The sequence below is a fragment of the Lichenostomus cassidix genome, chromosome 8, assembly GCF_008360975.1.
Source record: "Lichenostomus cassidix isolate B80296 chromosome 8, HeHo_3.0, whole genome shotgun sequence".
NCBI classification, from domain to species: Eukaryota; Metazoa; Chordata; class Aves; order Passeriformes; family Meliphagidae; genus Lichenostomus; species Lichenostomus cassidix.
The window spans coordinates 8,162,864-8,234,532 of NC_139489.1; the positions used below are offsets into that span (position 1 = coordinate 8,162,864).

The 71,669-nt window shown below is 45.5% G+C and overlaps 1 protein-coding gene and 1 long non-coding RNA gene across 3 annotated transcripts; both read left to right on the plus strand.

Moving 5' to 3' along the window:
- Window positions 1-8,676: 8,676 nt before the first annotated feature.
- On the plus strand, window positions 8,677-17,426 carry TMEM275 (transmembrane protein 275). The gene is made up of 2 exons (XM_085067680.1): window positions 8,677-9,129; window positions 13,382-17,426. Exon 2 carries the CDS (start codon window positions 13,472-13,474, stop codon window positions 14,018-14,020), a length of 549 nt encoding a protein of 182 aa, XP_084923806.1. The 5' UTR covers window positions 8,677-9,129; window positions 13,382-13,471; the 3' UTR covers window positions 14,021-17,426.
- A 10,299-nt stretch (window positions 17,427-27,725) lies between these two features.
- On the plus strand, window positions 27,726-36,613 carry LOC146433755 (uncharacterized). Of its 2 annotated transcripts, XR_014853708.1 has the most exons (4): window positions 27,726-31,955; window positions 32,930-33,050; window positions 33,267-33,370; window positions 33,589-36,613. It is a non-coding gene; the product is annotated as an uncharacterized LOC146433755 (long non-coding RNA). The 2 variants fall into 2 exon arrangements; XR_014853707.1 differs by having other exon boundaries at window positions 32,930-33,370.
- The last annotated feature ends 35,056 nt before the right edge of the window (window positions 36,614-71,669 follow it).

A 71,669-nucleotide genomic window follows, 5' to 3' on the forward strand; every position in this document is an offset into this window, starting at 1 on the left:
ACTGCAGATTTTATTAGTGCTTTCTAACAAACTTACCACTTGTGACAGAACAAGCCAGTCAAGCGCTAGCCAGGGAATGTGTGTTGCATTAATTGTTTTAAAATTTTTATTTCCCCTGCAGTCAATTCTTCTGCTCCTCCCTCCCCACACAGACAATAAAGGGTATCAGAGTGGACTTTATGTTGTCTATAAAACCAGGTCATTGTCCACTCAGTCTCTCTGCAGCTGTTTCTATTCCTCTGGTCATTCAGATGGCTGCAGACGTGGAGCAAGATGCAGAGCAGGAGAGTTCATGGCTGGACAGATGAGCCAGGGAGATTGAGAGGCTCACAATGTACTTGGCCATGTGTTGCAGAAGGGGTGAGCAAGGTGCAGAGAGATCATGTCATTCCAAAGGTGCTGTGTGGGATTTGGGGCAGAGGTAGGAAGAAAAGGGCACATCCCCTCATTCCCTAAGTCACAACAATATTTTCTCAATTCCTGTCTGGTGCAGGAATCCCTGTTCTGTGCTGTGGGTGGTGTGGTAATAAACAGGAGCTGAGTAAAATCTCCTGGTTAGGAAAATCAACCAAAACTCTGTTGCATAACTAGCACAGGGAGGATTCGAGCCTGTGAGTGCCTGTTGATCCCTGAGCTGCTCCAGAGCCTCTTGAGAGTTTGCCTGCAGGGAGCTTTGAACCTCAGGGGCCCTGGTCCTTGGCTTCCAGTCAGAAATGAGTTGAGGCTGTACAGGAGCAGCTCTGGAAGAACCACAGGGGTGAGTTAGATGAGAAAAGCATCTCTGTCTGTAGTGCATGTACTGCACTTGTACCAGACCTGCTGGATGATCCCTGGAAGGAGCAAAGAAGTAAACAGGACCCAAAATGCCAGAAAACAGCACTCTGTCTGAGGCAAGGGCTGAACTGTTCCCTTAGCAGCAAGGATGTTGCTATGTTATGGGGGACAAATAGTTACACCTGGAATAATGCTCATAGATTTCCAGGCATTGATTCACCAGGGCTTGCAGGTCTCAGGTCTGGGAAATAGTCTTGAATGGTTATAAAAGGTATAAATTACTTTAAATTAATCATTGATTTAATCCTTCACTCCAGAAGCTGGGATCACCATGTTATTGAATCAGGAATAAGCTGCAGTTGCATAAGGAACTATTTGAAAAATGCACATACTCAGTACTCTGGCTTTCTCCTCTTTCTATGAAGCATATAGCATTTCCCACTGAGATGAGTAGGTGTTGTACAAGCCCCAGCAGCGAGCAGAAAATCTTACAGGGAAGTGCCAGGGCACTTTCAATCCACCCAGCAGCAAATTGCACCCATTTGAACACACAGAGGAGCCAGCAGAAGATTCCTCCTGGGTGAGTAAGGGATTGGGTGAGCATTTGCTTCCAATTTTATAAAATAGCGTTAAAAGTGACAAACAACCAGGTGAGACTGTGATCCTTCTGTGCCTGGAGATGTCCTGGGCAGTTCCTGGCACAGATGAAGGATTAGCTTCCATGTAGGTGAGCTGGTGGTAAAAGCCTGGAGACCGAGATGTGAGGCCCTTGGTAGGGTGGAGGTTGTCAGGAGGATGGAGGCCTGGGAGAAGATGCTGGAGAACATCTGATGAGCTTCCTCCCTGCCAAGGCAGTGCCAGTTTCTCTCAGAGGCAGCCTGGGAGCTGGGGGAGCAGAGGGGAAAGGCTGGGTGTCAAGACACTGGGGCACACATAATTCCACCCCCCAGTAATTTCATTAGAGGGAAGATGACAACAAGGTGATGGCTAGGCTAGAAAACTTGCTAAGGGAGCAGCAAGTAGCAATAAAGGAAATGCTTCATTATTTACAGACATATATAAAGATCTGGCAAGTCACTGAGCTGCTGCACTTAATGAGATAGCAGTCGTGAGCAGCTCCTTTCAGCCCTCCAGGAGAATGCTTCAGGCATTTGTCTTGGGTGCAAAGGAAAACACATCAGCTGAAAGCTCTCCCCATGGTACCTAATGAGGTGCCCCTTGTTAGCTGAATCTCCAGAGCTGCCTCTGTGTGCTCCCAGCCTGTGCCAGGCACAGTAAAACTGATGCATGATGCTGCTGACACAGTTCAGCCCCTAATTGGGAAGGGATGGGAGTGGGCAGAGTCAGATCCTGAGAAGGGATGAGAGAAGCAAGTCTGCATGGAAACCAACAGCAGTCGTTAAGAAGGGAGTTTCTTCGGTGGAGAAAAACTCTGTGCTGGCTGGGCAGGGGCTGCAGGTCAGAACTGCAAATACACACTAGGCAGAAGCTCAGATCCCCATCCCTGTCTCTGAGGAGGCAGGGAACATTCAGTCCTCATCTTACCAGAAAGCCAGGGGAATTCTTCCATACCCCCTGTCCTCTTTTAGAGCAAATAATGATCAATTAAAGATCACATGAGAAAGATGAAGGGGAACCTTGTGTTCAGAGGAGACTATTTTGCTCCTTCTGTATGATCACAGGAACAGTCTTCCAATGTCTTTCCATCAGCTGGGTTTATTCATTTTTCTTTCTCTTCCTTAATCATGTTTGCAGCATCTCAGGCTTTTCAGAAAACGGCTGGTGAGTTCATCCTGTGTCCAAACACGTTGCAGTATTTTTAGGGCAATCTCTCACTTGCTGGGCATGAGAAATGGTTGCAATTCCAGCCTGCCTTCATTAGGTCCTGCAGATCTTTCCCCAGCAGTTTGCTTTAGCACTAACCACCTCCCTCAAACAGTGCCAGACAGGCTTTCTCTCCCAGTCTCAGTTTCTTACTCTCAGCCTGAGCTGCTGCTTTGTTTATTGCACAGTTCGATCTTCAAGATGTTGCATACATGGACTATTTTTTTCCCAATTTGCTTAAAATAGTGGTGAATATTTCTAGGCACCACTTCTGCTGCCAAAGGAATGGATAAACAGTGACTCCTCACACAGACAGGTTAAGTGTCCTTACTCTCTTTTTACAAATAATTTAGTGGGGAAAAGTGTGAAACCCTTTATCTTCTGCAGACCTTAGAGGGTCTGAGTCCTCAGCTGGTGGTTGCCAGTCCCCTGGGCAGTGGGGTGGGCTGGGATATTCACAGTACCTTTGCAGCTGTGCTGTGTCTCTGGATGATGCACAAACTCTGGGAAGCCTCTGCACCTCAGTTTTCTCCTCTGCCAAATGAGTGTCTCACCATTCCCCTGTGCTCTTTGAGACAGAAATCCCTTACATCCCTGTGTTTATGTAGCACCTGGCACATAAATACACATATGGTCCCTGAGCTGTGTGGAAGGGATGAAATGTTAGTCTTACAAAAAGCAGACTGAAAGGTGATGAGAGAAGAGTTGTGTGGCTCTGACCACATCTGTGGTGCTGGAAAAGTGCTCCTGCTAAACCAACATCTGCTTTCAGTAGCACGCTATGGTTTCTCAGCTCTACACATTCTACACATCTTGCTAAAGAGCATGTCAGATTTAATCAGAATTTCACATATCCTGGTAGTGATGATAGCTGAGGGTGAGGAGTTAGCAGGGTCTCACTGATGCCCAAGGCAGCTTTTCCCTGCCTGCACTGTCTGTACATGGGGAGGGAAAGCAAAATGTGCCATTTCAGCAACTTACAAAATTAAACAGCACTAAACAGTGTCTCCAGAAAGGTGTCCCTGTCTGGCTCCTGTCCTGTCCCATCAGTTACTCACTCAGCAGCACTTCCTCACATCTGCTGGCAGAGTTACAGGCTGGTGGTGCTCATCCAGATCCCTCTGCTCTGAACCCCTCGACACAGCACCTCCTGACACATCTCTGAAGTGGTGTCACAGGAGAGAGGTACATTTCCTAATTCACTGCTTTATGGATCCCATCACTTTGTAAGTGGTGTGGTGAAATAACCTCTGCTCTGTGCCTGTTGCTTAAAAGAAGAGGTGACTGCTCTCTGCAGGAGCTGGAACTTGTTTGACTTCAGGTACTTCACCTCTCTCTTCAGCTACCGTAGATAAAACTCTGCAAGGGTTATAGATGATACTGCTGGTCTCTACTGAGGATCTGATTCCAAAGCCTGCTGAGTTAATCATGTATGAGCTGCCATCGTTTTCATGGCACACAATTATTAAGGGATTTCTTTTCCTTCTCTGGATCCTGCTCTTGAAGGCATTAGTTGCACATCTACCACATGCAGCGAATCCCAAACATGTGGGAAGCAGTTGCTCCCTACAGACCAGAGGGTGGATATGGGGACTTGAGGGGGTTGTGCTTCTCTGTGTGTGCTACAGGTAAACACAGGACTTCTGGTCTGTGGTGTCTGAGGGCTGAGTCCCTCCTGACAGCAGGTTCTTGGAGGGAGACGAGAAGCTGCTCACCTTGTCCACTGATGACGCTGGGAGGGTGATGTAGGAACAGAGAGGCAGAAAGATTAAGTGTATTAGGAGAGAGGCTTTGTGGCACAGCTAATGAGTTGGAGTCAAGTGTTTTAAACAGATGCTTCCCCAGGCTCTGTGTAAAATAAAACTTGTGCAGGCACAAGGGTGCTAGGCAGGGTTTGACGCGATGACCTTATAAACACTTCACTGAAGGATGTGATTAATGACCTGTGCTTTGTCATGGTATAACTTGATAGCCCATGTTGAGGTGGCAGACATCTGCTCTCTACCAGAGGGTAAATATTCACAAGGCAGCATCCTACAGACCTTGTTCACAGCCTGCTGAAGTCACTGCAACCACTTCCATGAAGTTCTGTGGGATCTGGATAAGCCACGGAAGGATCTGAACAGTCTGTTTTTTTCTGTACCCTGCAGTTGAGGAGATAAGATACTCATTGAAAAGCTTTCCAGAACTTCACATAAGGACTTCCAATTCTGATCTTTAATTTTCACTTAATTCTTGCTTATTTTGCTGCTCTGAAGAGTTGAGGACTCACCTTAAGAAGTATTCTGTTATACTGCAGATCAAGCCATGGGGGGCCCAAGAGTTCTGCAAGCCACAAAAACTTTTAAGAGATCCCACCTGTGTCCAAGCTGTCAGATATTTCGAAGACACATAAATTCTCTCACCCTGACATGACTTTTCTGCCTGTATTTCCAGGTCTTAGTCATCCTTGTAGACTGTGTGCTGCCTTGTAAAGCCTCAGCCCTTGGGTGAAGACTGTTGGATGAGAAACAAAAGCATCAGCGCCCTAAGCAGTGACAGACTGATCAAGGACATGTCTCCTCTTGAGACTGAAACACCATCTGTTCATGATGTTGAGTCTGACATCCCTCAAAGCTAGATTTTCCAGGAATCCAAGCTGGCGAGAGTAATGTGATTTGTGCTGCTGGTAAATTAGTATCTCTTGTGGTCTGGCATGCTACAAGTTGACCATCAGGTGGATGTAACAGGCACAAATTAAATTTATTTTTGTTGGCTCACAAAGCAGCATCAGATGTGTTCCAAACAGGGTTTGGTCTCCATGTCCAGGGACAGGTTGAATGTTGTATAATCCATCATTTTACCCATGGTATCTATCTTAGCCTGCTTCCACTGGGAAATAGATTCTGTTGGTCTAAATCACCATGTGGGTGCCTTTCCCCACGGGAATGAGAGAAATGAATGTATTTGCACCTGAGGCATCTGAGAGCATGTTTGCAGTCAGGCTCTGAGGTTGTCCATGGCTCAACTGGGCAGCTGTTGCTCAGAGGTCCAGCTGTGTCTGTGTTCTGGATCTGAGCACATTAATACTGGTGTTGTCCACAATAGAGTCCTGTGATTTTAATTACACAGTGTACAAGGAGGTGTGTCCTTCATGGGTTTAGATCTTCTGCATAGTAATTTCACAGCTGCCTCTAGGACTGACAAATACTATTTTTTTGCCTCCTTTTTGATGTTATAGATGCATAAACATTGCAGAAATTGGCCTTTGCCTCTTCTGAATTTCCAGAGACAGCACAGAGAACAGAACCATGAGCCAGCAAGGATCCTGCCATAGTGCAAACTTTCACACAGATATGGTGGCATTTAGAGCTGATTTGAAACAACAGCAGGTTCAGCCTGGCATTTCCTTCCCTTAAGAGGCAATTAAACTGTAAACTCACAGAGAGGTGCCAGATCTGGAGACCTCATGGAAATCTGCAGGGGGACATTTCTGCAGTGACCTTTGTCTAATGATCTTATTAAGGGACATAAATTCCCTGCCATTCTGTGTCTCTGATGGGCATGGTTTGGCAGGCAGCAGCATGGGCTGTGCAGTTTGGTCCTGTTGTGCTGAGGGATCAGGCTGCTGGCCTGTTGCTGTCCTCAGGAATGCTGCTTATGTGCTTTCCCTCAAGTCTTAGTCCCAGCCAAAATCCTTTGAAACCTCTACTGATCATTCTCACCCTTCCCACCTTTTTTCAGGCATTCTTGCATAGAGGAAAAACCCCACATAACCAGTGTGATATCTAAGGGCTTCATGTTGTGGCAGTCACCATCCTGACCTGCTTCAGGCCACGAGGTGGTGGCACTGAAGCCCAACCTTTGTGGGTGTCTGGGCAAGAGTGTCTGGGACAGATTTCTTAGGGCTGAAACCAGAGTCCTGAAACCAGGAACTGACAATGGGAAAAGGCAAGCAGGCAGTGTTGCCTCACATTCAGAAATTTCTGATTTCAGCTAATTTCTGAATTCAGCAGAAGCTGGGAACAAACAGTTTCTCCCAGAGGAATATTATTTCTAGTTAGCACAGGGTTGGGATCTTTCCTCTAAAGAAGGCAGGGCTTCCCAGTTGCTGGCAAGTTTGAAGCTAGAAGCCATCAGTCTGCCAGAATCCCCTTGGCAAATCATGAATGCTCATGAGCTATCAAAGCTCTGCAAGGAAATGAATCTGCTCTGATTTATACCAGTGGGAAATCTAGCCTTTAATTTTAGTTCTTGAATTAGCAGTTGTTTTAATCACATGAATGCAGTCTGCCAGTTGTCAGGGCCACATATGCGAAACACAGAATTACTGCTTCAGTGGAGCCCAAAATATGTAATGTTCCAGTAAAGCCTTTTTTTGGGGAGTTTGTGGACCATTAAGAAGAAAGTGTGATGGAAAGTCATGCAACAGCCAAAGGGAAGCAGGAGCAGCCTTCTTCATCACTGCTTTGTGCAATTAGGGAGCAACTGACAGGTCATTCAGTATTAATTGGCCCCCTTGGAGCCTGAGCTTTATGAATGCTATTACACAATGTGAGAGCAGTGGGCTCAAATCAATGACCCTGACGGTCTCTTCCTCTCCGACAGCCACTGTTCCTACATAAACATGGCTTATTGGAGTGTTCCTGCTGAACTCCGGGGAATTACACCAAGAATGAGTTCAGCCACTCTGGTTTTCTACCCAGCAACAGTCAGCAAACACCAAACACCAGCTCTGCCACATGTGGAACTGTCTCTCTCCGAGGTGCCAGGGGGAGATTTTCTCCTTTCATCTTTCAACCTTTCATCGTGCATTCTCTCCTCACTTTTCTGGTAGGGTTGAGTATACTGAGCCATTTTGAACTTCATCTTACAGGTCCAGGGAACCCCTAGAGGAGATGCTGCATCTCTGGAAAGGTCTGAAATGAAATTTCCCAGTTATTTCTTTCTATAAGCCCAGGCAGTCAACACATCTGATTAGTGTACCCTCCTGCCCTCTTGCTCAAGCCAGGCAGTGTGCTTTTGGTACTACTCAAGCTGAGGAGAAAACTGCTGAACCCCTTTCTATGAAGTTTTTTTTTTGCCTGAATTTCTAGGATGACCTGTAAGGTGAAATGCAATGTGGTGCAATAGAGGATGCTGCTGTATTAAGAATCCTCAGGCTGAAGTGGTGCCTGGAGAATAGAAAGAAGTGTTCATTCCTCCTCAATGATTTCTCTTGTTGACCTTTGCTTTTCATCGCCTCTGCTACCTTTCTCCTCTCTCTCTTTCTCTCTCATGAATCAACAGTCTAAAAGAGAGGGGAACATGATCGATGTTCCATCAGCTCCAGCCTGGTTCATACAGGATCCTTCAGCAATAAATTGGAGAAGAGCTGTCACTGGCAGCAGCCGGGCTGGTTACAGCAGTGTGGAAACGGAGAGCAGACGAGGACATCTGGGTGTCAGCACCTCTTAAGCTCTGGGAGAATTATCTATACTCTATCCAGTGCATAACTCACAGTTTGCCACATTCCCTGTGGTCACCAACTCTGCAAACAGACAGAGATTGGCCTCTTAATATGGGAGTTAAGACTTGGCTGTGCTTGCAACAGGGTCTGGCATGAGGCACGGTTTTAGACCAAGTACCTCCAAGTAAGTGTACCATAGATCTGATTGCTGCTTTGAAACATCAGTTTTGCATCTGGGGATGGGTTGTTTTTTTTTTTTTTTTATTTTTCCAGCACCTCCCCACACCCTGAACGTTGCACCTCTGGAGATCCTGTCTCAGCACCTCTCACTGCCAGCCGCCCAGCAAAGACTCCCCGCACGCATCCCTCTGGCATCCCCCCACACTGGTTGTATTTTTTTTTTTATTATTCATTACATGTGTTTCAAACCTTCGAGAGATCCGTGCCTCGCTGCAGCATCGGCGAGCCTGCATCCTATTCCTCGGCGTTTGGCGGTGTCTCCCTCTCTCCCCGGCGCTCCGTTCTCCGCCCCGGGGCTGGGATGACCCTCGGCGGCGATGCGCCCCTGGGTTTTTCGTCTCCCCGGGGAAAAAAAGGGGCTGTTCTGCTCCGAGCACCGCTGTCAGCTGAAGGGGGCGGGAGCTGCAGCCTTGAAGTAGAAAAGGAAGAAGGAAAAGCAGCGGGGAGAGGGTGAGCTGTGCCGGACAGCGGTGGGCTGAGCCTCCCGGGGACCGCGGCTCGGGGAGGAGGAGGAGGAGGAGAGGATGCGGAGGGGCAGGGATGATGCGGCTGAACACCCGTCTGCCTGAGGAGAACAGCATCATCCTCCGAGGGGAAGGAGGAAAGTGGGGAGAAAGCAACAGAACTCGCACAGAGCCCGCTGAGCGCTGCCAAGGACTGACACCCCAGCAAAGTTTCCTGAGCTCGGTGACGAGAGGGGAGGAGGGATGTGAGATCCTGCTCCCCTCAGCGCACAGCTGGGCTTCCAGCCCCCTTCCTACTGGAACTAGCCATGGCTTTGTCATTCCCGACTGAAGGGTGAAGGGGATACCCCAGGCACACGCTCTCTCCATCGCCTTCCCTGGCTCCACGATCCAGCCCAGGTAAGTATCCTCCCCTTCCAGACATCGAGACTCTCTCTGGCCCTGCTGGAGAGTTTCCCAGCACTTTGCCCAGGAAAAAAAGTCCTGAGCTTCTCCTGATAGCTAAACGTTTTGTGCCTGTGTGGTTGTGAGCCTGCCTGTGTGTGTGGGGTGGTTGTAGCTGTCTGACTGCAATTTCTGTTTGCTGATCGCTGTCATTATTTTTCTGTGCCATCACACCTCTAGAAAGGAGACTCATCTGGGCTCTGTCAAATATTTTGGTTGTGCTGCTGCAATGAGACAGTGTGGAAGGATGACAGCTCAATTTCTCTCCACCACAACTAAGAGGGAAGCATGCTTAGCAGTACATGCTGCTGGTGCTGCTGCCATGGCTTTAAATGATGCTCCTAAATTGCTGGCTGAATATGTCAGTATGCCCTTCAAGCTCTAGGAACTCTTAGAGATACAGATGAAAGTCTCTCTCTCCCTGAGAGTATAGGGAGGCATGGATATTCCCCTGGAAGGAATCATTATAGCCTCTCGATTTCCATCATGCCAGCTTCAGTGTGCAGCTTTGATTTTTGCACGGCACTGCTTGCAGCAGTGCATTTCAAGCTGAAATATTGTTTGGAGAAGAAACCTTCACTCTAACTGATAAGAAAGGAAGCTGTTTCAAACAAAGAGCCCAAAGAGAACTTTATCCACTCCTGATGGAACAGAAGTTGGACATTTTGAACAGAATTATTTGGCTGAAAAGTAGGTAATTTTTTAAGCCATTGATTTCATTGTGGTGAAAGGTAAAAGCTGACAGATATCCTCAGGTGGGTCAGCAGTGAGAGCTGACCCACACCAGCCCATTCTCGCGGCTGGCAAGGGAATGGAGAAGCATCAGCCTGTGCTTTAGGAGATGACAGAAGAGCAAAGATGCTTCTGTTGTACATGACAATCAGAATAAACATGGGCTTTATGTTGTTGTGGGGACTTACTAGGTAGAGGATAGCATAATGTGTCCTGTGGCTTTGGTTTGTTTTTTGCTTTATCCTCCACTGCTCTCTTGGCTTTCTCATTCCTATGTCATCTGGTTTCCTAACAGGAATCCCTTGTGTATAATCCCTGATGTTTCATATGGAGATCAAGATAAAAGCAGCCAGTGATCTACTTTTTAAATGTTCCCAGTCCAAACACACTGTCTTCTACGTGCTCTTGGTCACCCTGTGATGTGTGTTCACATCATGTCCTAGCCCTGTAGTCATGCTTGACTTCTGAGATCTTCTGACCCCGAGCTGATGGGAGACGTTCCAGGCAGGAATCTGCAGTGAGTCCATTGCTTTCTGCCAGGAAAGGTCCACTACCCCATGTAGGTGCTGCAAGAAAAGAGGAGAGGAAAGAAGTTTTTCCTTGGACAAAGCATGGCCAGATCACTCATGGTGCAGCTGTAGAAAGGGTCTGACAAGTCCCAAAACTGCTCACACACTTTAGATGAGATCTTAGCCCTGAATCCTTTCTTCCCTTGTCACTTGCCAGGAGAAGGCAGTGGCTTTTCCCTGAGCAGTCACTGGGCACAACCTCTCAGGTGTCCTAGGGGTACCCAAGGAGGAGCCAATGACCTCCAGTCAAGCTGCACTGGGAGGTCTCAGTCTTTATGTGCCACATCCCTATTTCTCTACTGTGGGTCTGGTTCCCTCTCCTTGTGGGAAGGAACTGTGAATGCCTGCAAAGCTGATGGTGACTGTAGCCACTGTGAGCTCAGCTGGATCATTTTCTTGTGTCACTTATCCTCTAGAGCGGAGCTGTGGTTCTCTTTTACCTGCTGGAGTGAGCTGCCCTTGGGTGGGCTGCCCTGATTTATCATTGCCAGTGGTGCCTCTTGTCCCACTCCTTCCCTTACAGCCTGGGGATGTCTGGTCAGAATTTTGCCCAAGCTTTAAGCCCCTGTGCTCAGTGATTTGTAATGATAAATAAAAATTGCCAGGCAGACAAAATGAGCTACCAGGGACCATGCTGGGTGACATTTCTGCAGCCTTGAAAGCAGCCAGAAATGAGCATTGTCTCTTTGGAGTGGCTACAGGTGCCCACTGTAGATGTGATGGGCAACAGGTTGAAGCTCCTCTTGAAAATCTCAGTGGCAGCCTGACCTCTGGTGATGCCTTGCCTCAGAGCAGAAGCAGCTGGCTTGTTTGGTGTCCTGCTGGAGCTGCCTGGCTCTTCCAGGAGGGAAAATTCTTTCAGACTGAAAGCAGGTGAGTGCTGAGAAGGCAGGAGGAAGAAAGCTGGTGGAGTGACTCTGTGATGGTTTTTAACCACGAGAAGCCATGCAGTTCCCTGGTGAGCACTTTGCAATGAGAGAATGTGGGGCAAACCAAGGGGAAGAGCCACACTGAGGTGTCTACAGTCTCTGTGTGCCAAAGGTTCAGACTGGCATCTGCAGGAGCTGCTCTGCAAACAGTGTGTGCATGTGTGTCTTTAACCAAAAGCTGTCTTGCTGCTGGTCCAGGGCTGGTGAAGGAGGCAGAATCAGAGCTGAAGCTCACATCAGTATGCCAGGGTTCCCAGACAGAACAAAAAGACACTGCTGGGGAAATATGTGTATATGTTAGCCTGGCTAACGGAGAAAATGGTCTTTCTCTCTCACACACTCTCAATATCCTGAAAAATCTTTGCCTGCTGAGAGACTCCTCCCCAGTCAGGCATCCCCAGATGAGGAAGGATTTAATCCTTTCATGCACCTGTCCCTGTCAGCTCCAGCTGATGTCTCACTGAATAGGAACTCCACTGAAAGTTCATTGCTGCATACATTCAGGTCTAAACAAAAGCCCAAGTCAAGGAAATGAGATAAGACACCTGATAGAGCAGCAGAGAGCTTTGTCTCAGCTGGAGGTGCTGGAAAATTTTCTAATCTAGGAAACGTGTTGAAAATGCCCGGCTGATCCCACTGGCACATTTCAGTGTGATGGGTGATGGCTTATTGTTTGGCTTTTTGTGAATTTTTTTTTTTTTTAATTTAGTGGCTACAGCGTGTTGATAGCTCAGCAGTGATTCTTGGCTCTTGCCATAGAAACTGAGTGGTATCAGTTTTTCACTGACAACACTTTTGAAGGGGATTTGACAGGAGAGGAGGGAAGAAGCTAGGGAGCTAGGCAGGGGAGTAAGGAAGAGCAGACTGCTATTGTTTGCCATCAGGCTGGAAAGAGAAATGCTCTCCTGCCTGTAAAATCAAAGACATCACCAGCAAACTGCTGACAAATTGGCTTCTGGCAATTTGACTCCCCAGCAAGTACGGCAAACACAAAGCCAGCTCTCATCACATCCAATAATCTCCTCCATGGAGAAGCTGCTACTGTCACTCAAGGCTAAGTGTTTCTGCCTTGGGTTCTAGACAGATCCCCACACAGACTCTTTTTCAACTTTAGCATCTCAGTTCCCATGAGCCTCCACCCTGGAGCTGGTGTTGATTGTGCACAAACCTCGTGGAAGTTTGGATTTATGGTTGCCAGGCCAAACAAGATTCCTGGTTCCTTTTTGTAGGATCTCCTGCGATCACATTGAAGATGGTAGAAAGCATGGTCCAGCTGGCAAAAGACCCACACTGGCAAAAGACCCAGACTTGCTCCATGTTCTTATAGACTTCTGTGACTGACAGGGTGTCATTCAGCATCTGCAGGTGGCATCTGTGTCACTGTGCATCTAAGTGTTACCTGCTCGAGTCAGCTCTAAGGTTCTGTCTGTAGTCAGCTCAGCCCTCCAGTATGGACTTATTTTGGGATTTTCTGGGTCATCTTCTGGGACTTTTTATTCTCCACTGCATGTAAAGGCAACCTGGATGACTTGTTTCTGTTGCTGGAAAACTGAGATGTGGAGCAAAGAGTCCACCTTTCTGTTACAATTGTGGACCATTACCCATCCAAAAATGTATCACCCTCATATTTTGAGGGATGTTCAGGGCAGCACTGGGTTCTGTTGTCAGTTTTGGCAGGTTTTTTGGGGTGGTGAGACCAGCTACAGCACAGTTTCTGGCCATTGCAAACTTGGATTCACTTGGGCATCGTCCACAGGAATAGCAAAGGCCACAGAGCACACTGTGCTCAGTGCTCCAGCCTGAGGGTGACCACATGTGACCACCACAGCCAGGGAGGGCTCAGACTTGAGTGCAGGCTTGGATTTGCGTTTAGTTGCTGGCACCAGCAAACCCAGAGAAGATGCTGGTCACCAGAAATGGTGGAGGAAATGTGCTTTGGTTCATTGCTCTAACAGCTGCTTCTTCATTCCTCTCCAGGATTTCAAGGCAGCAGGAAACTGGAACCAGCCTTCCCAACACAGCATTCACCCTGTGAGGACTGAAAGGACCTCCAAGACTCTTCCCAGCATGTTCAGTGAAAAGAGCAGCGCCTCTTTGTCCCAAAAACCCACCCAGAAAAAGACCCGACCCCAGGGCCTCCCCTCCCCTGCTCTGTGCTGCGCCTGTGGACTCTGCATCATGCTAGCAGGGATCAACATCACTCTGGTGGGAGCTTTTGCCTTCGGGACCTTCCTCCCTGTGAACAACCCTCCCATCATCATTGGGCCCATCTTGCTGGTGGTGGCCTTCACATTCTTCGGCGCCTGCTGCATCTGCAGCCGGAGGCCCCCGGCACACGGGGCCCGCAAATCCAAGCCAGGCTCCAACATCGGCCTCATCAAACCCGGCAACACGGCCTTTGAGATTGAAACCAGCGAGCACACGGTGCAGGACACCACTGCTGTCCAGCTCAGTCCCACCAACTCCCCCATCTCCTCCAAAAAGTCCACGCCGGTCCATGAGAACGCCAAGGCCTGCAAACTCTTCACCATGGAAGGCAACGGGCCGGTGGCCAAATACACCACAGGAGGAGAGGCCATACAGCTCAACCTGCCCAGGGATATGGCCACATCCTAAACCTGAGCAAAGCTTTTGTCAGCAGCCTGCCAAATGCTGCGGTGGGTGGGCTGGAGATGTACCATCAGTCAGAAGTGTTGGGAAAGTGCTTGTGAAAAGCCAGCAGACAGTCAGGTCTCTCTGAACCACTTTAAGGGAGACAGATGCGACAGCAGGAAGAAAAATCATCCAGATTTTTTGCTGAAACATGCCCATTATGTGGTTTTAAAAAGAAAATTGATAATGATGCTGCTGTGAAAAGATGACTCTCAGTTCCTAGAAATATTCTGGCATTTTTGGGGAACAGATAGGAAGAGGGGAATGAATTAATTTGTCTGCTATAACGTGGAAATATGACAGTTGGAAGGAGAGGCTACATGGGACTGACAAATGACAGCTCTTTCTTCTCAGAAGTGAAGCAATTCTTGGACATAAAAGAAGCAAGAATGCAGTAAATTACAGCTTGCTGCCACTCAGTCACAAAAAGATTTCAGCATTTTTAGTGCCAGACCTTTTGGCAGTAGGGACAAAGCTGTGTGTTTGCTACTGGAAAAGCAGTGTGAAACCATCTCCCCTCTGCTGAAAATTCTTTCCCCATCTTGCCTTCATTCAGGTGATTTTACTGCCCATTTTAAGAGAAGGAACCACAAGGATCACAATTAGCACTGGTATTTTCCTCTCGTGTTAATGGGTTTGAGCTGCAGCTGTACTACTCCTTGCAATACATGTCTTGGAAGATCAGTCAGGCTGAATCCTTGGGGACAAACTCCTGGGGTAACCAGAGATCAACAGATGCCTGCAAATGGAATTTTTGAGCAATGATTATATACTGAGTCCCAGGCAGTTTCCTTCCCATATTTTTGTGGAAGGCTGGCCTAGGACACACATCACCCTGGGGCCGTGGGTAGATAACTCTATGTGCTTCAGTACAGCTGTGCTGGAAGATGGTGACAGTATCTCCTTCCCTGAAGTGACTGTGAGATCCATTGCCCAGGAATGGATCCTTGGTGCAGGAAATGGGCTGCTCAGTGGGTTTGCAAAGCAGTGGGATGAGCTTGTAGATGAGAATTTATTAAGAGCTGTTCCAAGCAAAGACACACCCTCTGCCTCAGAAAGACCCTAATCTGATGGATTAATGCTGCAAAGGATTTGTATTCTTCTCTGGGTGATTCTGGCTGGGAACACAGTGCTGTGCTGATGGGCTTTGGCTCTAACTCCTGTTCACGTGTGGGATGTGGGACCAGTGTGGGGAAGGACAGCACTGCTAGGCAGGACCTGTGTGGGGAGGCAGCAGCAGGAGAATAGATTTTGAGAAGGAATGGCTGCATAAGTCCTCTGTTTATGGTAACTCTACATTTGAAATGAGGTTTTTTGGACTTTGACTGACTAGGAAATCATCTGGACCATACCAGATCTCTACAGTGGCTCAGCCAGCTCAGAATCCAATTTCTGACAAGGCTGAGAGCAAGGTCTGGAGAAGACCATAAAGACAGGGAAAAACCAGGATGTTGCTTGCCCAAAGTGCATTCCCAGCTTCCAGTGTGCCATTGCTTAGGAACTTCCTGAGCTGGAATTGGTGCCTGTATGTAGTAGCCCTGAATGGATTTCTTCTCCACAAAATAATCCAGTTGCACCTTGACTGTCTGTCAGTTATCATCATTTGTGATCCTGCAGCAGGGAGATGCACAGTTTGGCTTATTTGCATCCTGCATCCTACTAATGCCCTTTGATGCCCCAAATTCCCCAGGTTAGAAGGGTCAGCAAACAGTCCATGCTCTCGCCACTATTCAGGTTTTCTGAGCTGTGTTTTCTATGTCATGTGCCCTTCAGTCATCTCTTTCTTACAGTACTTTACATCTCCTGTAGCGAGAGGGAGGTAACACTTCCCATTTAGCCCAGCATCAGCTGCTTGCTTGGCTGAGGACAACACAGCCCTGAGGCTTTAGCCGTCAGAAATGTGTGAAGAGAGAGATGGGAGGGCTGAAGGGGAAATGCTGCAGGAGAGAGAGGGATTGTGACATGACCAAGGCTCCCCTGTGCCACCAGCTACCTGGGTGTGGCCAGGCTGTGAGAGCCACAGGGATGCTGTGCCATGGACCTTGTGTGGCCATGAAGGAGCTGGAGAGAAAAGCCACAGTGCTGAACAGACCATGCCTGAGGTATCCTGGTTGCTCTGGGGAGCCACTGGGCAGCTGATGGTCCCTTCATGAGCTCAGGATGAGGTTGAATTGAAATAATTCCTTGATGAAAGATTAACCAAACACTCAGTCTTAATGTAAGGCTTTGACTACTCCAGCAGTTTGCTGCCTTCAACAGCTCCTTCTCCATCAAGGAATTACATCTGTGGTTTCAGCAGGGCTGGTCTATGCTGGTTAGGAGGAGAAGAGGCAGACTTGGGAGAAGGATGTTTGTGTGGGTTTGGGTAGATGTGGGCTCTTTGGTACAGCCTCCAGATCCTGGGAAAATCATTTAATTGTGCTGTGAGAGGGCAAAAACCTGCCCCCAGCTCCACGGAAAGCTGCTTTGAGGATGAGCGTTGCCAAGGAGCAGGGTTGGTATCAGAACACCTGAGCCTGGCGATTGCTCCAAGGTGGATGGTTCTGTACCTGACCCCTGTGTGATTTCCTTTAGAGCTCATTTTCTTGGGGAGCTTTGCCTCCAGCACTGCCTGCCCTTTGGAATGCAGGAATTGCTGTGCTGGGCAACAGGCTCCTGTGATTTTTGCCTGCCCATAAGTGCTGTAGCAATTAAGCAGAACAGCTTGCTGGTGTGGTTTGAGTCCCAGTTTGCTGGCCTCACTAGATTACAACAGGTAGGAAGTCTTTTAGAGGCATTTCCCGTGTGAATATAGTTACTGCAGCACTTTGAGCACTTGGAGCCAAAAACTTAAAATCAAGTGATAACCATACAACTCCTTTCTTTGTTTGCTGAGGGCTTCAAAGCCAAGTCTGGAGTGCATCCTGGAATTACTCCTTACCACAGCTGCCCTTTGAAATACTACAAGTGATGGATAATCAATGGCTGACCAAGAGATGACAACCAGCAGAGATGGCAGCTGGGCAGGCAGAGGGATAAGACCAGTGAGATGCTGATTCCCTGGAGGGGTGTTCCTGCCCACCAAGCTGTGAGCCCAGCTGCCTGCCTGCCCAGCAAGGTGGCCATGAGAACATCTGCTGCCCTCCTGCTCTTGCCTTTTTCTGTCTTTTGTAATTTCCATGTCTGTCTGTCTGTCCACCTCCATGATCAGCTGTGACTGATGTTGTTGTGAATCTCGTGCCTCCTTGTGTAGTGGGAGATAGGGAGAGTTCCTTGTTCTCCAGGTCAGCATTTCTGGTGTGAGTCTTTTTTTTAAAAATTGCTATTTCCGTGTGTGCAATGTGGAATTTGGAAAAGACAGACACATTAAAATAATTGCACTCAGAAAGCATTTGGCCTGCCTGCTTTTTCACTCTAATAACCACCTTCTCCCTTATCCCCAGACTGTGTGTGCCCCAATCCTGCCTGTGTTCATTTTGCCTTGTACTCCTCAGTCTCCTGCTTGATTTCCCAGACAATGCAAGAAGCTGCAATGAAAAAGCATCCCTAAGAATTCATGTTGCCTCTTAAATGCCAGTTTTCCTTGAAGTCCTGCTTGCCTAAACACATGTCCCACTGCAAACTCCCACTATCACTGCTTTGACTAACACAGGAATAGCCAAATTCAGCCTTTTTCTGCATGTGTGTGTTTAACCCCCAGCTGGGTACCTGAACAGGCCAGGTGTGAATTGTGGGCCTCTGGCTTCTCAGGGACACAGGAGGAGCAGGGCTGTGGTTTGGGGTGGGTGAGGACTATGGGCTCACAGATTCAGCCTCTCTGCTGATGGAGAGCTGCACTGGATTATTTCAGATGATCCTCCCCAGTCCTGGGTAGAGATGATATTTAATTTCTGGTGCAGGGAAGGGGTGGGAGCTGTATCTGTGTGTGCTGCTGTGTGTCTAGGATTGGTGCTGTCACCTTTCCGTGCTCGTCCTGGGCTTAGCCCAACATGGTCTCTTGGAGATGAGTCAAGGAGGGATAGCACTGCGAGAATAAAGAGGATTTGAGAGCCTTGCAAATTCACCTCGTCAAAGGGCTTCTCTCCCATGTGCAGCCTAGTGATTGGAGATGAGAGGAAATCTCTCCATTCCAGGCAGGCTGGCTGGTTAAAGACCTGAGAAATGAGCTGGCTAAGAAGGCTCCACTGACAATGTGTGTAAAATGAAAACCTTTTCCCTTCAGAAAGGATTTTTTTTAGCCATTAGGGAAAACTCCCTGGAAAGGTTTTTCTTTTTTAAAAGTGGGACCGGAGGAGGGTTTGCTGAGCATCCCCTGCCATCCTTCTGGACTTGCAGCCTGTAGCATTCCTGCCACAGCAGCTGCTCTACACTAACCTGAGCTTCTCTTTCCATCTGGAAGAATAAACCAGGAACATTATACAAAATGTAATTAGCTTTTTAAAATTTCCAGCCCAAATTTATCTGTGGCTGGTTTATTTCCTTTTATCCTTGTACCAACAATAGCTTTTAACCAAGATATCTTTTTACCTCCGGAAATTTTTATCCCTGAAACATTTTTAGATTTGCTGCAGATTTCCTAGAATTTTCCTTTCATCAGGCTGAGCTGGCTGACCCCTTCCATCCTTCCCTCCTGTGAAATGCTCACCTTTGCCCAGGAGACCTTATTTCTCTGATTTTGGCTCAGGAGCTCCATGAATGCTCCTAAACAGCCATTCTTTTGCAGGATTCACAAGTCCACAGCAAAGTACAAACTTTCCAGGTCTGTTTTGTGCAAGAAATTGGGCATTTGTCCTTGGATAAGTCCTGGAAGAGGAAAAAAAATCCATGAAAGATCGAAAATATCCATGAAAATGTGAAATTTCCATTTGCAGAGTCCCTCTGTTAAAAAAAAAAATAAAATGAGCTTTTATGTCATTAGTCTCCACTGAGCCCATGGCAAATGTGCTCAATTTAAAGGCTGAAAGGCTGGTTTTCTCCAACTGTCAGATGCTGTCAGCTCAGCTGAGCTTTCAGAAGCCATGGGAGAAACTCTCAGACACAACCAGCAGCCCCACTACAACATGCTCTGGCAGAGGTTTGCATATTTCTTTAAAACTCCTGGTTTTCAGACTGATGACCCCAAGGAGCTCCTTGTTTGGGGTGGCCTTACAGTGACACCCAGCCATGTGTCCCCAGGGGGATGTGAAGTGACAGTACAGGGCTGGTCAGCAAGGATTGCTCCTTCCCACAGCTCTGTTCCATCTCATTCACAAAGCCTCCACAGAGGAGATTTCACTGTTTCCATCAGCAGATCTCCTGCTACTCATCATCACCCTCAGCCTGTCTCTGCAGGATCAGCCCATGCTGACACAGCTTTGAATTCTCAGAGCACAGAGAGTGTCAGGCCTGCGAGGACAGATGACGTTTTTCATCCATGCACACAGAGTCCCCAGGAGTTTTTCCAGGGAGCCCATAGTCATCTGGAAATTTTGATTTCTTGAAATTGGCCTGTCCTGAGAATACACTGGTTCTCATGGTGCTTTTGCCAGGAAATAAACTTCCCAGGTTCCAGATGAAATTTCCGATCTGAACACTTGAGAATTGCTCTATTACTCAATCCTCCAGGCACCCCTAAAAAAAGATCTTGCTGAACTCTGTCTCTGCATCAGGACCAAACTTCAAAGGCAGCTTTGGGACTACAGTTCTTTATCAGAACCCCTGTTTTCAATCAAATCCAAAAAGCCAGATTTCTCTGCAACAGTGCTTTTAATGAGCTGTGCCTATGGAGATCTGTGTACCCTCCCAAAATCATCACAGTAGGTCTCTCCCTCTGAAATCTTCACTGGAGTTTCTCACATTCATCTGCTGTGATAGCAAATACAACTTCATATTAGTTCTCTGGCCTGGTGCCAGATGGATATTTGATGAAGTTATAAAGTCAGATGGAAAAATGATTTCTTTTGCTGGAACACAGGCAGAAAAGATGCTTCTTTTGGAGACAAATCCCTTTCTGTTGCTATCTCGGCACGAGAAATCAGTATGATCCATGGTTCATCTTTTTATCTCCAGCTGAGCCAGGCAAACACAATGCTGTCATTAGGAGTTGATCCTCCTTCTCCCATGGCAAGCAGCTGGTGCTTTATCCTGTTTGCTGTCTCTGGGTCTCTACACTCTCCATTTGGAGGCAGATTTTACATGTGGGAAGGACTTGCTGCAGGCAAACCCAGGGGTTCTGCAGATCACTGAGGGGTGGGCACAGTGCTGCTGTCTGCACCCCAAGGCTGCTTGGGCAAATCAGGAGCCAGATTTGTTTTTTGGAACCTCTCACGGGGCCATGGAGTTCACTGGAGAAAAATCACCTTTATCTGGTAAATCCAGCTGCACCTGGGAGTGGCAGAGCTGTTTGCTCTGGGGAGGTAAACCCAGGCAGCAGAGCATGGAAAGATCCCCAACGCTTCCCTCCCAGCTTCATCCCACATGGTGGTCTACAAATGGCTTTTCTTTCCTATCTTTTGTCTGAAAATACCAATCTGCCACAAAACTTTTGCTGCATCCTTGCTGGATAAGTGGATTTCCATGGCCATAAAACTCTGGAAATCTCTCTGAATGTGGTGTGACAGCATGGAGATGACCAGCAGTCCTGTCCATGCCCCTGGTGTTTTGCTGTGTGGATGCAAGTAGGGCAGTCCCTGCTCTGGGTAAAGAGAAAGACAACATGTGGGAGAGGAAATTGAGGGCCAGAGCTGAAAAGAGGGTCTCAGCTTTTCCCAGGGAAAGAATAAAGCCACAGCTCTCAACATCTGTAGCATCCCAGGGCAAGGACTTCCATGCCTTAATCCTGTGTTGTGTGGAGGTCCACATGCTCATATGTGCTGGCTTCCTTTGAAGGAGAGTGAGGAAACACCATCTCTTACCTTGATTAGAGCTCAAAATGCACCTTTCGGGTGGGCCAGCTTCGGGCACTCAATAAATGCATGTAGATTCCCTTGTTGAGGGCAGCAGTGAGGGCAGATGGGTTTTCTCTGCAGGGAACTGAGGAATGAAGTGACTGAACAATCCTGCTGGCTGTTGTTTTCCTGATTTGATGCATTTCTCTGGCACAAGGCTGAATTTCCCAGCAGATCTGGGCTACATATATTTTCATAGAGCCTCATTAAAGGCATAGCTTCAGTTCTGAAAATCACATTTGTTCTAAATAAGAGCTGTCTGCTGGGAGAATTAATTCCTCTGACTTAAGTCACCTCCCTGGAAGTGATGCTGTTGTCTTCGATTTCATGGCTCAGATGATTACACTTTTCCAACACCCAAGAATAACGAGATTAGGGAATTTGTGGCAATGAAGGCAAAGAGGAGGAACTGGCTAAGAAAAAGAGAGAAGAAATTGAATTTTCCTGTTAAGAGAAAGGGAAATGCCTATTTCACAGAAACAGCTTTGCTTTTGGGAATATCAATGGAGGAAACTCCCTGCTTGAACCAAAACCTCTCATTAAACCTATTCGGTTTGTTGCAACATTCAAAAAGTTTTGTGATCATGGTAGTTACCATTCACCCATCAGCAAGGCTGTGGGCAACCCTCTGTCCCTGTGGAACAGGGAGGAAAAGCCAGGAAAGTGTGTTTCCCCTGAGGACTTAGGCAAGCTAACTGGGCTTCTGGCAGGGCATGGTTGGTGGAGGGGCATTCCAGGATGGTGGAGAGCTGCAGGACAACACTGAAACTGAAGATGTCACAGTTTGCTGGTTGGGAACAACAATATTTGTTAGAGCAAGTTTTTACACAGGGAAATAGTGATAGAACAGGGTGGAAGTGGTTTTAAAAACATATTTTAAAACTAGAAGAGGAGAGATTTAGATATTAGCAAGAAATTCCTTACTCAGAAAGTGGTGAGACACTGGAATAGGCTGCCCAGAGAAATTGTGGATTCCCCATCCCTGGGAGTGCTCGAGGCCAGGCTGGATGGGGCTCTGAGCAACCTGGTCTAGTGGGTGGCATCCCTGCCCAAGGCAGCAGGGCTGGAACTGGATGATGTTTAATGTCCCTTCCAACCCAACAGATTCCATTATTCCATTCTGAAATGGGAATGGATCACCCCCTGAGCACACAGGGCACATGTGGGCACCTCAGTTCCTACTGCCAAAAATCAAAGCACCAGCCAGCTGACCTTCCTCTGTGACACCAGGGATGGGAAGAGAACACCCCCCTGGGAGGGACAACTGCTAAAGGGAAAGGCTCTTCTTTGGTGACACTGGGAGCACTTTATCAGGACTAACACTCGCAGCATCATTAGGTTTAATGTTTCTGTTATTTTGCTGTCAATTCTCCTAATGGCGCTCCAGCAGCATGGAGTTGAGTGAGTCACACAAGTAATTATTAACGAGGCTGTGGCACTGGAAAGGCATTCAAAGTTCAATTCACCACCAGCCCCACTCCATGTACATTCATTAATGAGCAGGTGCAAAGTGAGTTTGCTGAGGAGAGAAAAGGAGAGAGCCCATTCCATAGGAAATATTTTGCCTCATTATTCTCCACAGGGAAAAAGGTAGCAGCAGGTGGAGGGAGAGAGTAGGAGTAAGGGTGTACATCTTGCTCCTCACATTTTTAAGGGCATTTAAAAGACAGGCAGTCTGGGTTTTGCTACATCAGTGCTCAGACTGATAAAGGGACCCAGAGGTGCTGGCATCTGTAGGTACGAGGCATGGCAGGAAGCTGTGCCAACAAAACCTAGGAGTCTGAGCAGAAATAAACAGGCAAAAGGGATGTTTTGGAGGTAGGGAACTGGATGTACTAGGAGATGAAGTGAGGTCACATAAGGATTTGGCGGCAGAAGAGAAAACACTGCTTAGAGGTACTGCATCCTGCTGTGATTTACCCACCAGCCTTCCCTTTTTTCTAGATGTGCTTTGTGCAGGAGGCACACAGCCACACTTCCAGACAGACTTGTAGCTGCAATGACAGAAAGGCATCAATTCCCTGTCCTTCCTCTGCCCAAGGCTCAGTGCCTGCAGGCAAATGGCAGAGCAAAAGTTCACATCAACAGTGCACAGTCCAGCCTGGGAGGGTGGGTTTCTGCAGGGCTTTTTTATTCTGTTGTTTTCCAAGCTGTGAGGAAAAGGTTTTGTTTCAGTTTGCAGAGCAGGAGTGATAAAACACATTTCTGTAGGTAGAAAGATGATGTAGTGGAAACCAAGGACTCTCACTGAACATATTAGTGTCAAGGAGTCAACATATTTCTAGTGAAACCTGCTTTGGTGATGAGTTCTAGACAAGCTCTGAGAAAGGTTTCACATTTCAGCTTCACCCTTTATTGGGACTGCTGTGATAACTCTGCTTCTAAATGAAAGCAAGCCTGTGTGGGCTCCTCAGATTGTTTCCATTCAGTCTGACGCCTCCAGCTGCCCCCAAAAGCAGAGTTCCACAGCAGCAAAAAGAGCTTTATAGCCTTGGCTTTAATTAACTCCTACAGCAAGAGACACTTGGGCTGTAACGCGCCGGTGGCTTTCAGATATGCCATTTATCAGCTCCCTAAATGTAATCAGAGCCAGTTTGATCCAATTAGGCAGTACCAGGACAGGATAGCACCATCCAGCCTGGGTGCAGCAGCACTCAGGACAAGGAAATGCAATGCTGAAAGACTGCAACCTTCCCTTATCTAGGATAAAGTGTCATCATCCTTCTGTGTGATCCCTTCTATCCCTTTCTGTGATTAAGGTGAAAGTCCTCAGTGCCTCAAAAAGCACTTCAGTGTCTGCAAAAGGCTGAGCCTGTAACTCTTGTGTGTCACGTAGACAAGGCTGTCACATCGTCTCATTGGTGCATGGATGCTCCCTGTTGTTTTTTTGGTGCTCTGTTAATGGTGCTCATGGAAGGACCAGTGAACAGCTGGTTCCCCTGTTTGCTGTGTACTTTTGTCTGCACAACTCTTTGCTGGTCCCAGTCTGGATCCTGCCCTTTTTCCAGAGCCCAGTCCCTGCAATCTTAGGGACAAATTGCCCCCAGAATCACCCAGCATCACCTCAAATGATGGTGTCATCCCTGAGCATCTGTGGTCACCTCTCAAACCAAAAATTTCTGCAGCTATTAAAATATAGGAAGCCTTGCACTACCTTAGCTAATGTTGTGCAACTTCCCCTCTTCTTACAAAGAAGAAATCAGCCACCACAGATCTTGCTTCTCTTTTAGGTTTTGACCCTGGGGACCTGACTCCATCCTACATCAGTCTGCTGGGCTGCTAGCAAGCCCATCCTTCCCCAGAGCCACCTGTTTAATGCTGAATTAATTTACATTCCTTTTAAGTGCTTGTGTTTGCTTCAGCAGACAGGCTATGAGTTATTGCTTTTCTGTTCAGGAGGTTACAGGGGCCTCGTTAAACAGAGCAGAATATGCAAAATGAAAGGTGACTTATCCGTTGAGCAATACTGAAGTTTAGAAACACCAGGCAGCAAGAAAAGAGCTCTTACATCACTGCCTGCAAAGCTTTCTGCCCTGAGTTCAGTGTTTACATAAAATTTTCATCAAGCCATGAATTTAACTGAAAACTGACAGTCTGAATGACAGACTTCCCAGCAGTCAGCACATGAAATGGATCCCATTCAGGAGAGCACCAGCTGTACAGAAAGTGGGTTTTATCCAGACTGATTGATGAGGAGGTACCAACATCAGGAGCTGTCTGCTTGAGGAATGAGGCACCTTAAAGCCATGGCTTGGCTTTGATGGATGCCAGAGATCAGATCCTGAGGAGCAGAGAAGATCAGGTGGGATCCAAGCAAGGAGACACTCAGTGCTTCTGGAGATGCACTGGAAGAAGAGCTGAGAGCCACCAGGCTCAGCCAAGGGGCTGGAATTAAGGCTGGGGATTGGGCCAGAAGTGTTTTCTGCTGCCTTTGATACATCAGGTGGGGAGTGCATCCCAGAGGACCATTTAGGGGGGAAATTGCCAAGGTTTGCTCTGAGCAGCCTCACCAGAGGTTAAAATCAGATGCCCAAAGAATGACTGGAGTCATTTGGCACTGGATACAGTGGTTCTTGCAGCAGTCTGAGAGATGCTGGGAAGGTACTGGGGCAGTGAAGGCAAACCAGCACAGTGCTAGTGTTTGGCAGGAAGAGACAACATTGCTTATGAGTCTCTTTTCCCACCAAGTCGCTGTTTTCCACCAGATAAAACCAGATTTAGCATCCTTGCCACTCCTGGGCTATTGGGCTGCTGTCCTGTCAGCCTGGCCAAGCATGTCTGCCCCTTCCCTGATGCCCACAACGAGTCCCCAGGTGTCACTTCCTTGTCCTCTGTACCTGCTCTTTTCCCCTCTGCCCACAGCTCTGGGGACCTGCAATGAGCTTGTGAACCAGGGAGCTGCTCTCTCTCCCTCTTTTTTTTTTTTTTCTTTCTCTTTTATATTCCTCTTTTAGCTTTATCAGCCGGTCTAATAAAATATATTGTCTCTCCCTATAAACCTTGCCTCTAGAGACTTAACCACACTGAGGTTGCTATAACAACAACTGAGCTCTTTGCCAGCAAGAAATGAAGGAAAAAGGTACTGGAAAAACCAAGGGAGAATTCAGTAGAGAGGCTCCCCCTGCTCTGTGTGGTGTTATCCCTGTGAGGGGCAGGATGAGGCAGAAGAACACGAAGGAGAAGCACATCTCTGGGGGAAGGAGGCATTCGGGTCCCAAATCTGCTCAGGAAGTGCTGCAGGACCTTCCCTCCCCATGGAGCACACAGAGCAGATCTCCTGAGTGAATGTTTGCCCTGCTCAGGTGAAAAACCATCACAGAAACACACTGACTTTGGCATCGCTGGTCCCCAGTGACTGAGCTGCTGCCAGGACTCATTCACACAGCAAAATTCCCATTCCAGCCAAGAAGGAGGCAGGTGTCAAGGCTCTGATGGGCAAACCAGGCACTTTCAGAGGATAAATGGATGTCACACCTTCCTGAGACTGCAGCTGGCCAGGAAAGGTTTCCCCTGTCCCTGAGCACAGATGTTTCAGCAGCAGGAGAGGGACTGCTGTGGTTCCTTGGGCTAAAGAGAGCCAGGGAGGGCTCAGGTGAGGGAGAGGAGGTGGAAACTGCTGGCAAGGACATGCAAATGCTTGTAGAGGATGCTTATCCTAGGAAGCAGAGAAAAAAGCAGGGAAAAAATGGTTGGAGAGCTTATCTGAAGTAGCTACAGACACCAACAGACAGGGACAGTCTTTTCCATCTTTTTCTGATCTTTTCAGCTGATTGCAAATGCCACAGCAAAGCTCTTCTAACTCCATCAGCCAGGGGTTTATTCGAACCAAATCTTAATTTTTCCCTCCCAAGTTATGGATTAGGGGCTCTGAATTGTTAAACATCTGAGGATTGTCAAGAATAGAGAGTTTGTTAAGCACCCAAGAGCTGGGCATTAAAGAAAGTTAAATTATTGTTCTTGGATCCACTGCAGAGATGAATATTTATGGCTCAATCTAGTTTTCCAGAGTCTCATCATTTCTTATGTCAACTGTATTTTATAGAAATGTCCACAGGGAAGGAATTGACTTTTGTCCTGGGCCCAAACTAAACAAGCTCAAGCAGTGATTATTTGGGTTTCAGAACAGTTGGATAATTTAATCTCAACGTATATTGATCTCCTTCTGCACTGGAATCCTATGGTTAAACATCTGCAAGGCAATTAATAGCCTACAGTACAAATTCATTACAGATTTATCAATAGGTACTGAGTTTTAGACTGAGGTAAAAAAATTGTATAATCTGCTTACTTTGGAGTAAAAAAAGAGATGCAAATTCACACAGCTAAAATACATGTAATGTCATGAATGAAGTGCTCCCTGGTGTTGGCAAGGTCTAAAAGGTAGATCCATTTCCAGCCACATGGTTCCCAGTTTGGGACAGACGTGGCTAAATCTTTCAGGAAAATAGCTGGAATTTCCCTCAAAAACCAGATTTTTAAATAGTTAAAAATTTGGGAAAGACAGTAGCAAAGTCTGGTGTTGCTGACCCTGATCCCTTCCCTGGCCTTCAGCTGGGGATGAGTTTTGCAGGTTTTTCCCTGGCTGTGCTCCCTCCTGGAGGCAGGGTGAGCAAAGTGATTCCCATATCAGCTAATTAATTGGTGCAATCTGTTAATGAGGTTTATAATGTACTTTGTGGGCCATCTGGACAAAAGATGATTTTGAGGATGGCTGCGACGTGTCCCTGCCTTTTATTAACTGTAATGGCTAAATATGGACTAATTAGGGGGGACACACAAACCAGTTAGAAAGAGCTGGGGCTCTCACTGGTGGATTTATCATCAATGAGTAGGAACTGCAGCTAATAGGGAAATCTGTTTCTGAGCAGGATGGGGGGATTAATCCATGCTGAGCAGTGTGGCAGAGCAGACCCTGAGCTAGGCCAAAGGCAAAGCTCAGGAGGGATGCTGGAATGCAGGGTGGCAGCAGGACTGCTCCACCTGCCTTCAGGCACAGCAGATGCTTCACAATCCTCCCCCCAGCAGCTTCTCAGGATACCCCTGCCAAAATCTGGCCTATACTTCATTGTTGTGGTTGGTAATCCAAAGGCACAGGGCAGGCAGTTGTTTTGAGCATTGCAATGCAATAATACATAATCACCAGGTGCCTGGGATGTTATTTCAATGTAGAAAACAAATATTACAGCATGGTGGTGCAAAAAAAAAAAACAAAAACACAAAAAGAGAGAAGATTGAGAACCAGGAAAACCCAGAGAAATGTCTCCTCTGTGGCCCCTGCCCTTGTCTCAGCCCCCAAATAATGTGATGTTCATCTCATCCCCGTTTGTCAGAGCTCATTTCCCTTGCAAGGAAATAAAAAGTGCTCAGCTCTAACATATGCAGCAGGGAGATACGTGAGTGTCTGGAAGGGAATCAGCTCAGTCAATCATGTGCAATGTAAACCCTTTGTGGAAACACCCTGGATCCACTTTGCAAAATGACTCCAATAAATGACAAAACAATATGCATGCCCTCCTAAGGAAATAAGAGATTCAACAAAGACCTAGAGCTTATAATCACTGCTGCCTTGGGGTAGGAATAATTCACAGTAAAAGACACCTGCCTGATGTGTTGTTTAGCAGTCTTGCAGGTTTTCTCTTTTCCCCTTCCTAGCCAATGCTCTAAATTGGTTTGTAGCCAGAATAATGTGAATAAACCTGGCCCCCATCTACTTACATCCTCTTCCACTTACCAGTGAGTAGATCTGCATCCATAGTCCATTGGAGCAGAAATGGCTGCAGAATGATCATCACCCAAATTAACAACTAATTATTGCCTCTACAGCCAACAAGGCTGCCTCCAAAACCCTCTGAGCTGAGCAACCCACTATCCACCAGAAGACACCCCTGTTCAGTACTTATATTTAAAAGTTGTTCATTGTGGGGATTTTTATGTCAATACATTCACCTGCAGAGGAAAAGGCTCTGCAGTCAGATTGGGTGTGGGAACTGGTATTGGTCAGCAATAAGAACATTGACCAGCCTGATCCATGGTCCTGAAGCCTTTGGATCAGTGAGATTCCTGCTTCTGGGGGCTCATTCCCTCCAGGAATGTCAGATGTATGATAAACCAGCACTTGCAAGGACTAAAAGCAACCAGAAGTGTTTCTGCACCCCTCAGGCTCTGCCTTTGCCTGCCCTCCTTCCCCAGTCATTCCCAGTCTCCACCACGCACACTTTTGTTCAGCCCATGAATGATGAGCTGCAAATACAAGTTGCCTTACCCCACAGCTCTAATGCCTATTTTTATACCTCTAATTCTCACCAGGCTTCCTCTTAAAGCAATAGGGATGCTTAATAGAGGGCTTGATAATTCTTCCAGGGGTCGAGCGATTCGAAACGAGCACCCCTCCCTGTGAAAGCAGCACTTCCAGCTCATCACTGCCTCTTCCCACTGTGCTGAGGATGGATGGGGTTTTATTTATAGGCAAGGCACAGAGCTGAAGGCCCAGGATGAGAGCTGCCAGCTCCAGAGACTGAAATAATATCTGTGATTGACCTAAATGTCGAAGGCAACCACTGACAGCCTAAACACAGCACAGGAGCAGAGCCTTTAATGAATAAACGGAAGGAAATTTATACCCAAGGCTGCAAGAGAAGTCCTTGGGAAATAAATCCCCTCAGCCTTTCAGCAGCAATTGCTGGAGGTAGATGACCAGATCTCATCCTGCTGTTACACCGACCTCCCTGAGCACAGCACAGCCTCTAGTCCAAAGCCTCTGACCTGACAAATTGCAAACACCAGAGGAGATCCTCAACTGGCATTTTAGTTCTTAAATTTTGCAAGAGCTGGCGTGTGCTCAGAAATATCCTGGGGCACAGCAGTGGCAGGCTGTGACCCTGCAGGGTGGCACCAGCAGCTGGGCACAGCACAGTGGGGAGTGCCATCAGCCAGGAGAGTCCTCAGCTCAGCAAACGGCCTCTGGTGAGTGATGGGTGACGCCTGAGCATCTGATGCCTCAAAATCCTCAAATCTCAAAAGGTGAGAGCCAAACACTGCTGGAGAAATTTTTCTGGAGGCATTTTAGCCCCCAGCAATGCAGATCTGGGGATGTCTGAGACTTTCTAGACTCACAGGACAACCTTGGAGGTCATTTATTTCCCACAACCCATCCTCATCCCGAGAATCCTTCCCCACCCTTGGCAAAAAGCAGCACAACCCCTGACACCCCCAAGCAGATCAGCCAGAGAGCTTTGCTGAACTTGTGAGGTGGAAAGGACCCTGGGGCTGAACAGGGACCCCCAGACTAAAATATAACCTTGGCTAAGGCCTGATGCAGCATTCTGGGCACAGAGAGCTGTAGGAAATACAAATCCTGCTCAGAGCACACAGAAACGTGGCAGCTCTCATTGTGCTACCAGATGGAGCTGGTAGGTGTCACTAGCAATAAGTACAACTGCAGAAAGAAGAGCAGGAATGTTCAGTTCAGATTTCCCTATCAAGCCTTCACTGCTGGGTCGGGGTGTGCATTTTTGGCACAGCACAATACTGGGAAACTACAGATATTGCACTAGCCAGTTTGGGCTCATGACTGGGTGACAGCCAGAGCACTCTGGTGTCTTTTGTCCCCCAGTGAAGTTACTGTCCACAAATGGCATTTGCTTGTTGTTGAGAGCACAATAAACAGTAAAGGACAGTGGAAATGGGTTCTGGTCACCCAGGATAAGCAGATGTAACAGTTTGCTTGAGAACTTTGCAGCAAAATGTGAGCAGCTGCTGACAGAGTAGCTGAGGCAGACACACTTATCGAGCCCAACCTGAGCTCAGAGGGGTTGGCCCATGGCCTGATAGTCACTTCCAGCTGGTTTTTGTCCACCCCACAGCTACAAAGAGGGTTCTGCCTCCACTGTCACAGCTGACCCCTTCTTTCTATCCATACCGGCAACCTGCTCTGGCTGAAAATTCTCATCTGATCTCCTTTTCTACTCCAAAAATGTTAATTTCCTGTTGGTTCAGTCAATAGCATCACAGAATCACAGATTACTCTGAGCTGGAAGGGACCCAGAAGGATCATTGAGTCCAGCTCTTAAATGAATGGCAGTTCCCTGCTCTGTCCCATAATTGCTACTGCCAGTGATGAGGAGGGGCAGGAACAAGGGTGCGTTTGTCCTTTTTTTTTTTTCCCATTTTTCCCCCCTATGCCATTTCACAAGCTTGGACTTCTGAAGCCTGTGCTCTGAGCTGTGATTATTGCACACAACTTCCCCCTCAACCGCTCTGACAAGTAATAGAATTATCCTCCTTCCCCAGCTCATCGGCCAGGAGCTCTCCGGCTTTAATGCCGCGATAAATTTTTACTCCATGGAAGGAGAAGGGCAAGAAAGGGGGAGACAGAGCAGTAAAGCCACAAACAGGGAGCTGATAAATGCTAATGAATTTATAGGGATTACAGCAATCCTTCAGCCAAAGCCAGAGACCCACATAGCTATACAGACCCATGTGATCTGCCTGCAAGAAATCACCCACAAGACAGGCAGTTCACCCTTCTGCTGTAATTAATTATGGTTGGGAGCAACAGCAAGAACACAGGGTAAATATTTTACTCGGTTGCAGGTGGACAGATGTGCTGGGATCCCAATGAGATGTGATCCCAACACGTTGTGACCCCGATGAGCTGTGACCTCACTGTGCTGTGATCCCCACCAGCTTGAAACCAGGGTAGCAACCCAGGCCAGGCTGAGCCATGTAGCCCAGGGATGCTTCTGAGGGGTAGCAGGGGCTGGGAGAGGGAATGCTGATGGTAGGAGGCTCCCGGTGATGATGGTCAGGAATAGGAATTGAATTTATGGGATGAAGCTGGTCCTGCTCCGCAGACAACAGCATTTTGCTTTTGAGAGGATGCAGGCAAAAAAGGCTGCGGCTCTGCCTCCTGCTCGCTCGGATTTGTGCAGCAGATGGAGCTCGCTCCGCTGGTATGAACAATTCCTCACATTTTCTCACCTGGAGCTGGGATTTGCCTGCCCTGAGGCTGTGGGTGCCCTGCACCCTGACGAGCTCACCCACAGCTGAGGCAGCTGTGCAGCATCTGCTACATCTTCTCGATTTGGGTAAATCCAGGCCATCTCCGTTTTTACCATGTTTCTTGCAAGGTGGTTGTGCTGCCAATTAAAATCAGAGAGTCTCTGCCCCACTGAGCAGCCCAAGGGCTAGACCTCAAGGAGATTTGGCTACTAAAATTACCAAAATACCTGGCCGAAATGACAAGCTTGAGTTCAGCAAGTTAAAAGCTGAGCTCCGAAGGGTCCCACAGAGGTGTCCCAGCTGACAGAGGCTCTCTGGTGCTCTGCTCGCCTCTCAAGGACAGGAAAGCTGTGGCCATGAGTGATGGATGTGGCAGTGCTGGAGAAACCCTGGCCTTCTCTCTTGGCCATGATCTCACTTCACCAGCACTGGGGTTTTGAATCTAATCACTTTTTTGTGTGTCAGGTCATCACAAGATGCCTTGAAGTTAAAGGGTAAGTGAATCTTTTATTTTGTCTTTCAGTACATTGAAAGGCTTTTTTTTGCTTTTTATTTTCACACATTTGCAATAACTTCAAGGCACAAGAAGCAGAAACTTTTATTTTTTTCTCTTCAGCTGTGCTGGTTTTGTCTGGGATGGAATTAATATTTTTCCAAGCAGTTGGGATGGTTCTCTGTTGTGCATTTGTGACCAGAACTGGAGGGATACGGGGATGCTGGAGCTATTGCTGAGCAGGGCTTACACAGGACAAGGACTTTTCTGCTTCTCACACCTCTTTGTGAGGAGGCTGAGGGAGCACAAAGAGCTGGGAGGGGACACAGCCAGGACAGCTGACCACAGTGACCACAGGGATAACCCAGACCGTGTGATGTTGTGCTCAGCAATAAAAGCTGTGTGAAGAAGGAGGAAAGGGGATGTTTGGAGTGGTGGAGTTTGTCTTCCCAAGTCACTTCTACATATGAAGGAGCCCAGCTGTCCTGGGGGTGTCTCAGCACCTGCCTGCCCATGGGAAGTAGCAAATTAATTCCTTATTTTTCTTCACCTGCGCACAGAGCTTTTGCTATTAAACTGTCTTTATCTCAACCCATGAGTTTTCTTACTTTTACCCTTTCAATTCTCTCTCTCCCCCATCCCACTGGGTAGGGAGTGAGCAAGTGGCTGTGTGGGGCTGGGGTTAACCCACATTACCTCACATCCTTCAGAAAAAAACCCTCCATTCACACTATTTTTAGTGTTCCTGAGCACACAGCTGAGTTTCTCCCACCCCTACCTGCACTCAAACGCCTGCATCCAGAATTCCAGGTTCCTCCAGGCGCAGGCATGGTTTCATGGCAGTCCCTGGAAGCCACGGTAGATGGCACTCCGGATATGACATTCCAGGCTTAAAACTTCGCCCCTGAAGTTAAACTAAAAATTAAAAACCTGGAAAAGTTCAGGAGAGCTTTAAGCCTCTTAATTTAAATACAGATGCTGAACGTCTGGAAGAAATTCCTGACACTGGAAGCTGCTTTTCCCACCTTGTTCAATAAGAAAGGTGCCATCCCTGAGTTATCAGCACAGGTTGAGTGTGGGATCCCTGAAGCAGCAGGTAACCAAACAGAGAGATTTAGGGGGAGGCAGGTGGAGAAAAGGGCATGGCTGATTTCATTATCACTAATAATAAGGAATCCTTCTCTCAAAAAAATCCTCACCATGGAAAGGACCTGGTATAAAGCTCGGTGGAGAAATGGCATTTTCTGGTGGTTTTCAGTGGTTGCTTTGGAGAGGTGCCACATCCCTGACCCATTTTTTTGGCTGGATGCAGGAGTCTTCTGGGCACCACAGCACTACACAGCCACTGAGGAAATGTTCTGTCCCACTGTGGAAATGCAGTAGGAGGCACTGCTGGGGATAGAGGCTTGACAAAAAGTAGGCAAATTATGTCTAATTGATTCTTAAATCCTGCTGAGTAGCTGGGTGGATCATATGAGTGTAGAGAGTCATCTCAGGTACTGAAACAGCAGGAGATTCACTTCAGTCAGGGTGTGGCTGGTGTGGCTGTTGACTCCAGCAAGAAACTTCCCATTGAAAGTGCTTCTCCAGATATCCTAACTTTTACTTAATTTCCACTTTTTTTTTTTTTCCAGGAAGGGCAGTGATCTTCATGCATTTCCTACAGATCACAAGACCCAGTCCTGTATTTTTGGGACACAAGAGTTATAACTACTTATAGATATTCCTTAAAATGTGACACTTTTTAAAGCAAATAATCTTTTTTAAAATAAAACAAAAGGCAACATTTTTTTAGTCTGTTACTGAACTCTTTCATCTCAAGGGGAAAAAAAAATACTACTATCTTTGTACCATATTGATTTATTTCTCCATATTTATTTAGACTTTATCATGCTTGCTGTAACTATAAAATGATAAATACATCAGGCAAAAGGCATAGAATAATCTGATACTAAAATAAGGTCCTCTGAAGGTGAATTTTTTCCCCAGGTAAAGTCCTCCAGGAAGCAGGGCAGGGAAAATTCTCTTTGACTCAGAAGGCTGCTCCCTTGTTCCCTATTCAGGCTGCATTTTAGGGAACATTTTCAGCAATGTCTGGTCTGAGATAGCTTTGAGATTAGAGGCACCCAAATTCTGCTGAAAAGCCATGAGAAAAAAAAACCCCATGGGAATAATTTCTTTGTGGATAAACAATCGCCTGGTTTGAGCAGCTTTCCTTGGGCTCCAGCAGAAGAGGAAAGATGCTGAAAAACCACAGAATCTACATGTTCACACCTTTCCTAGCATTGGTGTCTTCAATGCCTCAACCAGCTGAGACCTTTGTGTGCAAGGTTTCCATGGAGTTGTCCAGAAGAACATTCACTGATGCCTTTTTGTGGGACACACTGAGAAAAAACTCCATATTTCTGCATCCCCATCTGAAACACGAGCAGCTAAGTCACAGGGAGAACACAGCAGCAACCTTGCTGCAAAGTTTATGTGCAACCTTCAGGTCTGTGCATGCCTTAGCAGGTCTGAGGGAGGCTGGATTATAAATGTCTGCTCCTCACACACCTCTCTGTGCTTGTCAGTGGCAAAGGCAGGAACAGGACATTTTATATTCTGCAGGTTATGTCCCACTTCAGCGAGCCAGGTGCGAGAAACCTGATATTAAGTAAGCTGGGGAACTTGTGTTTCTTTCCTAATGGGATTCTGGCTGTCATTAATCCTTTACTGAGATGTGTGTTTCCAGAAGAAGGCATGTGCAATCAGCAAGACTGATGTGCTGGTTTTTGGATGAACTATGTTCAGTTGCCATGGTGTGGAAGGCCCTGCTGGGTTAATTCACTGTGCAGAGCCAGAGTGAGGAGACATCCCCAGCCAGAGGCAGAATTCCCTCATCTTCCTCTGGGGATGGAGGCACAGGCAGATAAGGTGACTGGCCAAAAACTGTGTGCTGCAGCAGGCTCTTCAGTAGCACTGCATGGTGATGTCCCACTGTCTGATTCATTTCTGATATGGAGGTTTTAGAAAATTAAGATCCCCAGAGGGAAGAAGTGAATATTATTGGGTATTTTACCCCACAGTGAAATTCTTCCTGTGCTTCAGGGTGGGGGTGACAAGGACAAGAAGAGCCAGGCAATGTGTGAAGGGAGATGGGACTGTGGCTCATTGCTGAGCTGTATCCCATTGTCCCAGGAGGAGCCAAGCAGGATTTGGCACCCATGCATGGCCTGGCACAAACCCACCAGGTTCCCTCTCTGTACCTGCACTGCACCCTACACCTTTGTCCCTCTCCTGCCATGTGGCTCAGCCTCATCTCTGTCGAGCAGTTCAGCTCAGCAAGCTGGAGTGAAGGATGCTGACAGAAAGCAGAGGGAGAAGGGGTGTCCTGCCTCTCCCAGCAGTCACTCAGGTGGTCTCCTCCAGGCTGCATTCATGTAGGATCCCAAATCTCACACTTGGCCATGGTGGTGAGCCTGCTGCCACAGGCAAGCTCAGAGGGGAGGCAGGTTGCTTTCGATCTTGCCTCCTATTTTCTTTCTGAGCCTTGATTTACTGACAAAATGCTGTGGTTGTTTTTGGAGGAAAAAGGGTCATTTTGCTGAAGACAAAAATGTCCACAGGGATGCAAGCTCTCCAAGACCAGCCTGGCTGGAGAAGAGGGCTTCCACCTGAGTGGGAGGAGGGGAATAACTGGGTTGGGATCTGCCTGGGAGCACAGGGCACTTTGTCAGGTGGCAGCAAGAACTGGAGATGGTTCTGGGTGCTGCTCAGTGGGTGTCTCTGCTTTTTCCCCTGTACAAAACTGTGGAGTCTTGGAGAATGCAGGTATCTTACACAGAAAGATTTGCAGTGGCAGAAATCTACTTCACATCCCTTTTGTACACATCAGCCTTCTCACAGGGGTTGTTAAGACCTCCCAAAAGCTTCCACAGCGGAATAGCTGCTGAAAAAGCATTGATATCCAGGAGGGTGACATTTGCACTGAGATGTGCTTTCCTCTTCATTGTGTACCAGAGCAGAGAATAACTAAATCAAACCCACAGCAAAATCCCCAGTCCCAGGTACACCTTGATCAAGGGGAATTTAAGGGCTTGCTGCACTTTAAACAAGACCTAAATAAATATACCTGTATATCCCACGTAAATGTCCTGAATACAAACCCAATAATTTGCTGAAATTCTCCTCCAGCCCTCTCGTGTCTCAGCCACCCCATGAGCAAATATTTAACAAGTCCGGGAAAAAAAAAAAAAGACAAGAAAAATTAATAGTATTGAAAAAACATCTTTAAGTACTTAAAGAGCAGCTTACAATCAATTAAAGACCTCATAAACACGAGAACATAAACAACATCAAAAATTTTCTGCATATTATAAAATGATTTGCCATAGAGTGGCTTGCGTGAAGAGATTAGATATGCTTTGCAGCATAAAACATTATTCTGTTAAAGGCATTATGTTACAGCAAATACACCACGCTAATTGTATTAGAGGAAGTTCAGGTGAAGCATAATTCCTGGATTAGAAAGCTGAAGACATAGGTTAAACAGTATGTGTTGGTCAGGCTGCTTGAAATTTGATGGCAGGTCTGAAATGGGATTTTTTTTTTTACATTGATTGAATTACTGATATCTTTTTGGTAGTCTCTAAAATTTGGTTTTTTAAGGGTACTAAAATTTTGAGCCAATATAATGGAATATATTCTGTATATGAAAGCAGAAAAAATATATTTTGTTCTTATTTCAGCTATTTAAACAATCCTACTAATTACAGAGTTGGAAACAATTCCTAACATTGCTGTTATTCGAAAAACATTTTCCCACTGGCAAACACTTTTAATCTACTAAATTATTTCTCAGATCTGAAAATAATTAGCACTTTCTACAGGGTTCTTAAGTGGAATACAAACACTACAACCACGCAGAACACATTTTTGGCCAGCAATGGATATGATCCACAGCTCAATGCCAGGGCTGGGCAATGCAGCATCGGTGTCAGTGAATTTTTCAAGCAGTGTTGTGTGGCATTTCACACATGTGCAGAGCAGGTGTTTGCATGTGCTGGCACTCACCCTTAGTGCTGCTAGATGAGCAAGCCTTAGCAAACTACTTTTTAAATAAAACCTCATCTTGATCTGCTCACCTGTGGCCAAACTTTGTCTCAAACTTTCTCAGATGGGAAAGGAATAAAAATCTACAGGGTGAAATAATTTCTTTTTTAAGTTATGCACACTGACTATAGGAGCTGTGGGATGCAAAGAAGAAATTCATTAGGGTATCCCCACTCCTATTTTTTGACAGGGAGCACAAGCACAAAGACAACTTCTCCCTGCAAAAAATTCCCAGACTTTGTCTTGTCGAAATGATCTTGAGCTGGTTTTGTATGACAGGAACCCACAATAAATAAAAAAAAAGATCAAACACAAGAAAGAGAAGAAAAATGGCAGTCACCCTGGGAGGAAGCTTCCTAGCGTATGATAAATTGGAAAATGGACATACAGAACATGCTGACATACATTTTTAATGGCCCAATTGCTCAATTAATTCTTTCCCTTTTCCCTTTTTAATGTGAAAATCGTCATAATTCCTCCCAGATTAGTATAGATACAGGCCGACAGTCTCTCCTGCTCAAGGTATTTGCAGGACATAATTCATTCATAAAGCCGTAATGCACTCATCTATCATCCGAAATATTTCTTTTTTTTCCTTCCTTTTTTTTTTTTCCTTTTCCTTTCCCTCTCTCCCATTTGTGCTTGGGGCTCTCGCTGAGTCTCTGGGCACTGATGTATTAGCTGGCATATGCAAGCTATGAATTATCAACTGAAAGGAGTCAATTATCCACTCTAAAAATGAGTGTCTGGGCACCAATAGCCTGAGGGGCCTTTTTTGTATTTACGAAATGATTTCATGGCAAGTAGAGGTGTGTGTGGAAGGGGGATTGAGGGAGGGGGAGAAAGGATAGGATTTTTTTTTTTCTTTCCCTTTTTCTTCATGTCCACCCCGAGAAAAAAAAATTAAAATGAAATAAAAAGAACATTTTGAACTTTTAACGCGGTAATCCATTTTTATATCCAGCGACTTTTAGGAGCGATTCCAGCTGGCTGGGAAGGAGCCTCGCCTGGTGGCCATGTTGCCTGGGCTTCTCCTCCTCTATCTGGTCTCAGCTAAGCCTTCAATCAAACCCTGAGCCCTGGCTGCCTTCAGCTGCTAATAGACTGGATAGGAAATGGGATATTGGATAGTTTCTCGGTCCCCAGTCTCTGGCCGTGTGCCTTGTCATCTCCGCAGACATTGATTTCTCCCTCTCTCCCCTCCCACCCCCTGCTCTGCTCAGGGGCTGCAGCCCACCAAGAGGCAACTCCGCATCAGCAAACCTTGAGCTGAGTTATGCTTAGGGAAATGAGGTCATTAGATGGAATTACAGCGGGTTTTGATAGCTCGGTAATAGGTTTTAATGATGGAATTTAACATAGGACCCCCACTAGGGACAAGGCTGATATACATCCAGACAGGTCACTTAATAAACCTCCACTCAGCACTTGAGTTGAGGAATTTAGGAGGCTCTGAAAACACAGCCCTTCTTAACCAAGCCAATACATCACTGGCAAGTAGTCTCTTTGGAAGGCTTTTTATTATTATTTTTGAGGGGCTTGATTGGCTTAAAACATGCCACTGCCTTAAATATGCACATTTATTTCGCCAGATGCATTTTTGAGGAGGATTCTTTTAGGCAGCAGATGTTTTCCTTAGGTGTGAACAGACTGTTGTGCTCTTGGATGCTGAAGAGCCCATCTGATGGAGCGGTAAATTGTTTGGAAGTTTGAAGAGCTTAGCCAGCCTTTTATGTATTTGTTACTGACAGGTAAATTGCAGGTTAAGTGCAAAAGCAGCATTAGCTGAGGAGTCCTGGCTTCCACAAATCTACCTTGGCCTCTAATCTGAATACAAAAGGAAGGAAGGAATTAAATTTGACCCCTCGAATATGCTGTTTGCTCAATCCTAGACTTATTCAGTAAGCTCCTTTAAGGTGCTTTCTGTTTGTTCTGGCCTCATCTCAAGCAGGTACAAGAATGCCCACAAAAGAGGACACTTTACAGGTAGCAGAGTGGATCAAAGGCAGAGCCACTGCTTTGTGTGTCCCAACAATGCCAAAGGGACAGGCTTGAGGCTCTCCTGGAGGACAGTTCATTCAATTTGTCCTCCAAAGGCTGTAATGCCACAGTGGCTATTGCAGGTCTGCGTGCTCCCCGAGCATGGGAGTCCTTTGAGAGCCACCAAACCTCATGGAATCTTAGAATTGTGTTGGAAAGGACATTAAACATCATCTTGTTCCAACCCCCCTGTCATGGGCAGGCACATCTTTGGAAAGCAACTAGGTGACCTCCCTATGATCTTCATATTTTATGGAAAATGAGAGTGGCTATTCCAGAAGGTACTCCAGAGCCAAAGTAAACATCAATGTCCATGAGAAATGCCTCCTTCATGGTGTTTGATGTCCAATTTAAACTGATTCCAAGGCTTCCTTGGCAACCAAGGAGGATAGTTTGATGAAAAGAATCTTATTTAGAATCTTATTTAATGTCCATATTACAAGCAGGTCAAAGACTCAAATACTTTCTGGGCGCACCAGCCGGGAGAGCCAAAGCCAAGAAGCTGTGGTGCTTCCCTCAGGATCCTGGGAATTGGTTTAGTGGAGGTGCAGATCCCTCACAATTCCTCAGGGGAGAGGATGGCAGGCTCACCTGCATGGGTAGCCAGTGGATCCAGGAGCAGGAGACCAGGACTGTCCTCACTGCTGGCATGGCACTGCTCACTGCTCATCTCTGGCCTTCGAAAATCCCAACCACAAGAGGATGATGAGTGCTTTCACGAGTGTTTTGAATTACCCAAATTTGGCTTTGTCTCTCTGGTTGTTACCACCTGCTAGCAACCCTCCTCCCCAGCCACACAGACTCTGATCTTCCCTGTAGTTTAACCTTTTTTCTTCTTATTTTTTCCCTCTTTTCTCGAACAAAGGTGTCATAAGTGATTTGCCAGCTCAGATGATATTTGCTCCAAGTGTGAACTATGTGGGCTGTGGAAAGCTGTCTGTTTAATTTTAAAATCCCTGATGAAGCTAAGAAACAAGGCCTGGAACAAAGAAGAAACTGCCACTTTTTGGCAAGAGTGCGCTGATTTACAAAGGGCATCCTTCAATTATTTAAGGAGCAGTCAGCAGTGCCATAACTTTAAGTATGAATCAAGTGGCATGACTGAAAAATTTGTCACAGTGTGTTAGATCAATGGTAATTACCTTACTGACATGAGTACTGTTATTATTTTACAGGGCTGCAAACAGGATCATGGACGTGAGGAAACACAAACTGCACTGTGATCAATACTCTCTGAAATATGACTCTCCGCGGCCCAAAATGGAGTTTTCGAGCCAGGCAAACCATTATAGCCTGATTCTCTCTCCCTGCCTTTAGATGGATACCCTGAAGTAAAACACAGCAGCAATTGGTCAACTTGTTTCTGGCTTTGAACAGGCAAATAGTCACTTATTATTTTTAAGGACAACTGTGTGCAAATAAAAAGTCTGTGCAGCCAAACTCTGGGTGAGAAGAGAGCCAAGGAGGGGGCGTGGGGAAGGAGGGCTCTGGCTCATGCTGTGCCTGTTGTTTAAAACCTAGCACTAATTTCTCTGCTGCAGCACACATTTGGCATCAAAGGTTTTCAGGTTTTCCCCCACCTATGATTTCAAAGCTTTCCTGTGTTTCGTCCCTGACAGTAACACATGATGAGAGTGTCACCCGTGTTGTGTGCCATGTCCACTGGTGAAGAGTGCCATGCTCTTTGCTGCAGTGTCTGGTGGAATGTCCATGGCCAAGCTGGGCACCAAGTGGGGCACAGACAGACAGGCTGGCTGAAAAGAGGCAGCACAGAGTGGTGGCAGATCTGTAGCTGTCATCAACCAGGCCACTAAAGGCTGCATTTCCACCAACTGAGGGCACTGGAATATCTATAAACATGGACTTTGCACAGCCACTTACCATACAAAGTGTGTACAGGACCATCATGTACAACCCCAGGAACACACTTGGACTCTGGATCTTATTTGGGATATTCTCTGCAGGAAGTTCTAGCAGCAGGGATGGACTTGCCAAGCCTGTGTGAGAACTTGCCCAGCTGATGAGAAGGAGATGGAGAGGGATGGACTGGAGACAAAGTGGACACACTTCAGAGTAAGGGGATGGCTGGGCAAACACAGCTCCAGGGAGGAGAAGGGGTTAAATGAAAGGAAAGAAGGAGGAATAGATAGCAGGGAGACTAAAGTGTGTCCTTGGGTTATTTAGTGTTGATTTGTCATCTTATTTTCTTGTTAAATTCCAGCGTTCCATAAAGAATGAACTGGGTACAGGAAAGTTTCATGCCATCAATGTTTTATCCACTTCTCTGAGTGTGTGTTGAGAGGATGAAACAGTTGAATGGCACGTGATGCTGGGACACTGTCTGATGAGAAACAAATATTGAGTGCAGTAGGAAGCAGCAAAAATGAGCAGTGCCTCTTGTGAGGTGAATAGTTCAGAAGTGGCCATGTATTATTTTGGAAAGGGTCACAAATTAAGGTGTAAATTCATGTACACCTTAAGTTGTGACCTCATAAAAATGATCAATGGTTAATGGTGCAGATAACAGGATTCATAAGGGAAATTTATTGGCCACTTTTGTGAAATAAATATATTTATACCATACCAGTGGGAAATAAAAACACATCAATAAATCATATAATATCTACAACTATACTAATAGCATGAGTAGCTGTTATAACCAACATTTTTAGACCTGCAGACACCCCCTCTGGCATGGTACAAATATAATACATGTTAGCAGCAATATGTGGTTCACTAAGAGACAGCCATGTATATCCCACTTGTGAGTTATCTAGGCAGGCACCCCTCATGAATTATGGTCCTTCCTCAAAATATGAGCCACAGAACAGCAAAATAGATACTCCACAACCATATAAAAATGGCTCAAAATGCGCAGTGGCAGAACAGGCTTGTAATCATAGAAGCATCAAATATCTCAGATTGGAGTGGACTCATAAGGATCATCGAGTCCAGCTCCCCTCAAGAAAAACAGATGTATTTATCTGTTCAAAGCAAGGTGAACTCTCCCCCTGCTTGCCTTAAGCAGGAGCAGATTGGGGTAACAATACCCATTTCACTGCTGGACTTGCATTCTTTTGTTTTTTCAGCTGACTACCAACTTAGATAAAATTCAAGGTAGGATCTTGCATGCTGTCCTACAAAAACATACCCTGGCTGTGCAGGGGTCTCCTGTGGTTATCAGGGAGTAGAAGTTCATATTTCTGGGGAGCCCTCAAACAATTTTCCCATGTTGCAAGGAGCTGCAGGGTTTGCCTGACCTTGCCTTTAGCTTTGACAGAGTCTCCCAAAAGTGATGTTCCCATCACAGGAGCCAATCCCAGCTTGCCCTGCTGGCTGCACCCACAGCCCCATTTGCACTGAAGATCAACAGGGGCAGGTTGCACAGCTGAGTCTCCTACATAAATAAACACCATTCTCTGGTTTCAGGTTGCAGTTTCTGTTTCTTCATGGTTTGCCTACAGAGCCTTCATGAGGTTCTCACCTTGCCTTGAAGCTCCTCAACCTCAACTCAACCTTGTTTCATCATAGCTTGGACCTCTCAGCCAAGAGAGGTAAAAATGTGGATCACCATGTTGCTCCCACAAGGCACCTGTTAAGAAAAATTCCATTGAAATCCATGCCAAAAAAAAAAAAAAAAAGTCTTGGCTTCAGCAGACTCTGGAACAGACACATTTGGAGAGCTCAGGTGTCCATTGCCACACTGTTGTATCTCTCCCCAGCACCAATTCACTTGGAATCAGATCAAATCAAACAATTCTTAGGGCTATCTGCATTTTTCAGCGAGCATCAGCTTTTGCCATGGTGGCAATAAATTCATGCTGTAATGTGACATGTGGCAATATGCTGCATTGGCAGGGTGGAGACAGGCAGAATTAGAAAAAAACAACCCCAAATATAGCCAAAATTGTTGGCTTGTGTGAATTTGGGAGGCAATTATTCAAACACCAGCATGGTTGAGTTTATGAAGGGAAAAAAAAAGTCTCTTTTCCACTAGCAGAAAATAATAAATAGTCCTTGTGGTTTTTTGCGTATTTTCAGCTAAGCTGCCTCCTTTAAAAAAAAGTAGTTATGAATTTGCTTTCCAAATGTATTTTTCATTGTGTATTTTATCATCTCTAGTCCAATAAAATTTTCTTTAGAAACAACACATTATTGTGTCAGAAGGGGAGGAGGATAAGAATACACCAGGGAACCTTTCAAAAATGTTTAAGTATTAATTTATTTCATGATGAATTTTCCACTGTCATTTTCTTAATAGCATGCACATGAAATAATCATGTCTTAAAATGCTCCGTAATTGAAGGACATTTTCATTTCCTGATTACTGAGGGAATCCTTCTTTGAACCTTTATGACTAAATGATGTAAGCACCGGGCTTTCTTTCTTTTTTTTTCTTTTTTTTTTTTTGTTCTTCCATCTTTTAATTTATGTATTTCTTCCCTCTGCCAGTCTGTCGAGACAGTTTCATTCAGTGATAATTTTCACATGCATGGATCTCTCCTTTCAGATGAGAGCAAATCCTGGTATGTCCCTCATCGGTACAGAGCTAGGACGTGGTAGGAGCTGCCTCTCCTACTGATTGTATTTTGGTTTACAGGGGATTTTGAGGTCATTTAGAGGTAAGTTGGTAAAAAGCTACTGGATTTTGGCTGATGTGGGTAAAAAATCTGCCTTGTCTTGATGGGATCTTTGTGGTCACTCACTGCTGAGTCCAGTGGGAACCTCCATGGAGTTGTGTACATCAGGGTCTGGCTCAGGAGGAAAAGCTGGGTCAGAGCCACTTTTCCCAGACTATTTAATTTCTCTGTTTCCCCACACATTGACTCAAGTGGCTCTTAGCCCCAGCACACTCATGAAACCCAAGACAAGAGCCACTGTGAAGCTCTGAGCTGAAAATGCTGAACACAACCCCCTGAACCATGTTAAGGGCCAACCCCAAATTCCTGGGAGCCCCTTTGTACCCACAGGTCATCCAGGCTTTGGGATGTGGATGACCATCACGACTGCAGAGAGGTGAAACTGAGTCCCCGCTGAGCCAGCAGCAGAACTGGAGGTGGCAGGGCTGGTGGGAGGCTTTGCAAGCTCCTATTTCAGAGGTTTTCCCCAGGCAGATCCCTGCCCACCTCAGGGCTGAGCTGCCATCCCCATCGAGCTCCCTGCACCCTGAATTCACCTCTCCTCCCTCTCACATCCCCATCGAGCTCCCTGCACCCTGAATTCACCTCTCCTCCCTCTCCCATCCCCATCGAGCTCCCTGCACCCTCAATTCACCTCTCCTCCCTCTCCCCTCGCACCAGCTTGAGAGGAGGAAAGTCGCAGGGCTGGGGAGGCAGAGGAAGCACCACTTGCCATGAAGAAAAGGAAGATTTATTAGTGTTTATCCAGAAATACCAGCTAGCCTGCTGCTGATCCAAGTGAGCCCAGCAGGCTGCAGATTGGGGATTTGCAGGGAGCCCGTTCCGTGCCAGCCCATCCATCACGGCCGGGCGAAGCGCAGCCCGGGGTGAGAGCCCCGGGGGGCTGGCAGGGGCCGGGGGTGGCCGAGGCGGGGCTGCCACCAGCTCTGGTCCCCACGGCTTGTGCCCCTCGAGCATCTCCAGCCACCCCCCTTCCCTCGCTCCCCATCCCCAGCTGGCTCCGACCCGCACCGCGCGATCATTTTTCTCTCTCGGACTCGCTGAAGCAAGCGAGACATGTCAGTGCCTGATGAAACCCCATTTTCACTGATTAGCTCCCTTAAAAATATTTCATTTATCAGTGCCAAGATTTAAGTACTTCCCACTTGCAGGCAGCCAAGTGTGTCTTGTTGACTATGTAGCGCGGCCATTTACATAGGCAGTGACAACGTTAGAGCAGCGCTAATGTCCCCTCTCCCCCCGCAGCATCTCCGGGCCGGCACAGCTTAGACCTGTTTTATTGCAGACCTGTCCTCCTCATCTGTGGGAAGAAGAGAAAACAAGGCGGGAGGGAAGGAGGAGGAGGGGGGATAAAAAGACATCTCTGATGTGTGTCTCTCTTTTTGCTACAGGAGTCATTTGCAAAGTCATAAATTTCAATTTCCTCCCCTGTTCTATTATTACCTGGGTCTCAAACAAGTTTTACATTCATTTATTCCCAAATAGAAATGCAATTTCCTCAGCAAATGATACCTAGCTAGAACTCCATTTGTGTTCCACCAAGAAGACTTATTTTCTTATTCTTTATATATTTCTGTATCCTTTTTTTTTTTTTCTTTTAACACCTTCAATTGCATCTCACCCTTTGGGATGGTCCTTCCCAATCCCATTCCCTCCCTCGGGGGCACATAAAGGAGACAAGGCAGTTCATGTTCTGTCCCAGCATCTCACCTAAGGTTTCCAGCAATCAGGGGTTGGCATGATGAAAGATGGGATTTGGGATGTACATTTTTGTTTGTGAATGACAAAAAAAGGGTGGAATTTAGGAGAAAGAAATAGAATGAAGGACAGCTGTGTGTCTCAGGGTTGTTGGTAGAGCATATCAAATATTTTTTGAAGCCTCATCTCGGGTGGGAAGCAGCATTTACATCAGGACATCACTTAAATGTTTGCACTTAGCCTGCAAATCCAGCAAGAACAGTAAGAATGAAATAAAACCTTTCACACCATGGAAATGACAGAGTCCAGTGTATTGGGAGAATTTAGCAAGAAGGAGACAAGGTGGGTAGTTGTACAAAAGTTCCATAGTTTCTGGGAACTGATCCCCCACTGGAATGCAATGACTTTCACATTGGTTTTTGATCCAGCTACAGTTGTTTAAGTACAGGTCAACAGAAATGCAAAATGAAGTTAAAAAAGAAAAAAAGCAATACCATGGTTGTGAAGGGAGAAAAAGACTGATAGATAAAGCTCCTTCTTTTTTTTTCTTTGGGCCAGAGCAGAAGTCACAGAGCACTGAGAACTGGTGGTTGAAATGTTTAAGGAAAGTACTACCTGTGGGACTAATTAGCTAGACACAAATAGTAGGAAGCAGAGAGGTGGAGAACCTGCTGGGAACACTCTAAGTTGGTCTCTGCTGTGCATGTCAAGCTCCTGGACAGGAACTCATGCTGGACAATCTCTGCCTGTCTTGTTGGAAAAAGGAAGATTGCTGTCTCCAGAATATAATCACCATGACTCCTTTTAGACTTTGGTGGGTGGTGTCTGGAGGGATTATGTGAGATCTTGTTAGAGTCCTCATCCCAGTCTGGAGCTCCCTTTTGTTCTCTTTTAGCAGAGCAGGAAGCTCAGCAGTGTACCCTGGACAGCCACACCTCCTTCATGAAGGCTCTTTTGGGATGCAGCATCCAGCTCAAGTGATGCTCCAGACCTTCACAAGTCCCACTGTGGCAGTTCCCAACTTCACCCTGAGGCAACTGGTTCCCAGGCTTGATTGAGATGCCACTTACATGACTTTGAAGTTGGAGTCACTCCACTGATGTCAGGACATTACCCTGGAGTTATTTCAGCACAAACAAGGGCCACATCTGGCTTATTCAGAATATTCCCTGTGGATGAGTGACTTGCTGAGGAAGTCTGATTTTCCTGCTAGTGCCAAGGTAGTGGTTTGGCCATGAATTTGCCTTTGGCTCTGTCTCTATCTCCATTTCCTGCTACCCACCAGCTCAGCAAACTTACACAAGAGCAAAACTTGTTTACTGAAGAATTTCTGAAGCAAGCTTTTATTTTTTCCCTATTCATCCCACATTTCACTCACTGCTGAAAGTGAGTAGAAGAAATATCCAGGTTGAGATCCCATCACACTGACATTTTGACTGTGCAAGACCTAAGTCACAGTCAGTGCCACTGCCCATAAAAACACCACACACATATTGTCAGTAAGAGAATAAATCAGCCATCCTTTTAACTTCCATCTTCCAGCACTAGATTTCCCATCCCAAGATTAAGAGCCTAGAAATACTAAGGGATAAATGCCAAGGAGATTCCTTTCATTGGCTCATTGGCGTCCTGACATCTCTGCCGAAAACAGAGTGCTCTGATAGAGGAGAACAGAAAATGCCCAAGCCAACACAGCAGGGGTCTGAAAACCAATATAGTCTTATGGCTTTTGGCATGTTGCAAGTGACATAGTCAGGCACTTCCCTAATACAGGATAATATTGCTCTATCTGCAGGAACATATGGGGGAAACATTGCATTTAGCACTGAATTGGCTTCATGCTGGCTCAGCATGGAGAGGTAAATCTCTACAGGGGGATCTCCACCTCAGGTGCTGTGCAAGGGCTCAGGTTACGTGGGGATTTGGCTGTGGAGAAGATCTTTGGCTTTTGAGAGATGAAGCTGCCCTTGCTGCATTCATGTGGAATGTTGGTGAAGAAGGCAGAAAGAGAAGGTGAGGCTTGCAGGTAGCAGTAACACCTTTTATTATACAAATTTTGACTGTAGCTGCCTGCTAAGGTGTTATTTTCTTCAGCAATCTCAGCTGAGCTCAGAAACAGGCTGCCCTCATTCTGCAAGCCAGTCTCATTCGACATTTCTGTGATTTGTTTGAATTTCCAGTTGCATGTGAAGGATTAAACAGCCTCAAAACGAGGCTGGAGCAGGGAATAAACAGGCAGGACAAATGTGTACTGGATCTGTTTTTCTGTCTCTGCCTGCTGGACATCAATCCAAATCAGTTCTTCAGGAGAGTTCTGGAGCTAATCCTCAGGAGTGAGATTTCCACATAAAGGGCATGACCCTCAGGGTGACCTCGTTCCCATCATCCCAAAAAGAGAACAGGAGAATGGGGCCAGACTTAATCTTCTCCCCAAGTACCAGTGATCAACCACAGGCAAAGTGCTTCAGGCAGCATAAAGAATATTTGGTTTGTGCAACAGCCCATGCTTGCCTTGTGGTGCAACTGCTTCCATCTTCTCTTTGCAGGTGGCCAAATTGGAGATGTTCATTAATAAAACCTTCTTCAGCAAAGCACTGAGCATCCTGAGCTCCTGGTTTGACTTCTTTATTCCTCAGTGACCCTACTGCATGAGGCACAACAAACCTGGCAGACACTGAACACATAAATACAATGGGTGCAGACACTGAACTAGACCAAGCTGGCCATGCACTGCACGGGCAGGCTGGATATCCCTGCCATGAGACTGATTCATTATCTGGCAAAAAACACCCAAATCAACAGTAAAACTCAAACCCATCAGCCCCATCTTCACCACTGAGCCTACCCTGGATTTGAAATATTTCAGAAGGCCCAGAGCAGTGCCTCTCTTTCCCCTTGGCTCCTAACCATGCTCCAGCTGCATGGATGAGCACTGCTGGTCTATCCTTCATTTCCCCTCTCCGATGCCCCTGGCCATTCTGATGGTGCAACCATCAGACATCACTGGGAGAGCCAATGGCTGCAGTGCTGCTGAGAGAAAAGTCAAACTGAATTCAGCTCTCAGCTGCTCTGTTCAGCATCCTCTTCAGCAGCCAGGATGCAGCATCTTGAAGGCAAAGCCTTACACACCTCCTAAAAAACCTGTTAGCAACATGCAGCTGTGTGCTGGGCCAGCACACTGAGGGTCTGGGGCTGCCCTCAGAGATGTGGGGACTAAGCTTAGGGTAGGGGGGACCCCACCATTCAGACAGCAAGAGGCTCCATCCCTTCTGTCACTCACAGAACAAGGAGCCTAGCAGTCTGTGTGGGAGGAGGGTGGTAGCTTTAATGTAGTTTTGCACCTATTTGCTTGTCCGTTTGCTCTCGAGCTCCCTTAGAAGTCATGATGTTTAGTGTGACACATTTATTTACTAAGCTAGTAAACACAAAAATGAGCTGTGTGTCAGCTCCATTGAGCACAATGCTAATAATTGACAGGGCAGCCCAGATGGTGAAATAGAGGTGAACAGAATGGATTTTGCCAGATATTAAACTTGACCACGGATGGAGGTGGCTATTTTTATTAGTAAGCTCTGAAGGGGAAATGCCATGCACCCACATTTACACTGCTATAACACTTCTGGTTTTAGCTTCCATGAATCTTATTTTTCTTCCACAGATCTGAAAGGGCTTTATAAAGAAATTGCACTGAGGAGCAGAAACCATGTTGCTTAACTCCTAGATCGACGTGCAATCTGTTGAACAACATTTCTCAAACCCTTCAGCCTTGCTGTGGTTCTTGGATCACAGGACAGCCTGAATCACAGGTAAAGGTTAAGATTTTGCACCCCACCACGTCATGATGCAAATTCCAAAGGAGTGAGTCCCTCTGCCATACACAGACATGGTTTCACCACCATCGCTTTTGGCTCAGAAGTCATTCGCTTGGCCAATGAAAGCACTAAGAGATCTCAAACTATCCCAGGTGAAAATTGCAAAGTAGGTGCCCATGGTAAGGAAGTTAAAATAAGGTTGGATGGAGCCCTCGAAAATTATAAGAACTGAGATTTAGCTGATCTCCACTAAATCCCTTGGGATCTGGGGAGATGTTATTTCCTTCCTCTATCTTTTTTTTCCTTTAAGCTTAAAACCAAAAATAACTGCTTTCTCTGCTTTTGCTCCCCCTCCTCCTGAAATCCATAATGTTATAATTAAAATGTCATAGTGAGACCACTCAATATTTATCAAGAGTCAGATGCTGGCAGGTACAGTTTGGGATCCAGATCCAAAGCTAGCATAAACTGGTAGAGCTAATGGGGGCTGCCTAATTTACACTAGAAAACAATTTGGCCTGAGGTTTCACATTTTCTTGTCCATCCCTGAATATATAAATGCTGGATCAAAACTGTGTTTTTGAGAAGTTTCCTGTGAGTATTAATTTGAACAAGAGCAATCAAAAATCCCTGGCATTTTATGGAGGCTGCATAGCTGCAGTTTCCCACTGCAGGAGGGCAGTGAGATTTCATTTGCAGCATCTGTCCTTTTAAATGGAGGAATAAGACTTGTCTTCATCTGTTTTTATTTATCTTACAGCTGTTGTCAACCAATACTTGCAGATTGTGGCTCACCATTTATTGTTCACCCAACCATTCCACTTAGGCAAAATGCCTCTTAATATGCTCCATAAAGAAACTTTACCCATTTGGCTCATGGTGCTGTTAATTTGCATATCATTACAATCTCATTAGATTTATGGCTCTGATCGAATACTTCCACCGCCCTGTTACTCTATGCTGGAAATCTACAGGCTTTTGTTAATGCTCTGTATCTCTGAAATGCCTCTTTTCTTTCTGTCCCATTATCTTTTTCTTTTTTTTTCTTTTATCATCAGAAGGATTTGTGCAAAAAAAAAGTATATATTCAAGGCTGGGGAAGTCAGCACTGCATGCTCAGGGGGACAGGAGAAAGATAAAAGAGTCAGGAAAGACAGACAAAAATATGTGTCCAATGATAATGTGTGGCCCCTCTGAGTTACAATTCAGGAAAGCACCAGCACATGTAAATTTAATCTCCAGGCCCTCATTTGTCTTTAGGCTTGATCCTTCTTCCAGAGATGAACCACACCAAAGGTAGTATTTTTGGCTCAGGTATCCTTCAAAAAAAATTAGAATACAAAAGAGCAGTGACTGCCACCTCAAAGCAAACATGTTCATGCCAGCCAAGCTTGGCAGCCAATATTCCCACTAGTGAACACGTGCTCTTATTTAAAATATTTGCAGTCATTTAATTCTCCATGTCTCTGGTGATCGCATACAAGTGATTCACACTGCACACTCTGTCCCTGAAGAGCCTGTGATGATCATAATTCAAACAGATCTATTACCTTTTAGCTTTCCAAATGTAATTATAATCCAATTAATTAGGTACTCTCAGTTGATTCTGGGTTTCTTCCTCCAATCTCAGTCTATTGCCATATGAAACTAATGGCTGTGAGTGCTTAAGATCATTCTCCATTAGTGCTCATTCTGCAGGAGAGGTTAATGATAAAGTCAGGCAGGTGTTTGGCAGTCAGGAAGCATTTTTTTAACGTGATGCTCAAACAAATTTTGCATCCCATTTCAACTTTCTGTTATTTCACTCACATATCTTTTCTGTGTGAAACACTTCCTCCAGGAGTTGCAGTGGGTTAACATGAGAGAAAGAAAGGGGGGAAAAAAGCTGTTCCATTATGCAGCATTGGCTGCTTAACAAAACTCTGTCTCCATTAACTGTGCCTCAAAGACAGAAAGCTCCAAGCTCCATGGGAAGAGCAGCATGTGGAATATCAGGTGAGGACACAGCAAGGCAGTAGATGGTTTCCACTGTAGCTAGAAGGAAGGAATAAGCCCTCATCCCACCTGGGGAGGTGACCCAATTAAAGTAACCAGGAGGTAAAAATAAATGTTAAAGGAAAAAGTATAGGAGAAAAGGTATTTAAAACTTTCTTTCCTTCTTTTGCTTTCTATATCAAAGGTTCAAGGCTTCCTTGCCAAAATCCAGGATAAACCCAAACAGAAGCTCCAGGACTGGAGGTAACCTTTCTCCTCAAAACCAGGATGGTCACAAGTGCCCACTGTCAGACACAGAGGGTGAATTGTCCCTGGATAAGCTCCCTCCAGGTCCCCCATCTCACCAGGACCTGGACAAGTCTTGCAAACACCTCACACAACAACTCCAGACACTGCCACAGGGCCTTGCAGCTCCCAGAACCAGCATCAGCCAGAGGCCAGGATGAGGGAATGTCTGCATGGAGCCATCTGTCCATGGGCTGAGAGGATCTAAACCTGCAGCTATGTAAATGTGCATCTGTAACCTTCTCCAGCCTCACCATGCATCAGCTCAGCTCTGCCTGTGACATTGGACAGGTCACTTTAGTGCTGGACCCATCTTCTCAGTTATCAGGTCTTCTCGTTAGATGTGGAAAATTGCCAGCACTGTGGGACTCTGATTTTCACCTGAAATTTCTGAAGACTGCAAAACAGGATGCTCTGGTTTTCACTGACAATGTTCAGACAGATCACTTGCTAATTATAACACATCATGCACAGACCTCAATCCAGCCACAACCTTCTGGCTGCATCAGGTTTTTAGCTGAGAAGTGGTGGTTCTGGGCTAAAATCATGGACATATTCTGGACTATATCTGTATGTGAGAGAATACCTGAGTATGGGAAATCTTGCTCATAAATCAAACCATGAGGAGCAGAGGAAGAAATTTCCAAGTAAAACACCTTTCTCTCTTCTCCTCTCTTCTTCTCTTCTCTTCTCTTCTCTTCTCTTCTCTTCTCTTCTCTTCTCTTCTCTTCTCTTCTCTTCTCTTCTCTTCTCTTCTCTTCTTTCTCTCTTCTCTTTTCATCTCTTGTCTTTTCGACACTTGTCTTTTAATCTTATGTCTTTTTAATGTCATCTTTTCTTTCCAACTTTTGCCTTTTTTTCCCTTCCTTTTTTTTTCTTTATTTTTTCCTTTTTCCTTTCATCTCCAAAACGCTGCACAAAAGACCTTTAAAAAGTGGGCGGAGGAGGAGGGCAGCAAGAGATAGCTCTGAGGTACATTTCAATCTGCATGGTTCAGGAAGGAAGGAATTTTCAATCTGCTCTCTATCATTTTCGATATCATTAATCCTGAGCACTCCATTTTCCATGCTCGCCCGCCCAGGCCCGGAGAGTGAGCGACACATAAAGTGACACATATTCATCACTTGGCATTCAGCGCCGTGAAGGCTGTAATATAATATTAGTGTTGTGTTATCACTGTGTCTCTCTCGCCAGCCTGGGCTGCGGCGACGGTAGATGACATGAATCGATCACCTGTGACATTTTTGATTTGGTGTCACTTTCCCCGTTTCTGCCATTTGTTTTGGCAGTTAAGAAGTAATTGTGTGACATTAGCATGGAAAGACTCACTTTCCCAGCCCCTCTTCTCAAGCAGGAAGAGGGGGATGAATCTCTTTTGTCTTGTTCCGTGGGTTCAGGGTGGCTTGCAAGAGATGTGGTATTTGCTGCAATCTCATTCCCAGGTGGCTCCTGAAAGCCAGCAGGGGATGCAATGTCTGAGCCAGGGATGTCTCTCTCCTGCAGAATGCAGCTGAGCTGCTCTCCTGAAGGGGGGAGAGCAGTGGGAGAAGATGGCTTTATAAGACACAAAAAAGCCATGGGTCCCTGCTCTGCTAGTGGTTTCCTCGGGTGATTTTGGGGATGTCACTGTTTCCTCATCAACTCCACAGGGGCTGCTGCTCAGTGAAGGGCACTAGAGGATCCCCACTCAGGTCAGGCCTGGGGGTTTTGCACCATTGGAGTCACAGGACCTCATTCCTCCAGCTGCAGATGTGACCCATGCAAGTGAGTAACTTGTATTTACCTCAGGGGAGGTAAATCCCATTATTCTGCACTGCAGCCCTGGAATCTCCAACACCAACACACCTTGGTCATTCCAGCATCAGCCTCCTCCTCCTCTTCATACATACTCAGCCACTGGAAGTCAGTCACTGGTTTCTCAAATGTCATAAAGGTGTCATGCAAAGGTAAAAGAGAAAAGCATAAACTATCAGAGTCCTGGGAATGGGCTCCTGAAAACAGGGTTATGGTGTGGTTGTCCCTCCAGATTTTAATCAACCAATTATTAGCTGAGACCACTACTGTGTGATGGAAAGTGCAATGGGGTGGCAATGGGAGGCTTTGCTTTGACATCTGGAACTTTCCAGTGTAGGGAAGAACCAGAGCTTGGTGCTGAATCCACTGAGCTGGGCTCACAGCAGCACCTTTACAGTGATGGCTTTTAGAAGTTAACGTTTTGCACCAAATCCTTAATTTTTTGTCAGGCAAACCCATGTGCAGAGAGGTCCCAAAGTCAGCCAGTAAAACAGTGAGTATTTTGGAATTTTAATGCATTCTGTCCTGGCAGTTAAGGTGGATGTTGACACCCACACCCCAGGGACCAGAGACCTTGTGTTGATTTAGGAAATGCTGCTGGGGCAGAAGCTGAGGGTGGAGGCTGGAGGACATCAAGTGCTGGGGAAACCCCTGGCTGGTGCCCCAACCACAGCTCTGGTGACAATCCCCATCCTGCAGGAGCCTCCTGCCAGCTGGACCCGTTAACCCAGTCAGGAGACAAATTGTTCCACGTGTCAATTTTCCATTTAAAATGCAAACTAGATTTGACAGAGTAAACTGAATAAAGATTTGGATCGGATAATCCAGTAAAAGCTAATTACTAAAACAAAATGAGACACTGAGATGCAATCTCCCTCCTCCCCTCTCTAACGAGGTTCATTTGATGAGTTCTCTGCCTCGAGTATTAGCACTTTCTACCAAGAAACACAAGCTATTAACTCCTTTTAACAATTTATGATGTTCAATAAACTGATTAGGAGCCCATGGTACATAATTTAAAACCATTTGGATGTCCTATGGCCATTAAAGAGAAAGCAATGAGTCTGAACAACCCTGCTAATTATAGGTCTTGATGACTCCTGATTAGAAATCCTAATTAGGTGTCCTAACTAAATCTTTTCTTGTTTTTAAATTTATTGTCTTCATCTCCTCACCTTGTTTACCAGATGATTTAGGAAAGTTGAAAACAGACCTTCCCTAAACTAAAAATTCCTTAGCCAAACAGAGAAAGGTTGACAGCATCACCACTAAAAAATGCCTTAACACAAGCCCCTAAATAGTCTGAGTTTGGTTTTAATCTGAAGTGTAAAGCTAGTTACAGAGTTTGGTGGGCTGGCTTTCTTTCTATCTTTTACTCTTCAATTTATTGCATATTATTGAAAAGCCTCAATAAAGTGCTATCATTTCCCCTCTTTTTCATCCAATGTGAAGCTTCCCTAGAAGAAAAAAAAAAAATAATATATATATATATACACATTAAAAAAAAAAGAAGGAAAAAATTTCTTACCTTTAGGATTGGTTCAAACTACAAACATTTTTTTCCCCTTGAACTTTTGATTTTCTTTTGCAGGTTATGTTTATTGCTGACTCAAAAATCTACCATTTTTCATATTAATTTTCACAATCAGTTCCACTGTGATGAAATTATTTGAAAACCTATAATCAAAAGTGTGTTTCTGATGCAAAGTTTAGGAATAACTGTAATCTGAATCTGGCAGCTCAGTTTTCATGTCCAGCCTCTCCCAGCCTAATTTTGAGCACCGGGATGAGCTGCAGGGAAGGAAGCACAAGTGGAAAGATGAGCTCGTGCAAACAGAGGTATGATGGGGAAGGAAACTGAAAATGTTTCATCCTTCCACAAAGTCCTGTTACAACCTGTTTTTCCAGGATTCCAGTCTGGGCAAACAGAAAGTTGGTGCCACCAAGAAGGGGAAAGCAGAGAACCCAATACTCTTTGGAAAGGCTCATTAATGGATAATCCTTCTCCCTCCCAAAAATCTGTCCCTCCTTTCTGCTCTAAATTCATCTGCTTTATCTTCTAACCACTGGGCTTTGTTCAGCTTTTGTCTGCTGGATTAAAAAGCTGTCTGCTACCAGAACTTTGCTTCCTGGGAAAGTATTTATAGATGAAAATCAAGTCACCATTTAACCTTCTCTTTGTTAACTCCAACAGATGAGCTAAATCTAGCTGGAACACTGTTATGCAATAGCAGAATGATGAGAGTGGGTGATGATACCCTCCTTGGCATTTAAGAACTGATCTGTGTAGAGGCTTTTCCTAAAATTTCAACTTATGGAACACCAAATCTAAAGCAACAGGAGCGCCAATGGTTCTCCAATGACCAGAAAATAGCAAGGGTACATCAACACTGCCAGCAAACCTGGGAGTTGGATCCCAGTCCTATCTCCATCCACCCTGTGCAAACACAGTGTGGGGCCAGGGATGGGTTTAGCCCATCTTCCTGGGGTGGAGAAGCCCAAATTTAACACAGAAGAAGTGCTCTTGCTTAGGTGATCTGGAGGAACTAAGACAAGACAGGGTTTGGCATCTGGTACTTCAGTGCCCAAGGAGGTATTCTGTGCTCAGATCCCAAAAAACCACTGAAGCTTTAAATTATTTGATAAACACTGGACAAAAGGGGAGCAAATATGAGATATGACTGTGCTGGACTGGTCATTTTCTTTAATTCCTGGCAAGGAATCTGTTGATTGTAGGCACAGATAAATAAAAATATTCATGAGAAGACCTTATAGGACCCTTGTCAGTATAAATTTGACAGCCTTATGGAAAAGCACAGATCCATCCTCTGGGAAAACTGTTGATCAATCAACAATTTTTGCAGTCACTGAAAACTTTGTGCTTACACTTGCATTTTTTTTTAAAGCAATTGACAGCTGACAAGCAAAGTTTTCACTGCAAGAATAAAAATTTTTAAAAGGGGAGGAAGAATTTCAAGTTTGAGAAGAAAAAAAGAAGGCATGTGAGGGGCAATCCAAAAGTGATATTTTGGGAGAGAAATAGCTGTGATGAAAGTTATTTGACACTGACAGAAATTTCAAATGTGCACTCCCTGCACACCAGGCCTTTGTGAGCCACCCCATCTGCTTTCCAAATGACAATGGTCATCCTCATGGATCCACCTCTCACAGCAAGAAGCAGTGGCCTGCCCCTGGTGACAGCCAGCAGAATGGTCACCCTGAATGCAGCCCAGGAGAAATCTGGGCAGAGCCAAAGGCCTGATGTTTGTGTTGGTTTGACATGTCAGCCAAGAGCTTCTTCATCTGGCCTCGTAAACACCACCACTGTATGACTGGGAAGGCAAAATCTCCTTTTAGGATATGATGTTCCATCCTGTACAAAGCCATCACGTGAGTTTTAATCTGAAACTCTGCCCTTTAGTTGTGTTAGACATGAATTTCACTTCCAGTAATACTTACTTAGCACGCAAAAGCCATAGGTGTTATCGGCATGATCTCTTTTTTGGGTGATCCACATGGGGAATATGTGACCTTTAACTCTTTTTAATACCCAGCAGAAAGAGGCTGCCTTTCTTCCAGCGAGCTGAGCTCTTCATTTGTTATCTCAATCAGGGATTTAGCAGGATTCAAAGCTGATTAGTTTGGAAAGCATATGGGCGATGAAAGACATTTTACGTAATGGGTTTACACATCCCATTTGGTAAACAAGCAACCACACTGTTCACTCTGAAGAGTTAATATTTTCATGCTTTTTATTTTTAGGGTTGAGTTGTTCCACTGTGGGATATTTTTGCACCCAAGGTGCTCATGCTGTGGGACTCCAGCCAATGCATCTCTCCAGGCAAAGCAGCATCAAAAATATTTTCCTTTCTTTGGTAGAGAAACAAAAGAGTTTCATGGGGAGCAATGGCCAGTTGAGAATCACTGAAATTAAATGTTCCTGTCTTTCCCTTTTATCAATTTATTAAGCAGTTTGACAAAACTGATAAGATTTCCTACTCTCATGTTCCTCCAAATCTATACTTTCTTAAAGGAAAAAAAACAACCAACAAACAACATCCCCCTCGATTTAGATTCTAGACTCGATGATTGCAATAGAAATAATTCAGTATTGATGGCAAATTGACAAATTCAGTCCTCTTAATCATCTACAGGATGAAGTCCCTTACAACCAGTACAGCTGGGGGCATATTGCTAAAACAATCCTATTCCTTAGTTCCTAGTCTTGTCCTTTAACAGGTGTGGGTATGATTTTTGTTCTCTGTAAAGCACCAGGGTCAAGGTGACGAGTGCAGAATCACTGAGACGTGTGTGGAACAATTTCTCTTTCAGACACATGATTTATGAAGTATCTGACTAATGTGGTCACGGGAGCCTGAGAGGAAGGCAAGGAAGCTGGTTAAGAAGCACTTAGCTCCGCTCTCCAGGCCCACATTTGCATCCCATACCCACAGTAGCATTCATCTCACTTGAAGGTAGCTGTTTAAAATTTAGGCATTTCATTTAAGCCAGTAGTCAAAGTTCCTTCTCAATGCATGGGGAGATCAGCAGCTGCAGATGATGATTCATTCCTCCCTCTATCAGGCATTATAAACCTGCAGATATCCCATCCCACAGTCTAGCAGATGCCTAGACACCTGATTTCTACACAGATGAGACAAAACCCTAAGTACCCATTTAACCTATGGCCCCAAATATATCTGACATTCACACTTCCATGCAGCTCAGCTCACCATGGTATATCTGAGCTGGGCCAGGAGAAGGAGGGCTGACTTCAGGAATTTCTTTGCCTCTCACCCAGATTTCTAACACACCTCTGGGACCAGCCCCTTCTGAGATAGCCAGCATGCCATCACTGAGGACAGTGGCTCTGTGTCCAGCTGGAGGCAGGTGACCAGCAGTGTCCCTCAGAGCTGTGTCATGGGACTGGCACTCTTTAATGGGACACACACACAGTGACATTGAGTGCACCCTCAGCAAGTTTGCAGGTGACACCAAGCTGAGTGGGGCAGGTGACACTCCTGGAGGATGGGATGTTATCCAGGGAGACCTGGATGAACTTGAGAACTGGACCCATGGGAAATAATGAAGATCAGCAAGTCCAAGTGCCAGGTGCTGCAGCTGAGTCAGGGCAATGCCAGACATGGGTGTGGACTGGGAGAAGATATCATTGAGGGCAGCCCTGTGGAAAAGCACTTGGATGTTCTCATGGATGAAAAGCTGAACGTGATCCAATGATGCATCCTTGCAGCCCAAAATGACAGGACTGTCCCAGCCTTTCTATTGTCACGGGGATGATGCTGGCATGGAGATATTGACTGTTACTGCCATGTACTGAAGTCACCAATCTACACCAGTCTTCACCTATGATTTAGGGGAAAATTGTCCTTGCTATAGTTACTACAAAATAGGAATAATAGCCTTTAATTAGCAATCAGAGCTGAACTCTTTCTGTCTGAAAAATGGCCATTGTTTTTAATTAGACTCCCAGGGCACTATCCTGCCATCCTGGTCCCAAACTCCACCTCTGCCACAAGCACAACACAAAGAATGATCTAAGCAGGTCCCATTCTCTGCATGCAGCTCAACAGCTCTCCCTGTCATATTCTTCATCTCCAACAAGTTCTGATTTTTTTTTTTTTTTTTGACGTACCTAAGATGAATATTCAAGGTTTTAGCCCAATTTACACATCTGTAATCCGGCAGTGAGAATAAAAGGTTGTCAGACAAAATAAATGTGTGTCTCAAGGTCAGACCAGGTTGAAACCGATAATGGTGCTTAACAGCCTCTGCCATGCTTCTGCAATGATCAGCATTGCTCTAATTGACAAATTAGCTGTCCATATGGGCTCAGAGGCAATCATACATCCATAAATCCCAATAAATACAAACATAATCTGATCTAAGTTGGATCAGCCAAATAAGTTAAAGCAAGATTTAACACCTTAAAGGATTGCATTTAAGGAAAATCACTGTTAGACAAGATTCATGTAGCCATATGGTCAGAACAGAGGCCACCCAGGCTCATCCCTCCTCTGGCTCTCCGTGTCTCCTGCCAGACTGTGTGGAACCAGCCATGGACTGACCAGCCTGTGCTTACCAGGGGCCAATGGGATGGCAGAAATTTGCATAGGAACACACTTTTGGGCAGAAGAGCTGGCTGTGGATTGGCTGCTGCTTGCCCAGTGGGCTGGCAGTGTCCAGGGGTGGCTGGAGCCTCACAGTCCTGCAGCAGCACTGTTGGTAGGGATTAACCAAAGTGAGCAGTGGATGAACCTTGAGATTATCCGTGTTTGTTTCCTCTCATCTCTAAGCAGGTGGGCTGTTCTGCCCACTGCAGTGATGTCTGAGGAATGCCCCTGGAAGCCCTTGTGTTGCTGTAGTCACACCTTGCCATGATTTGCTGAAAAAGAGATTGATTGCAATCAGCCAATGTGTGTGTGTATCCATGTTCTTCCCAGCTCCTTCCCCACTTTCCCTCCCCAAAATCTCTTCTGAATCCATTGGCAATGTCAGCCACCAAGGTCTCCAAGAGGTGCTTTACCTAGAGAGCTGGGAAGCTTCTGCAAGTTTCTGGAAAACACCTGGCCTGGAAGAGCAGAAAGACCTTAGCAGTTCTCGCAGGAGAGAGAGGCTGGGACCTTATTGAACATCTCAGACTCCAGACAGATGAGTGGCACAGCAGTGATCTCACCTCTCAAACAGGCTTCAGAGTTCATGGTGTAGCAGGAGTTCCCAGCACTATTAGGTTCAGGCAGATCCCTAAAGCCCCATCCAGGTCTCTATGGCAGAAGAAGCAAGGCTGCTGGCTACCTGAAGTGCTGAGGTCATTCAGAGCCCAGAGGCTTGGAGGGTCTAGTCTCAGGGACAAGATGGAAGAATGGACCTTGAATTATCTCAGGAACTGGGGAAGGGTGTAGCAGAATGAGATTGTACAGCCTAATCTCAGACATCTCTCAGTGGGGAGAAGGATGGGTGTTAAAGACAGCAGCAGTTTCTCCAGTTGGGTAGGAAATGTAGATGTTCAGGGTGCAATACACAAGTTGAAACCTTGGATATTCCTCAGATTCAGCTCAAGTCAGCTTTGGCAGAAGGAGAATATCCCCACACTTCACCTGTCCTTGTGGGCACTTCCTGCCAGCCTGTCCCCTCTCTCATGGGATGACAAGAGAAACTTTGACATTGAGTGCTTTGCAGATTTTGGAGTCACCATAGAGGTCAGAAATCCAGGAGGTGGGATGGGAGAGAGAAACACAGAGCCATAGATCAAAATAAAAAATGGTGAAAAAAGGGCAACAGAAGGTTCATGTCTGTAAGTCCCTCCCTCAATAAGTCCTGCTTAAACAGCCCTAGGGGCTGAACTTCTTGGTGCCAACCTCCTGACTTCAATTGTCTTTGGATCAAGTTCTGAATTAAGCAGTAAATCACAAAGCTCATCCCAGGCACTGGCTGGGTGATGCAAGAGTTAGACAGTGATTTATGAGAGATTTGACCCAGGGCCAGTATGCTCACCTTGAAATGGAGCCTTCACCTTTCAGGACTGTCTCATGAAAAGAAACTGAAGTCTCCAGCTTTGCTGCCAGAATGGTTCTTCAGAGGACTTTACAAGCAAAAAAAAGTTATCAGAAACATTTGTGGGTTGGTGCAGACAGTTTTAGAAGTTCTTTTTTGCTCTGTCGTGTCTGCTCAAAAAAGACTGCCAACTGTCCAGTGGGTTAAGTGGAAATTTACTTCTGCACTCTGCCACCTCTCCTTTGACAAGCCCACAAACACCACTGTGTGTTATCCACACATCAAAACAAATCAAGGTTTACAATATTTCAAATCTGAATTTAAATGACTGCACCATTTTTACACATTATTTTATTTAGGTGTCTTGATTGCAAACTCAGTATTTAGGCCTTTCAGAGAGATGGAAACAACATTATATAAGATTCAGGGAATTCTTTGTATTCCTTGTGCTCATATACTTCTGGGAAGGCATCTGAAATTGCTCTTGTATCTCTACAAAGTGGCAGGAAGCTCAGAGACAGCAAATAAAGGATGTTTGTTCACTGTCTCTTCCAGCACAAGAAGTAGACATAATCTAATGACACTAACAGTGATCCAAATTAAACACAGTCAGAGCTTGTGAATACATTATGGAAGTCCACAGTAAGCGATGGTTTGGATGTTAAGATTTTATTTCACTTCAAAAGGCAACTGAACAAATTCATGGAGAAAACTGAGATGTTTCATTCCAAGATACCACTGCTGGCTCTCTAGGTCTAAACAACAAAGTGACAGAGAGTATTCTGGAAAATTGTTCCCCATTCTTCCCTGTACCCTCCCTTTTGGGCACTGTCAGAAATAGGGTCAACCCTGTTTCCAGCAGCTTTTTGGCCTGATGCTGTGTGCCCATTCTGGTGCACTTAGATCCTTTTGTTCCTGGGCAAATCCCACAGCGTGGTTGGTTGTTGTTTTGGGGTCCATTTGGTGACAAAAAGTCTCCTCATACGCTTCCAAGGTGCCTGCAAACATGGCCTTGTCCTGGATACAGCCACAACTCAACAGCTGCTATTGGGTAACCCTGTAGCTCTCTTCTGTTGCTTACTGCTTGCATCCAATAGGGTCATTCCAGTGCAGCAGCTTCCTATATTTTGCGATTAGATTAAGGGATTATTGATGATGATTCCCTAAGCAAACACAGACTGCAGCTCTCCTAGCAACAGGCTGATAAACCTTGGTTCCATGTTTTAATTCCTCAAATTCCATTAGAAGACATTCTTACAGTTTGAGGCATAATATGTTTGTTTTTCCAGCTCTAATGAGGATTATTGAGTGCAGGGCATACAGTAAATATGTTTGTCATTAGCAGCCTTTATATATACTTTTCCAGGCTCACTTTCACAAATTTCCTGCCCTTTAGATCTTTCAGTCTGAAAGAGAAACACAAAGATAAGCAATGAAAGAATAAATCTGTGTATGTATGTCCAGGCACATATAAAGCTCTTTTCCCCAGACTTATCTTTTTTCTCTGTTTCCATGTGGGGTAGATTCCTTGTCAGATGGAGTTTGAAGGCCTAGTCCATGCCTCCCATTGACAAAAATGGGCTTTAGCTGAGACTGGCTGAGAATACAAAGAAAAAAATCTCTGCAGTTGATGGGGTGGAAGATGTGAACAGAAAAAGTAGCAAAGAGACATATGGCAAGGGCACAAAGAGACACACAGAGACAAGACAAAGCTACAGGGTTTAAGCAAGGCTTCAAGCTTGCCTATCATACACATCTCTTATGAAATGACCCATTTAAATTACCCATTAGCTAATCCTCCCAGCCACTTTCAGGCTTTCAACGAGCATTAGGGCAAAGCATTGTGTGGAGAGATGTGAAGCCTGGATCTCAGCCCAGGTAGAAATCCCCCTTAAATCAGATCAATCTCAGGTTTAACTGAGCGCCTTTGGAGCACAGTGGATATTTTGGTTGTTGCAAGAAGACTTTAGGAAGCAGCACTGGAGACATCCTCATGGCAGAAGAGCTCCAAGTCCTTTAATACCAAAGGGGAACTCACTAGAATCAGCAGGGAAACACAGGTTAAAAGCCAGCGCCATGAACATCAGCCCTCTGTTGGTCTGGGTGCTTTGAAGACCTTCCAACTACAGCAAAAGAAGGTGTCAGATGCCAGGGGGCAGAGCTGTGGTTGGGTAACACCCTCCAAAAACAACTGGAGGCACCTCTCCACCAAGGATGGCCTTGCAGTGAGAGCAGATTTCACTTGGAAGCTGTCACACACATCCCCACAGTGCTTCAGTTCAGTCTGTCTCATCCCTGAGCCTGCATGGAACACAAATCCAGGTCCCCATGTAGAAGCCAAATCTACATTGAGCCCAGCTGCAGGCACAGCAAATACTGAAGGATCTCCTGGCCAAGAGAGGGAGTGGGACTCTTCCACATCTCCTTGGTCAGGGTCAGTGCTGGGGTGCTCACTGCAAACACACCTGCCAGGACAAAGGTTTCATTGTAGGCCATCTGCATTTCATACATTTCCATGTCATGGCTTCTGTGTTTCTCTTCTGACCACAGAGTGCATGAGGAAGAGGCAAGGGACAAGAAAAAAATATAAAGCCCATAGGGACTGTAAGTAATAAAAGGCTGCAGCAGATTTGTCACACTATTTCACTTTTTATTAAATTGAATGGTCCCAGTAGAGAGAGACATAAAAGAAAACACAGATTCAAATACCTCTGAACTCTTAGAAATACTTGGAGGTAGATCTAATTCTTCATTTATCATTATTACATCTACTAAGGGAAGAGATGTATTTTTGTATTCACACCCCAAATTATTTTTGAAATGTTTTTGTTAAACAAACAGAGCTGCTCCAAAACAGTTTTGATTTTCTACAACTATTTTTCATATTGGCCCTATTAATTCTGGAGGATTTTATTTAAAAAAAAAAAATCCTCCAGAATAAATATTTTACCACAACTTTTTTGACCTGTGAACATCGAAACCTATAGGTGCTAGAGCTCCCCATGCAGCACAGCTGTAGTGATTCTCAAGGTTATGTGAATTTTTTGTGATAGAAGGCCAGAGTTTAACTGAGTAAGAATTAGAAATAGAGGAAATTCAGAGGCTTTTTTTATATTAAAGCCTTTCCCAGAGCTGAGTGTTTCACTTCAGCTGGAATTTGCCTGAACTCATTTCTGGATTTGAAAGTGATCTTAGAAACCAAAGCCTAAGTGGGGAATGATTTACCAGAGAAATAGTCACTTCTGTGCAATATTCTTAGCAATAAAAAGAACTATTTTCTTTTCTTTTCAAAATGCCATTAGAAGTCAGATTCCATATTACTTGTAGTTCCTCCCTGCCCCAAGATCAACCCCATGCAACCAGCTGTGCTTACAGCCAGCAGGATATTGCTGCAGGAGAACCCAGAGAGTGGTAGGGTGCAAAAAAAAAATAAGGGTGATGTACCCTGAAATGGAGACTGATAGTTCTGTGTAAGGTAGCTGAGCTGGGGCAAGTGAAATACAAAAATTAAAACCATATGAAAACCCCACCAAACCTGAGAAGCAAAAGTGTTAGAGAAAGATCTACTGAATAAACATGAAAAACTATATGGGATTCTCAAAAATGGTCTCTTTCAACAATCCTCACATCGGTATTAGCAGTAATTTGCAAAAACCTTTTCCACCTGAGTCTTGTGCATACAGAGAGGTTCTGTCACTTCACGAGGTGTTGGGCAAACAAATAAGCCTGATCCTGACTCCAGGGGAGTCCTTTGGACTGGGAGTGGGTGGATCAGCTCAGCGGATGTGACCGATCGCCCTCCGCTTGAGAAGCAAATAAACAAAGTTTCCTTTATTTACTCAAGGTCTTAAATAAAAGCTTGATTTTCATGGCACCACAGCTGAAAAGAAAATCTTCTGAAATATTTTATTTTTCTACAGGAAAGCACAAGGAATGTGCTTATTTAGCTGAGATAAAATGATAATTCCTAAGAAATCATTGTGGATTAGAGAGCGAAGCGATTAGGGAGAGATGGTATATTTATGAATGTGTGCATAGCCCCGCTGGTTAAAGGGGTATTAATCCCTCTTAGTCTGCAAAAGGACCTTCAGACTGCTCAAGCAAGCAGGGCTTAGGCACTGCAAGCTTCCTAGAAAGTCCTAAATCTTCACATTAGCTCCCTGCGTTTCCTCATCTTAAAGTCTAAGCCGTTTTCTAAAGGATACTTCCATAAACAAGCCCCCTCAGAATCTGCAAGGATTTGGAAATCCGGATTGGTGAAATTTTTTAAATCCAAGGTCCAAGTGGATAGAAGAAGATTAGGTTGCAGTTAAAAAGGCCACCTTTAAAGAGACAGTGCTGTCCTAGTTCATTATTTAGGCTGAACTGAAAAAAGAGAAAGAAAGAGAGGGGAAAGAAAAGAAGACAAAAAGGAAAGAAAGGAAAAAGTGTTGTATTTGTGATCCAGTTGACTCAGTGTCTTGCATGGTCCCAAAGCCTTTAGAGGGCAGAAAATATGTGTATCTGCCAAAAACAACACCATATTTGTCTTACAGTATTCAAGTCACTTGTGATTGCTCTGCCAACCCTTCCCCAGGGGGTTCAGTGGGACTCTCTGACCTCCTTTTTGGGAGGTGTCCCTCGTTGTCACAAAATCTCTTCTGGGTTTCTCTGCTGAAGGTGTACAGCACACATGGCACTCCACATTTGCAAATTCTCAGGGGATTCCCCAGGAAACTAGGGGCATTTTACAGGGACATGTCTCTGACTCCCTCTTCTCACTCTCCATGACCAGTGTCCACCAAATTTCCAGTGGATTTAGCTTCCAGTCCTGGTTATTCCACCAGAACAGCCAAAAAACATAGAAAACCTTTCAAACTTCCCACTTTGCCTTGACCAGGGAAAAAGCCAAGCAGACATTGAGGGAAAAAGGAAACAGATTACAAATGATGGTGACTACAGAAGTAGAAATGACACTTGACAGCAGTTTGTGGTCCTGGTTGAGTCATAGCTATGGTTATACTTAGGAACATAATCTAATTTGAACTAAAAAGAAGTATCCTGACACCAAAACAGGGCTCTCCATCATGCCTGCTGTGTTCAGAGGTGCTCAGGGTGATGACAGAAAACACAACTCTGGGCGTTGTTTCATTTTTTCTTAGCAGCTGGTGAAGGTGAATTGCACAGGCCACTGCAGAAGATGTTCTGAAGCTGAAAATTTGGTGAAGTATCTCTATAGTGCTGCCAATGTCTCTAAAATCAGCAATAGCTCAGCACACGATGAGATGTGTCTTTAGTGTGTGATGAGTCCTCAGAGTGGGAGGATTGGCTGTAAATCCAATAGAAGAAGTTTTGTGGATTCGTCTGTAAGAGGTGAGGAAGATCTTGGAGGTTTTGGACCTCTGCTTCAACCTGGCTGCAGTCAGTTGTCTCCAAGACAAAGTTGCCAGGGATGAGATGTGGGAGGAGAGCAATCCATCTGCCCCTGCACAGAGCAGTGGAGTAGCCATGGAGTAAAGTCCTGGTTTTTTTCCCCAGCTTTCATCTTTGTGAATGTGTGCTGGGACATCCCAGGCCATTGCTAAGGGTTAAACAGTCTCCTCCTTCCACAGCCTTCTACAACTGACATTTCTGCTGGCTCTTCCTATTGGTTTCTATCCTGGCTTTACGTTTAATCTGCTCTCCCCTTCTGGAAGACCATTGATAACACTTATAAATTATATATTTTCAATGTTTTTTAAGGCAAAACCTCTCCCCTTCTGAGATGCATTCATCTTGTTATAAGCTTGGTGTGCAGTCTACATGTGGCATATCAAAAGACTAAAAGACAAATGTAATGTCTGTCAGGACCCTGCAACCCCTCCTCCATCAAATCAGAATTACACAACATATGAAATGAGATGGTTTAGCATATTTGTGACTATTGTAATTAGGAAGATGAATGGATTTGTTATAAAGACTAAAGAAAAGGACTCAAGAGGCTTCAGTTCATGTTCTAGCTCATCTGTAGGGTTTCTGTGGCATCCCAGAAATACCTATGAAATGTTCTGTGCCCAAAATTCAGAAAGAACATGGCAGTTCTCTTTCCTCCCACTTTTGGGAATCACTATAAAGGTTGAACTTTCCAGGGCAGCAGTCTACCTACAAATTTGCTTCCATTTTTTCCCCAAAAAGCAGATTCTGAGCGTTCCCCTCCTGCAAGCAGAGCCCCTGCCTTAAAAGGGACTGTAGGATTTTGTGAGTTTTAGCCCTGACACCTCCTTCTCCCAGACAAAGTTGCAGAGCCATGAAATCTTTAACATGTCTAGTATCACTTCACAGACAAATGCTAATGAGATCATAAGCAATTGACCAGAAACAAATAAATAATTCAAAATCTACTGCAAGTGTGAAAAGTATTTAAATGCTATTGATAAACTAATCTACAGACTCCATTAGCAATTCAGTCACACAGCACCTGTATTGATCAGGGAATTTAAGCACACGCACAAAAACAAACCCCAAAAATACAGCAAGCAAAAGCTAGTTTGTTTGGCAGTTCTTTAGCAAGCAACTTCATTAACATTTCAGAGTTTACTGTGTCATTTGCTCTGGGAGTTTTCTTGCCTTGCTGTTTTACAGACTGCAGTAATAGCCAGAATGCTGTATCTGTGGAGTCATTTGAGCAAATATATATTTATATATTTATCTGTAATATGGATTAAAATTCATATGGTCATTGCTCTTTTTGAGGCAAACCTACACATTGCTGGATTAGCTAATGCCACACGCCTACCCTCCAAAATCTGCTTTTGGGTTACAGGCTGTGCAGCTTCCTGATGTGCTGGGTTGTTCAGCCTTTTCCCTCACTGCTGGGAGTGTAATATTGAATTTCTTGCAAAAATACCTCGTTTGGGTGGACCCAAATTATAAAGGGCTTGAGTGGTGCTGCTGCAGGTCTGTGTACAGGTGGATTCCACACGCTTTGGTGGCAGGTGAAGCCCTTGAGAAGGGCTCAGCACATCACACACATCCACATGCAGCTGCTCAGGGATCCAAAAGCCTTCCATCTGTCTCAGACAGCATGAAATGTCCCATGTGGCAGTCACAGCCTCACCTGGCCCCAGGTGCCTCGTTGTCAGCCTTTCCCAGCCACCAGGCAGAGTGTCACTGTCACTTGGCCACCAGAGAGGAGGTGAGGGCTGGTGACCCACAGAGGAGGGGGCAGAACAACGAGCTGACCTTCCAGTGAAGGGATCTCTCATTTTTCCCCCCTTCCCTAACTGCCTAACACACCAAGGTCTTTAACTCAAGGAGCATTTTGCAGCGTCGGCTTCATTCCTGAAGACACAGTTGAAGGCTGGAAAAAAGCATTGGGCTCAGCAGTGGTCCTGACAGATGATATTTGCAGCTAGGTCTCCGTCTCCTCAATCCACCCTTAGGCTCAGCCAGACCTGCCAAAGCTCCCTTCTTTGCTCTTTCCCGCTGTCACCCAGCAGCCTGCATCAGGGCAATTACCAAAACAAATCAATCTTCTCTTGACAGTTCATTTACACTGAATTAATTTGGAATTAGAAACTGTTATTGCAATTGGCAGCTCCTGATATTCCCAATACAACGCGGCATCTGCAGGGAAAACAACTCTAGACCCCGGCATTTGAATTAAAAAGGACAGTTCTTCTTGATTGAGATATAAAACCAGAAAGGATTTTTTTTTTCCCACTCCAAGTTCTTGTTAGTTTTAGGCTGCTGGCAGCAAATCCGGATCTGCAGTGTCCTAAATAAAACTCTCCTTATGGTGGCACAATTTTTTCTCACTCAGAGCAGTATTTTTGATCCTGCTGCATAGGGATAAGACACCTGAGTCTTCATTTGGACCTTCTACATCATTTTGAAGCCTACAGAGTAGGGGCACATTGGAAGAGGCAGTCTAAGCAATCTGGTGCCCATTTCACAGGTAAAGAAACTGAGACACAGAGGGGTTGAGAGGTGAATTGGCCAGGTCTGGTTTTCCCCTCTGAGGCTTGCAATCTGAGATGCTCCTATTAACAAAATGTCCTGCTTTCCTTCTTAAAAAAACAACAAACCAAACCAAACCAAAAAAAAAACACCCCCAAACCAAAACAGCTTCACACAAACAAAAAACCCCAAAGCCCCACATTTTGTCAGAAAAACTATTAAGCTTTGCAATAAATATTTCAGAATCCTAAGGCTGATCCCACAGCATCACATGCCTTGTTACACTCCCTCAAGGTATTTATTTACACCCCAATTTATTTGTTGACCTAATATCTCCCACCTACAGGCACTCATGTATTCAGCTCTAGGATAACCTTAACTCTAGGATTTGCTTTTAATTTTAGTCAGCCCTGAAGTGGTCAGAGAGCTCACCTAGATGGTCATTGTAGGTCCCTTCCAAATGAAATATCCTCTTCTATGTTCTAACCTATAGCACTTCTTAAAATTGCTTGCCAATTCACTGGACCAGAGCAAAGACACACAAATAAAGAGGATAAAAATGGCAGCCACAAGGTTTTCCACCACCCTCCCTGATCCCTACCACCCCCATCACTGTTTGTACTTCGTTTGGGAGTTGTCTTTAGCTGGACTTCATGGGTGAGGAAGGCTGAGAAACACCTCCAGCACCAGCAAAGGGGCACTGAGCTGCTCAGCCAAGGCACCACAGGGCTGCTCCCAGGAGTGACCCATCTCTCAGCACCTGGGAATTTTAGCATTGCAAACCAGCACACCAAAAAGATTTCAGGGGCGCCCAGGGTCAAGCAGGAGCTGGGTAGTGGCTCGGAGGCTTTACAGCTGGACTGAAGGGCTTAACATGGTAATTGTGAACCTCTGTCCCTCCGTGGGTCTAATCCCTGGTCTGTTTCCTGCTCCACCTTTGCTAGGGCTGGGCATGCACCAGATTTCTTGGTTTCAGTGGGTTATTCTGTAATTCCAGTGTGTCCCTCTGCTCTGAAGTGGAGCTGGAAAGTGTCCCATGAAGGGAAAGGAGGAGGAAAAGTAATTGTGTGGGGTTTTGTATGTTGGTTCCTGCTGCCTTATTCCACAGTGCCTGAGGTGAATGGGATGTATCCTCAACAAATATCCTGGACCTATATCCATCCATCTTGCAGAATATTCCATGCTGTACCCCAATAGTCCCTTCACCTTGTTGATTGTGGGCTTGTGGACCAGGAGATACAGATCATCAGCATCATCCTTCTGCAAATTAAATGTGTATCCCTGTATAGTTTATCCCTGATAGAATTCCATTTTATTCTTCTCTCTAGTTGCGACAGAAATCACCAGAGTGAGTGCTTGTAACTTGCCTGGATTCCTTCTGATCTTTCTAGAACATGAAATCAAAATGGAAGGAAACAGAGTGTTAAATGGGAATATCTGATGCTGAAACCTACTGCTGAAACCCTACCTTATGGGGATGAAGTACATGAGCAGGCAAGCAGGAAGGTACCAGAAATTCAGACACCTCAATTTCTGTCCTTATTGGAGACCCACAAACTGGCAAAAAAAAAAAAAAAAAGAAGAAAAAAAAAAAGGGCCTGACCAAACAACTCCCCCAAATTTTCTAGTAATTCTGGCCTCAAGGGGACCTTTTCATGGAAGTTTAATTCAAGGGCAGGGATAATAGCAGGATGAATTTTATCCCTGGAAGCAGCAGCACCCCAGCCCACCCTGCACACAAAGGTCTGACAGCACACTACACCTGCTCCTGCCACATGCTGCAAATCCATGTATTTACTGCAGGCAGGGAAAGGAGGGCAGGATCAATCCCCAGAATCCTCCAGATACATCCAGCAACATCCCTCTGTGCTTTGGCATCTCACAGGCAGCCTGGCCTTTTGTGCCAGCATCCAAGAGCTTGGAAATCCATGGCAAATTTGGGGCAGGGGCTCATGCCCCAGCTCCAGAATACACTGATTTAAACCTCTCCATGTGCCAGAGCAGCTTCCTGGCGATGCTGAGCTCTCAGTGTCTTTGTTGGGATCTAAGCACTCCCTTAACATTCCAGCAGATGCCTAAACGCTGTCTTTAACAGGGATGCTTTGCTGAATAGGTGGAAAAGCCTCAGCTTTACACCAGCAGAGGATCTGGCCCACAGGCTATCAGGCATATGGCTATCACAACAATGCCGAATTAAGCTATTTAAATTGCCTATGGAATGCCAGAGGGTCCACGTGCTTTTTTTTTTTTCTTTTCCTTGGTAAAAGTCCTCTTTGTTATTATTCTGATGACCAACTTGGGCTGCTTTGCTTTGTCATTTTTAGTCAGTCCACAAATTCCCTGAGCTATACAATTTATGGTTTTATCACCAGTTCCTAAGCTTTTCTACCCCGTCTCTCCTGCATCTCAAATACTTCTCCCCTTTAAATAAACCTGCTTCATTTTTTTTTCATAACTTTCCAAAGCAGATAAAAAATTCTTGAATTTCTGAAACATGCAAACTGATCACTGTGGCATTAAGAAATCTTAAGAAGACTTATTTTAAGGGGTTTTATTAGGGAAATTCCTGCTCTTTAAGATATCTGTACGGTTGTCAAAAGCAGTCACTTTTGCAGATGTTGGGGCTTTTCTTACACTAATCTCCGAGGAAAGCCTGAGCCTCAGAGATCACTTAGCAATTTTTAGATTTAAGGAGATGAGAAGAAAAAGCCAGGGAGCTGGTCCCTCTTAGGGTCAAGTCTTATTTGAATTCAGAGATCTCTTCGTCTAACATGCAACAGTGTCGTTAAGATGACGGCTAATTAATGCAAGATGACTTTGAGATTGCATTGAAAAAAGAAAAAAAAAATAAAAAGAACAAAGAAAAAGTGTAACCTAAAGAAAACCAAGCCTGGCCCCTCCCTGAGGAGAAATAACACCACAAAAACTCTT

What these genes read in the sequence shown, in the direction of transcription:
- TMEM275 (XM_085067680.1), top strand. Translation starts at nt 13,472, where the DNA reads ATGTTCAGTGAAAAGAGCAGCGCCTCTTTGTCCCAAAAACCCACCCAG.